This window comes from Hevea brasiliensis, chromosome 3 (assembly GCF_030052815.1).
Source record: "Hevea brasiliensis isolate MT/VB/25A 57/8 chromosome 3, ASM3005281v1, whole genome shotgun sequence".
NCBI lineage: Eukaryota > Viridiplantae > Streptophyta > Magnoliopsida > Malpighiales > Euphorbiaceae > Hevea > Hevea brasiliensis.
The window spans coordinates 47,422,808-47,494,896 of record NC_079495.1 but is presented as its reverse complement, the minus strand read 5'-3'; positions in this window follow the sequence as shown (position 1 = coordinate 47,494,896).

Below are 72,089 nucleotides of genomic sequence, written 5' to 3'. Positions count from 1 at the left end.
CAACACTGTGTTTATGAAATTGTTTGACTAAATTTTGTTTAATAGATTATTTGACAAAATGGTATTATTATGAACTTTGATCATTATTGAAATGTGATTGAGAAACATTTGAATTGTGTTTGGCAATGAATGATTTATTTATGGCATTTTAAATTTTTATTGTGCACCACTGAGTATTTTTATACTCAGCGATGGCTTATTTTGCTGTCGCAGATAAGAGCAAGAAAAAAGCAGCAGAGTGAGCTGCGATTAAATCGAGGATTACATTGATCTTTTGTACGGGTATTATTTTATGCCCTTGTAGATAAATTTTGATGTAAATATGGAAATGTTGTATGTATCAATATAAAGTCGAGCAGTTGTAAATAAATTGTAATAATATTATTTTGGATTTTCTTCTGTAAATCTAATATTTGTACATATGAATTTCCTGCTTTATGTTTTGTGAATGGAATTATTAAATATTCTAAGTTGAAAATTTTGATTTGGATTGTGGAACTGTTTTGGAATGAATTGATTTGAGTTGAATTGTGAATTATTGAAGGTTGGGAGTTGTGAAATTTTTTTGGAAGTGCTTTTTTACAGGTCTTTGAAGAACTGGTTTCTCAAAATACAGAGGAAACTCTATCAAAATTTTTATAAAATTTGCGACAAAATTTAAAATGGACAAAAAATTTTATTAGTATTTAAACTTAAATAAATGATTTTAAATTCTTATCAAAATGCTCACCACTTCCAAAATGTAAGAAAATTGTTTTAAAATCCCTTGTAGGATACTTAATGAGTTATCAGTAGGTGAAGTTCGGTAGTTCATTAAGTATTCTACGGGATCATGTTATGCCTTACGGAGGGATAAGGTGTGACAAGTAAAATTTCAACAATTTAAGATAAAAGCATAATACACATTTTACAATATAAGTAATTCATTTCATGCACTTTGTAAATGAATTTTAAAGAATATTGATGTTGTGCACAAACCTTAAGCGTGTCGTCTCTTGGCCTTGACTCGATGCTTTGGGTTCTTTCTCAGTATTCTTTTCAACTGAAATACAGTTTCACAGTGTTTCAGCATCACAATTTATCATAAGTCCAAAAATGAATTCAAATCTACTTATACCAAGTTTTAATATGCTAAACTTGAGGTTCTTTAAAATTTATATTTTCAGGTTACTATTCACAATACTATTCAAGTCAATTTATTGACTTTCTAATGCTTAATAGGTATTGTAACACCCTCTCGGTAGCAACTCCGTACATTCTACTGTTCTGGTGACCGGTGTCGGTCCGGACAGCTAGAACGTCCGGAAAAATATTTAAACTAAAGTGAGGAACCATAATTAGCTCAAATATTAATAAGAAAAATTTAGGAAAAATTTTTGAAATAAAATACAACCAAGTTAAACGAGCCAGTGCCCAAGCGATGAGTAACCAGAGTGAAGTTGCGGTTCTCGCAACGAGGAGCCCTAGACCCAGGGAAAAATTCATAAAATAATTTTTGGGACTCCAGAGAAGGGTCATTGAGGTTCCTATGGCATTAGAATGCCAAGAAAATATTTAGAAAAATTTTTCAATCTGTATAGACAATTTTGACCCGTTAAGCCAAACAGAGGGCATTTTGGCCATTTCGCCTTCAGAGATGATTTTTGGCCGACTTGTCCAGTTGATTAAATAATTATTATGACATAAAATATGAATTAATGTTGATGAAAAATTAATTTGAAGTTAGTAGAAAAGAAAAGAAAAGAAAATAAAGAAAATTAAAGATAATGACATCACATGATGTCACTCACTTACTCCCAACCAATCACAAGTTAACAAGCATTCTTAAAACATTTAAAAGATACAAAATGGACCAAAAATTCTGGTCATCTTCTTCTTCTTCTTCCTCAAAACGTGACCTCTCTTCCATAGCCCTCCATAAAAATTTCTTGCATCACTTCCATTTTCCCATGAATTTTCACTATAAAACCCTAGACACCTTTCATTAAAACTTGTCCATACCTCTTGGGGAAGTGTTTGGCAGCCTAGAAAAGGAAGGAAAGTGAAGTTTGAGCTTGGAAAATTCTGCCCTACAAGAGGTTAGTGCACTTATACACCTTAAGCTCTTTATTTCCATGTTAGTGACTTGAATTGAGTAAGAATTTGTGAATTAAATGAACCAAATATATGTGTATGTCCACCATGAATTTCGGCAGCCCTAAGGAAGGAACAATGATGGAGTGTTTTTTATGGTTTTAATGGACTTAAAATGAATTAGAGATTATGTTTAAGGTGTATATACACATATAGAATGAATGAAAGTGCTTAACTAGGTGTATGGGTGAATTGAAAGGGAAAATTAGGGTTTTGGGAGTGAAAAATTGGACTTGGCTTATGAAATGATTAATGGACATTCTAATGGTCAATTAGTGACCATTTGAGGCAAGTTAATCATAATTTGAAGTGAGCTAATGTATGGCAAATTGAAATGGGAAGGCTGCCTAGAGACAGCCATAACTTTGGCTGTGTAGGTCCAATTTGTGTTTGGCCAATTGGACATGAAACTAGACTTATAATGGCACAATTTTGCTGAAGAAATCATGCCCAAAAGACCAAAGAAAGTGGACCAAAAGTTGGCCCCAATCCGGATACCCTGCAACAGCACCTGCAGAAATGACCAAATGAATAGTAACTGTTCATTTGGCCATAACTCACTGTAGATATGGTCAATTGACCTGAAATTTTTACAGCAACAAGCTAAGACATAGACAAAAAACTTTCATGAAGAAACCTACCCCAAATTATGACCAGAACCTATCCAACAAGACAGTGGCAGTCACTGTTCATGGTATTGTAGATTTGGTAATTCTGCAGTTTTTCCAATCCAGCCAGCTGTGGTTTTTGGACCATAACTGGAGCTACAAAACTCCAAATGGAGTGATTTAAAAAAAGAAATTCAACTAGACAAAATAAGGAACAACTTTCATGTTTACCATTTCCTCAAATTCCCACTGCAACAGTGCTTAATTGAACAGTAAATTTAGGCTTCAAAAACTGAAAATTCTACTTCCCTTGGTTTAAGTTTAGAAATGGTATTAATGCTTAATGCCAACAAGTTTTCAATGCAAAATGTGGTATGTTGGGTGTGTTAAAACCAATGTACCTATTTTCTATCCAAAAGTCAACATTTTTGTTGACCAATAAGGTGAATAGTGACACCAAAACTTTAAAATTCAAAATTTGAAATTAGAAATGCATCTAGGGGACTTTAAATTGCAATTGGCAATTAATACTAGCAAATGTAAAACTAAAAATGTGGGATCTTAGTGTAATTAGAATTAATGTATCCATTAAGTATAAAAAGGTCAACATTTTGGGTTGACTAGTAAGGTGAATGGTAATCAAAATGATTAGTAAATTAAGATGAAGACCTAGAACCAATTCTAAGCTTAAATGCTTAGAATTGTATGACAAATGTGGACTATGCATCCTAGTCAAAATTGTTAAAAAGAAATTAAGGCCATAAATTTGAAATCCATGAAATATTTATGGATTACTTGAAACATGAAAAATAAGTCACCAAATTGATGTGAATAATTAGTTAGGGCTTATATGCCCATCACAAATGGAATTCATAACATATTAATAACTCAACTTGAAATATAAAAATTGTAATTACATGAGTAGATTCTTGAATGTATAAATGAGAAAAGAAAAATGTTTTGAGTACAATGGTATAAAAGGATAATTGATGTGAATTGTGATCATATAAATGATCAAATGAATGTATGAATTATAATCGAAATTTATCATGAAATAATGAAGTCATAAAATACAATATATTAATATTTAATGATATTATGTGCCCTTGTATTGCCTAGACATGTGTATCAGATTGGATAGTTTGGCATGCCAATAGGGTATTGTTTTAGCAGTACTGCAAAAGGCTTTATGCCTATATTCATAGCTCTATGCCCGTATTCATGGCTCTTATGCCCGTATTCATGGCTTTTATGCCCGATTATGTGATATCATGGCTTTTTAGCCATACTGACTGCAAACGTGGTTGACGTTCTGCGTCCCATGGTATGACGGCCCGAGGCACCGCGGCGTCCAGAGCCAACGACCCGTTATCTAGTTTAGTCAGCCTGTCGTAGGTTACTTGGGCAGTGTAATTTATTAAAATAAATTAAGACTATTAGTAATTAAAAATATTAGAAATCAAATAAATGAGTTAATAAGACTTCAAAAGAATTAGTTACAATTATGAAATGATCCAAACCACATAAAAATTGTTAAGTAAAATGATAAAAGAGTTGCAAAAATAGGTATAACTTAACTAAATATTTTAAATGTACCTTCTATTGCCATATAAATATAAACTGAGTATTTTTATTAATTCTGTATGTTGTACATTATCCCTGTGAATTTCGGAATTAAACGCTTTCAAAGCGAAACAAATGAGAACAAAAGATAATTAATATTAGACACATTGTATTAAATTAAATTGATTCTTAAATATTCAAATTATGCTTCGTTCTTTCTTTATTTGTATATTTTATTTTCTTGTTCTATTATTGCACCACTAAGCAGCAATGCTTAGCGCGATGGATTTGTTTCCTCGCGCAGGTACTTTGACTAAGATTTTTGGAGTCCATATCTACAGAAGTGGCTGGAGTATTCAAGGTTGTCACCTCCTCAGCAATGCATGTAGATAGGGCCCATATAGATCATATTTTGTATTTAGTATAAAATGCTAGATATTGTATTATAATATAGATTATGAGCAGGTAATTAATAGAAATGTAATGTAATTTAATAAATTAGCTTTTTTATATGTAATTAATTTATATATCATGTAAATTATGAAATTATGTAAATTAAAGAAATTTGAAAATTTTACTTATGTGATTTGAGCATGAATAAGATTGTATGAATTCGAAGACAGATTTGAAATATATAGATAATGCATGGAAATGAATATGAAATTGAGATATATGAATGAGATGTGAATTATGAGATGGTTATGAAAATAATTGATGAGATTTTATTTGTAAAATATTATTGAAACTTTCAAACAGGTAAATAGTAAAATACGTCAACTGGTAATAAAATAGGGGAAACTCCGCTGGTTTCCCATCGAAAAATTTATTAATATTAAAATATATCGAGATCAAAATATGAAAGGAATAAAGTAAGATAAGATAGGGTGCTCCGGCACCGAATGTAGCACACTTTGCTCGGCTACACTATAGTCGGGTGAGGAGTGTTACATTTATAAAGGTCCCTTAGGCAAATCCCACATCGGAAAAGCACGGAGATGGTCTTGGGCTCAAAAGTAATGATATATAAGATGGGGGAACTAATCACTAGAGGCGCTTTTTGGTGGAATGGCCTGGAGAGTTGGAAGAACTCCAGGGTTAAACGTGCTCATTTGAGAGAAATCCTAGGATGGGTGACCTCCTGGGAAGTTCTCCATTCCACCTATGGGACAAAACCGTGAGGCTTATGGCCAAAGCGGACAATTCCTCTAGTGGCTGGTTCCCGATCGTTACAATTGGTATCAGAGCCGCTCGCGTGTCCTCTTGGGCGATGGTGGGGCAAACCTCAGCGAGGACGCTGAGTCCCGAAAGGGGGGGAGAAAGGTCCCTTAGGCAAATCCCACATCGGCAAAGCACGGAGATAGTCTTGGGCTCAAAAGTAATGATTTATAAGATGAGGGAACTAATCACTAAAGGCGCCTTTTGGTGGAATGGCCTGGAGAGTTGGAAGAACTCCAGGGTTAAACATGCTCGTTTGAGAGAAATCCTAGGATGGGTGACCTCCTGGGAAGTTCTCCATTCCACCTATGGGACAAAATCGTGAGGCTTATGGCCAAAGCGGACAATTCCTCTAGTGGCTAGTTCCCGATCGTTACAGGTATGAGAATTCTAATTTTACCCACATACCACATTTTGATTACCTAATTTGTTGGTTTTGGTTATTTTCTCAAACTTCAAGTCCCTTAGGCACAAACTTTAAATTTTTAGTTTTGGTGTTCAGTTTTATACTATTCCATTGATCATGTTGCTGTGATAATTTGGCTAAGTTTTCTTCATAGAAGTTATTCTTTATTGTCTTAACTTTATTTCCCTTCTTGAATCACTCCATTTGGAGTTTTGTAGCCTAAGTTATAGCCATTTGAACCTGGCTGGCTGGATTTGGGGTTACTCAGAATCCTGGGCAAATTCTGGATTTTGGCAATTTTTGTGGTTGAATGCAGGTGGATTTTCAAATAGGTTATGGTCAAAATTTGGGTTTATTTTCTTCATGAAAGTTGTAGGGGTATGTCTCAACTTTCTACTGGTAAAATTTCAGGTCATTTGGACCTTCCTAGTGTTAGTAGTATGCCCTAGAGCATATCATTTAGTATGTATCTTATACATGTTTTTATTAATAAAAGGCATTTCCACTTTTCTGTTTACATAAGATATTTATGTGTAATAGAAAAAGTCCATTGATATTTTGTTAGAAATTCTATTCTTAAGTTCTTAAGAATATGAGTGATAGTATTTCTAGTACAAAGTATCATAAATAGGTTCACAATCGAGGATACTTCATAATAAGGACATGACTTATCCAGAAAGATTTTATTCGTGTTTGTTCCCAAGTTATTTATATTATATATAAATAAGATGGAAAGGTGAGTCTCATACCATATGACAAACATGATAGGCACTTATAAATGATAGGTAGGCCGAACCAGTGACACTTATAACAAGCACATGGAGTTTACTCTTGTCAATGTTTTGTCATAAATCATATCAGTGCATATAATCTTTAGACCTAAGATAGCATAGTTATCTTATATATAGGTAATTTAAGTTTGATACTGCTTTCATACTTGTACTGTGTATGGGTATATGGGCATGTGTTGGCTCCTACTAGTTATATATGGAGGTAGGTGTTGATCAAGATGAAATCTATTCCTCTAAGTAAATAGAGATAAAATCCTATGTTCATTTAATTATTCTTGATGTTTCAAGTTCCTGGCCAGGACAGATAGATTTAATCAGAAAAGAGTTTCTGATGAGAAAATCTTTTTAATCAAGAACTGGAATTAAAAGAGAACATAATATTCATAGCAAATGGAGCTTGACATAAACCATGACTCCAGCTTGAGTTGGGATTTTGTAACAGAGAGATTCTAGTGCATGGTAACATATGATTATAGGTTCATTTAAGGTAAACCTTATTACTAATTGGGTAGCCATGGCATGCTATGCTAGGTGTTAACCATGGTCTATGAGGTGCATAAAATGATTTAGAGAAATTATTTATGGTAAGAAAGAGTTCTGATGATATTAAGAGTTAATATCATATCTCATTGCCAATTAGTGATGAGCCTAGTAAGTCACACACATACACAAGTTATCACCTAATTAAATATGATTTAATTAATTAATTAAAGAGTTTAATTGATTAATTAAATAGGTTTGGTTTGCAATTAGATTGTAAAGTCCCTAGCATGACTTGAAACCAAATCTAGATTATTGGATGTAAAGTATAAGTTAAATTTATATTTAAAGTATTTAAATATGAATTTAATTAATGAGAAATTAATTAATAGAGATTAATTAATTAATTTATATTTGATATAAATTGATTAGAAGAAGAAAAATAATTATTTTGAGTTAAAAACTCAAAATTAAGACACAGGGGCATTTTGGTCATTTCACAGGGTGACATGTGGCACCATGAGATGTTGACACATGGCATTACACATAAGCTTGCCAAATGTCTTTTAATCATGTAAGATGATTAAAATTAAGATTAAATATAGGTTTGACACATGGCACAATGTGATTGGGTCAATTAAACCTAGAACCAATCAAAGGGTGACATGTGGCAAGGGTTTAAGTGATGACCTAGCTATATATGTGTTGTTATGAGAAAATAAAACACACAAGCTGCTGCTCCCAAAGGTGCCGCCACCCATTGGCTACCTCTCCCTTCTTTTCTTCTTCATCTCTCATTCATTCCAAGAGATTAGCAAACAATCTCTTGAATTAAAAATACTAGAAATTATTTCTAGTGTCATGTTTACATCTTTAATCTCTTAAAAGGCAGAACTTGATTTTCTAAATAATAGAAAAAGCTTTAGAAGCTATTCAAGGGCTGCCATAGGTGTTCTTGGTGTGGATAAGCTATAGGGACAACATCTGGTATCCTGAAGACGAATCTCAATGGTGCAAATATACTGTAGTGCATCAAGAGGTTAGTGTGTTTGTTCTTGATTTAATCTAGGGTTCTAAAATTAATCTGATTAATTTTAAAATCTTAAATGGCAAATACAGATCCAAAAATATATTAAAAGAGTTTTAATATGTTGTTTATCATTGAAATCAAATAGATAAAAATAAATCTTACATGATGCATGTGACCCTAGGTGAAAATTTTTGAATCAATGGTATAAACATGTTTTTTTCACGCTTCCATTCCTTCACCTAGACCAAGTTATGGTCATTTATGTAACTACTGTTCATTTGATCATTTTTGCACAAGTCAGTTTGCCCAATCCAGATTTGGCCAAATTGTTCACTAGGTTATGGTCACTTTCTGGGCATGATTCCTGAGTGAAAATTGTGTCATTTTGTGTCTAGTTTCATTCCCAATTGGCCTCACACCAATTGGATTTGTAAATTTTCAGTTTTGGTCCCTGAAAGGGACCTAGGTCATGCTGCCTGCAGATTGGCCCTCTCCAATCCGAATTTAAACTTGTTTCCAACAATTCATACACACCACAAATGGTCACAATTGACCATTTCTCATCTCAAATAAGGTCAATAACATCATTTGGCCAATTCTCTATTTTTTTTCAATTTTTCACATGCTCAAAACCCTAGCTACACACAAAGCTCAATCTAATGCAATTTAAAGTGTGTATTCATGTTCTACACACCTAATTCACCTCAAATAGCCATGCAAAACCATCAAACTCATTCATAACAAACCCTAACCCTAGCTAGATGAATTTCCTATTTACTCCCCCAAACAATTGTTTTGTTTTGATTTTTAAGTTCAAATGTATGTTAAATTAACTCAAAACATGTGTTTTAAACTAAATATTCCAATTTAAATTCTTACCTCAACTTTGGAGTTCCACTTCTTCAATTCTTTCCTTTTTCTCTTTTCTTTTCTTGCTCAAGCTTCTTCTCAAGTAAAGTTAACAAGGTCTAATGAGAATGTTGGGGACAAAGTGAGGTTTTGAAAAGCTTTGATCAAGCTTCCATGGAAGTTATTTTAATGGTGAAGTGAAGGAGAGAGGGAGCCGACTGGTTTGGGAGGATGTAACACCCCAAAGTTCGGTAGTGCGTTCTGCTGCTCCGGTGACCAGTGTTGTCCGGACAGCTAGGATGCCTAGAACCGTACTTCGATATGAGTGAGGAGACATAAAATAATGAAATACAAGAAAAGAAAACACAAGAAAAACAAAGGAAAAATCATAGCAAGAAATGTGATCAAGTTAAACGAGCCGGGAAACCTAGCGATGGTGATCATGACCGAAGTCACGGCGTGGACCGTTGACTAGCTCGGATCATGCGGAAACCCTGGAAAACATTTTTAGGACATAAATGGACCCTTATTGAAGTATAAATATCATTAGAAATATCAAAGAAAAATTAAATAATTAGTATAAAGAAAAGTGAGAAATCGAAAAACAGACAAAATACGGTGTTACCGAAAAATCGGGAATGCAACCCGAACAGGGGCATTATGGTCATTTGACATTCCGAAGTGTCTTTTGACCTAAATGTCCATTAAAAATAAATAGTATTACACTTAGAAAATAAAATGAAAAATTAAATTGGTGGTACCCAAAGTAAATAGCTAAAATAATGGGTTAAATGTGGATTAAGTGAAAGTTAACTTATAATATGTTTTAATTTTAGTTAGTGGACCACTATAGGATTAATTAAACATAAAGTATGGCAGGTGTAAGTCCACTAAACCCATCAGATAGTTCATCTTCTCCAACTTACAAAGCTAGCCGAATTGAAGAGTGAAAAAGAGCCACCATTGACGTTTTCTTTGAGCTTCAACCTCTCCCTCCATTTCAACTCCATTCACTTAGGTTCTTTTATGAAAAATGGTCTACACATCACAAGGAAGATATTGATACCAATTTTGAGAAGTTTGGTGAAGGTTTAACAAGTTACAATTAAAGGTAAGTTTGCATTTTTGAGAATTTCTTTGTTAAAGTTTATGTTCATGTTATGGGTGTTAGTTTGGTGAAGGAAAATTTTGAGTTTGAAGGGTTATTGTTGTTGTCAATTTGGACAGCCATGAGTCACGTTTTTTATGAGGTATTTGTGCATATAATTGATGAGAAATAATGTTAATCATGGTGATTGAGTAACTTAGTGAATTATTGCATGTTTATATGGTGAATTATGCACTTTGATGGGAATTGGTATATGGGACGGCAATGTAATGTTGAAGAATGATTTGTGGCAGCTTGTGGACACTTGAGTAATGGTATATATTGAAGGAAGTGTGGGCAGAATATTGACCTAGAAAGATTGTTGATATGTATGTAAATTAACATGTAAAGTTTGTAATGTTTAGGTGTGTTTGTAATGGTACTTAGAGATTGTAATTGTGAATGATTATTGGTGTGTTGAAGGTGATTGGAATCTGCCCAAAATAATGCTAATGTAATGTAGAAAATGCTTTTGGTAATGTGCCAAAACAGTTTGGTAGGTAAGTAAACAAATGGCAAAGGTAAGTATGTGTTTGAAGTTGGGGTGTGAAATGCATATTGAGGGCAGTGTATATTTTAGCCTATAACCTTGAATGTGTAACCTCAATTGGTATGAGACCAATTTGAGGTGAAACTAGGCACAAAATGTGCCAACTTTCATTGAGAAACCATGCCAAAATTCTGCTTGCAAGGTGACCTAAAAAAATGACCAATTCGGATTAGGTGCAATTAGGACCTGAAAAATGACCAATTGGGCAGCAGTGAGTGTTTAGGCCATAACTCACTCAAACCAGGTCCAATTGACCTGAAATTTTGACCAAGAATATTTAAGACCCATACCTACAAGTCTTATGAAGACACCAAAGCCCAGAAATGACCATAAGCAAGTCAAACAACTTGCACAAGTTCGGGTCCAAAAACTGGCCGAACCAGAATTGACCAATTTGACCTAAAATTGACCTAAAATGGTACCATTTGACCAGCAATAGTATAATGACCATAACTTGGTCTACTTAACTCGGATTGACCTGAAATTTTTCCCCGCGTGCAATAAGACCTAGATCTACAAGTTTGTAGTTTCGACCGAGACCCGAAAACCGAGGAACTAGATCGTCCGGTTAGGTCAAACCAGATCCCTAATCCAAAGAATTTGCACTAAAATGCACTAAACAAGGAAATGACTTTGGTAAAACGTACCAAACCTAAAACCCTATCGAATGTGACATATTAACGACACTAAAACCTAATTTACCTAAAACGCAATGAGGGTCGGTATATTAGGTGATTAAGTGAATAAGTGAGTTCGATGCATTATTTACCAAACACCATCGATAGAGATTTAATTTAGTAATCTTAAACACTTCAAATTGTGTTTCTCGATTAACAAGGACTCAAAGAAAAGGGAAGAAAACACTGAGTCCAGATCAGGGAGACAGTCATCAGAGGTTTGTGCACAACTAGTTTTCAACTGATTTTACTCTGAATAAGATTTCATATGATTAATTGTATGTTATTGTTTTAAATTGTGTTTGTGCACAACTAGTTTTTAACTAATTTTGTTTTGAATATTTCATATGATTAAATGACATATTTTTCTTATGTATTATGTTTAACAAGCATTGGATTTAATTCAATGATTATTGAAATTGTTATAGTATGTATGAATTTAGCTTTGTGAAATGGTATTTCCACAATTATTAAGCATTGTTATGGATTGAATAAATTATGTTTTGGAAAATTGTGATATAACATGTTTTGAATTGTGATGGTAATTTTCATGGAAAAATGTAAATTATGATTTGAATTGTGATGAGCATAAAAAAATTATTGGATATTAGAATTGACTTTGAATCGAATTATATTGTGATTTATGCTCACTAAATGGATTGTAATATTGTTTTATATCTCACTATAGATGCTTGACTAGGTTATTACCCGTCTCTCTCATTTGTTGAGAAGACAATGGAGTGAGTTGTGTTTTGATTACCATGGTACGTGCACAGGCTTAGATTTTCCTCTGATTTGAGGTTAGATCTAGGTTTATTTTATCGTTATGGCCCTTGCGGAAGATTCATTATTGTGATGGTACTGTGCACGATGATTCGACCTCCCCGACCATAGGGAGTTAGAATCACATCGAATATGGCCCTTTCGGATTAGTCTTGCATATTAGTGAGATAAAGATTGATTTTTGAGATATAGTATGATTTTTGAGATACAGTATGATTTTTGAGATACATAATGATTTTTGAGATACAGAATGGCTTTTGAATGGTAAGGAATGGTGATTTCAATTATGGTTTATGTATAATTGATTTTGTTAGAATTACTTAAATGGATAGTCATGATTTGATAAATTGAATTTTGTGCTCCAAGTCATTTATACAAATGATTTACATTATTGGCAATGAGTATTTTGAGTTGTGAAATTTGATCAGTATTCAGATTCTCAAATTATTTACTGTAAAATTTGTCAATGTATAGTGTACTATGTTTTAAATTATAGTTGTGCACCACTGAGTTCACCACTCAGCGATAGCTTTGTATGCTGTCGCAGGTAAGAAGAGCATAGAGCAGTAAGTAAATTTCGTTGAAGATATATTCGGATAAGCTCCAGGTATATCATAGGTATACCCATGTACATAGGTTTTGATGTAAGCATGTAATAATATGTATGTAAATTATTTGAGCAGTTGTATATAAAACTCTTGTAAAATATTTTGGTATGTAATCAAATGTAAATTATTGTAAATGTAAATTTGGAATTTCAATTATCTGAATAGTTTGTAATATAAATTTTGAGTCTTGAAATGAATGAGATATTTCTTTATGATGGGATTAGTTCGAAAATGAATTGATTGTGTATTGAGAATTGAATTGTGAATTGAATTGAAGTTACTGAAGTTGTATTTGAGAAAACATATTGGGAGCATTTTTCTTTTGCAGGATTGAAGAACTGTTTTCTCAAAATACAGCCGGCACTTTGCTGAAATTTTGAAAAAAATTTTATAACACCAGATTTTAATCGATGATTTAAATTGCATGAAATTGTTTTAAAATCCCTTGTAGTATATCTAATGGGTTATCGGTAGGCGAAGTACGGTAATTCATTAGGTGTACTACGGGATCATGTTACATCTTACAGAGGAGTAGGGTGTGACAGAGGAAGAGGAGAATGTTTTTCTTTTTCTTTTTATGTCATTTTAGGTCTTATTTAGTGTATTTGAATTGGTCAAAAATTGTGGAAAATTAAAAATAAATTTTGACATCATAATTGATGTCATCAACATGAGGTAATAAAAATTTTTCTTTTCTCTTTTTTTTCCATTAGTTCTTTAATTTAATTCTTGATCCCAAAATTTTCTTTTCTCTGATTTTATTGGACAGTTAGGTCAAGAGTCAGCTCTAGTGGTGAATTGACCAAATTGTCCCTCGCCGGTTCGATCCAGTTTGCTAGTTATTCGATATTTCTTCCGGATCCCTAACCTAGTTATTTGACCTGCTTACCAATTTTTTTTCATGATTTTCTCTTTTCCACTGTGTTCACAATGGTCTTAAGGACCGCGGTATCACATTTTACGATTCGAAATTTTAGTTTAGACTGACCTCGCAATCATTCCCAAGAAGGTCACCCATTGTTGTGACTCCCGACTCATTTAACTTTTGTGTTCTGTTTTTCTTCTTTATGCTTAACTATTTGGCAATTAGTAATTATTTGTGTTCATGGCTTAACTAGGTGTCTTAAACGTTGTTCTAATTCTCTTAATTATCTGGATTGACATCGATCACCGGAACAGTGATATATACCAGGCTATGCAAATAAGGGTGCTGCAGAAGATGGCCCTTTCGGATTAGTCTTGCATAGTTAGTGAGATAAATAATGGATTTTGATTGATAAGAAATTGTGGTTTTAAATGAGATTGTGCACAAATGATTTTGTTAAAATAATTGTTTATTTCCATAATTGCAGAAATTATTTTTATTGTTCAATTGTGATTTGACAAATTAAAATTTTGATCAAGGTTATTTTAACAAGTGACTATTATTATTGGCAATGAAAATTTTGACATTTGGAAGTTGGTTAAATTTCGAGATTTCAAAATTATGGTATAATTATTGTCAATGTATATTGTATTACATTTTAAATTATAGTTGTGCACCAGTGAGTTTACCACTCAGCGATAGCTTTGTATGCTGTCGCAGGTAAGAGTAGAGATAAAAGCAATTGAGTGAGATTCCTACAGCTGCACCTTGAAGACTGCTTGTGACTAGCCTCGGGTATATTATAGGTATACCCTTGTATATTAGATTTTGATTATGCATGTAATTATATGTATGTAAATTGTTGAGCAGTTGTACAAAAACTCTTGTAATATTATTTTGGTATGTAATGAAATGCAAATTATTGTAATGTTCAAACTTATTTTTGAGTTTTGTAATGAATGTACTTATTTAATATTATTTTTGAAGACAATTGAATTGAGAATTGTTTTGAATTATCGAGTTGGGAGAAATGATGTTGATTTGTATTGTGAAAGTGGTTGATTTTGAAGAAATGAATTATTGGAAGTGTTTTATAGGTGTTTGAAGAACTATTTTTCCCAAATATAGACGACACTCTACCGCAAATTTTCCAAAATTTTCTTAAAAATAAAAATGGAAAAAAATTTTAACTAGTCTTTAAACTTTAAATAAATGTTTTTAATACCTGCTATAAAAGCTCACCACGTTCAAAAAGTAAAAAAATTATTTTAAAATCTCTTGTAGTATATTTAATGGGTTACCGGTAGGCGAAGTACGGTAATTTATTAGATAGACTGCGGGATCATGTTACATCTTACTGAGGGGTAGGGTGTGACATGTTTAGTGGTATCTGTAACACCCCTATGTTCGATAATGCGTTCTATTGTCCCGGTGACCAGTGTCTATCCGAACAGTTAGGCTGCCTAGAACTACACTTAGATATGGGTGAGGAGACATAAAATAATGAAATACAAGAAAAGAAAATATAAGAAAAATAAAGGAAAAATAATAGCAATGAAATGTAACCAAGTTAAACGAGCCGAAAACCATAGCGATGGGTGACCGCACCGGGAAGTTGCGGCGTGGACTGTTGACTAGCCCTGGACCACGAGAAACCCTGAAAAATATTTTTAAGACTTAAATTAACATTTATTGAAGTATAAATGTAATTAGAAATATCAAAGAAAAATTAATCAATTAGTACAAAGAAAAACAAAAAATCGATAAATCGATAAAAATCGGTGTTACCGAAAAATTAGAAATACAACCCGAAAAGGGGCATTTTGGTCATTTAACACCTAGAGTTGGCTTTTGACCTAAATGTCCATTAAAAATAAGTAGTGTTGAATTTTGGAAATTCCATGAAAATTTGAAATTGGAATGAAGTGGAATTTGAGAGAAATTAAAGGGTGGACTTATAATTAATCAAAGTTAATTATTTAAATAATTAAATTCACATAAGTGGAGCACTATGGGATATTTAAATACTCAAATGGCCATGTGTATTAACCATTTAGCATCTTCTTCTTCATTTCCATAACATTGCCGAACCCATTTCTTCTCCCAAATTTACCATAGATGGCCATTCATGCAAAGCTCCCTTCCTAGTTATCAAGCCATGGTTTCACCCATCTTCCTTCACTAAAGTTAAACTACACTTCTTGGGCAGCATATTGGGAGTAAAAAGGAAAGGATTTGAAGAAGTTTTAGCAAGCTCCAATAAGAGGTAAGTGCTTATTTTCTTCCCTTGCTTAACTAAAGTTTGTGTTGAGGTTATGGGGAGTATTTTAGTTGAAAAAATTGAAAGAAATTGTTGAGTTTGCAATCTTCCCATTTTAGGCACCCATGGGAGGTGAGCTTGCTTGAGTTTTTCTTACATTAAATTGGTAGGAATTGATGGGAATTAGTGTTGGTTGTGTCAATTTGAAGTGCTAGCAATTGAATCCTCTTGCATGTGTGATTGAATAATTGAATTTAGAGTTTTGGAAGTAATTATGAAAGCCTTAGCAAACTGCCATGGTTGGCAGCTTGTAAATCCTTGAATTTGCATGTGAATTGATGAAAATTATTCGTGAAATATGATGGAGTTGAATTGAGAGCAGTATGTGTGTATTTGTTATGGGAGTGTATGTGACAATTTGGTGAGTATGTATATTGAATTTGGGTTGGCTTACATGTTGAATATTAATGGTGTATTGTGTGCATTGAACACTTGAGTGTTCTGCCCAAAATGCTTGTTGGAATTGTGTTTAGTATTTGTAGAAGTGTTATGAATGAATAATGAAGTCATAAGGAGGAGAAGGAATGTCAAATTGGAAGTGTAATTGTCTTGTGCAGGTTGTGTGTTGTTGGCAGTACCTAAATTAGGTTATAAGTGCAAAATTGTGAACCCAATTGGTATGAGGCCAATGGAAGGTGAAACTAGACACCAAATAGGCTAACTTTCATGTAAAAATGTTGCCAAAATTCTACCTAGAAACTGACCTTTATTTTTAAGACTTAAATTAACATTTATTGAAGTATAAATGTAATTAGAAATATCAAAAAAAATTAATCAATTAGTACAAAGAAAAACAAAAAATCGATAAATCGATAAAAATCGGTGTTACCGAAAAATTAGAAATACAACTCGAAAAGGGGCATTTTGGTCATTTGACACCTAGAGTTGGCTTTTGACCTAAATGTCCATTAAAAATAAGTAGTGTTGAATTTTGGAAATTCCATGAAAATTTGAAATTGGAATGAAGTGGAATTTGAGAGAAATTAAAGGGTGGACTTATAATTAATCAAAGTTAATTATTTAAATAATTAAATTCACATAAGTGGAGCACTATGGGATATTTAAATACTCAAATGGCCATGTGTATTAACCATTTAGCATCTTCTTCTTCATTTCCATAACATTGCCGAACCCATTTCTTCTCCCAAATTTACCATAGATGGCCATTCATGCAAAGCTCCCTTCCTAGTTATCAAGCCATGGTTTCACCCATCTTCCTTCACTAAAGTTAAACTACACTTCTTGGGCAGCATATTGGGAGTAAAAAGGAAAGGATTTGAAGAAGTTTTAGCAAGCTCCAATAAGAGGTAAGTGCTTATTTTCTTCCCTTGCTTAACTAAAGTTTGTGTTGAGGTTATGGGGAGTATTTTAGTTGAAAAAATTGAAAGAAATTGTTGAGTTTGCAATCTTCCCATTTTAGGCACCCATGGGAGGTGAGCTTGCTTGAGTTTTTCTTACATTAAATTGGTAGGAATTGATGGGAATTAGTGTTGGTTGTGTCAATTTGAAGTGCTAGCAATTGAATCCTCTTGTATGTGTGATTGAATAATTGAATTTAGAGTTTTGGAAGTAATTATGAAAGCCTTAGCAAACTGCCATGGTTGGCAGCTTGTAAATCCTTGAATTTGCATGTGAATTGATGAAAATTATTCGTGAAATATGATGGAGTTGAATTGAGAGCAGTATGTGTGTATTTATTATGGGAGTGTATGTGACAATTTGGTGAGTATGTATATTGAATTTGGGTTGGCTTACATGTTGAATATTAATGGTGTATTGTGTGCATTGAACACTTGAGTGTTCTGCCCAAAATGCTTGTTGGAATTGTGTTTAGTATTTGTAGAAGTGTTATGAATGAATAATGAAGTCATAAGGAGGAGAAGGAATGTCAAATTGGAAGTGTAATTGTCTTGTGCAGGTTGTGTGTTGTTGGCAGTACTTAAATTAGGTTATAAGTGCAAAATTGTGAACCCAATTGGTATGAGGCCAATGGAAGGTGAAACTAGACACCAAATAGGCTAACTTTCATGTAGAAATGTTGCCAAAATTCTACCTAGAAAATGACCTTAAAAATAACAAAATCAGGATTAGTGACTTGAAAGCCTGAAAATTGACCATTTGCGCAATAGTCAGTTTTTTGACCATAACTTACTCAAAACAGGTCCAATTGATCTGAAATTTTTACCATGAATAGTTGAGACATATATCTACAACTCTTATGAAGACACCAAAGCCCAAAAATGGCCAAAACTAAGCCAAATAGCTTGCACAAGTTCAGGTCCAAAAACTGGCCGAACCAAAAGTGACCTAAAAATGACCTAAAGTTACCATTTTGATGCATTCTGTCCAGCATTGGTAAATTAACCATATCTTGGTTTACACAACTCAGAATGACCTGAAATTTTGCCTCGCGTGCAATAAGACATATAGCTACAAGTTTGTAGTTTGGACCGAAACCGGAAAACCGAGGAAACTAGGTCGTCCGGCTAGGTCAAAATAGTACACCGAAATCCAATAAATTGCAATAAAATGCAATACACTTGAAAATGAATTTGGTAACATATACCAACACTAAAAGGCTATAAAATGTGACATATTGATAACATTGGAATTGACTCACTTAGATTGCATTAAGGGTCAACATTATAAGTTGACTAATGAAATGAATTGAAGGGAATAGTACCAAGAAAATTTAGATATTGAATTTTATAGTTATAAACAATTTAACTGAGTACTGAAATACTTTAAATTGTGTGTTTCAGTTGAAAAGGATATTGGGAAGCATAAGGAACATTGAGTCAAGGCCTAGGAGTGACTCAAATCAGGTTTGTGCGCAACTAGTTTTTAACTGATTTTGTTCTGAATATTTCATATGATTAAATGACATATTTTTTTTTATGTATTATGTTTAACAAGCATTGGATTTAATTCAATGATTATTGAAATTATTATAGTATGTATGAATTTAGCTTTGTGAAATGGTATTTCCACAAGTATTAAGCATTTTTGTGAATTGAATAAATTATATTTTGAAAAATTGTGATAGAACATGTTTTGAATTGTGATGGGCAATTTGCATGGAAAAAAAATGCAAATTTATGATTTGAATTGTGATGAGCATAAAAATTATTGGATATTGGAATTGACTTTGAATCGAATTGTTTTATGATTTATGCTCACTAAAAGGATTGTGATATTGTTTTATATCTCACTATAGATGCTTGACTAGGTTATTACTTGTCTCTCTCATTTGTTGAGAAGACAATGGAGTTAGTTGTATTTTGATTACCATGGTACGTGCACAGGCTTAGATTCTCCTCTTATTAGAGGTTAGATCTAAGTTTTTTTATGTTATGGCCCTTTCAAAAGATTCATTATTGTGATGTGTACTATGCACGATGATTCGACCTCCCCAACCATAGGGAGTTAGAATCCGATTCAACCTCCCCGACCATAGGAGTTAGAATCACCCCGAAGATGGCCCTTTCGGATTAGTCTTGCATAATTAGTGAGATAAAGAATGGTTTTTGAGATAAAGAATGGCTTTTGAGATAAAGAATGGTTTTGAATAGTAAAGAATTATGATTTCAATTATGATTTATGTATAATTGATTTTGTTGGAATTACCTGAAATGTTTGGTTGTGATTTGATAAATTGAATTTCACGATCAAAGTCATTTCATACAAATGATTTATATTATTGGCAATGAATAATTTGATTTTTGGAATTTGATGAGTATCCTGATTTCCAAATTATTTGCTGTAATTTTGCTAAGGTATATTGAACTATGTTTTATGTTATAGTTGTGCACCACTGAGTTCACCACTCAGCGATAGCTTTGTATGCTATCGCAGGTGAAAAGAGCATAGAGCAATTGAGTAAACTTCTTTGAAGAGACATTCAAATCAGCTACAGGTATACCCATGTACACAGGTTTTGATGTATGCATGTAATAATATGTATGTAAATTATTTGAGCAGTTGTATAAAAACTCTTGTAAAATATTTTGGTATGTAATTAAATGTAAATTATTGTAATGTAAATTTGAGATTTCACTTACCTGTATAATTTTTTAATATTAATTTTTGAGTCTTGTAATCAATGAAATGTTTCATTTATGATGAGGTTGTTTTGAAAATGAAATGATTTGATTATTGAGATTTGAATTGTGAGTTGAAATGAAGTTATTGGAGTTGTAGTTGAGAAAACATATTGGGAGTGTTTTCCTTTTTAGGTTTGAAGAACTGTTTTCTCAAAACACAGTGGTTGATTTTGATGAAATGAATTATTGGAAGTGGTTGATTTTGATGAAATGAATTATTGGAAGTGTTTTACAAGTATTTGAAGAACTGTTTTTCCCAAATATAGACGACACTCTACCAAAAATTTTTCAAAATTTGCTTAAAAATAAAAATGGATAAAAATTTTAACTAGTCTTTAAACTTTAAGTAAATGTTTTTAATACCTGCTATAAAAGCTCACCACTTTTAAAAAGTAAGAAAATTGTTTTAAAATCTCTTGTAGTATATTTAATGAGTTACCGGTAGGCGAAGTATGCTAATTCATTAGATGTACTATAGGACCATGTTACATCTTACTGAGGAGTAGGGTGTGACATACCAATCAATCCATGCTATATGAATAAGTCTAGGTATACTTTGGCCAAATTAGTATTATTAATTACTTATGATCTTATCATTTCATGTCATCCACTATTAGTGCTTTATAGTAGTTTCATGTCAATTTATAATGGGAAAATAGGTTCCCCCTTCATTTTCATATAACTTATACATTTAGCAATTAATATAGGTAATTTACATGTCATGTATCAAATAATATCTTGAACCTTTCTTCAGGTCAAGATTTGGTGTCTTATTTTCTCCTAGCAAATTAGCCAAGATGTGGGCACTGTTTGGCTACACTTCCTTCATGGAAGTTATCTCTCTATGTCTTATCTTTATTTTCCTTTTTGAATGATGTCATTTAGAGTTTTAGAACTCAAGTTATGGTCAAATAACCAAAACTGGTTCCTTAACTCACTCAAGTTCCAGAACCAAGCAGATTCTAGAGTCAATTTTTTCCTAATTATTTGGACATGTTACAGCCACTTTTAGGCCTAATGTTCTTCATAGAAGTTGTTACCCTATGTCTTATGATTACTTAGAATTTTGAATTACAATTTTTCAGGTCTTTTAGAATTAATTATAGCAATTTAACAGGCTTGGACTCAGGTGCCCTGTGTCTACAGGATTCTAGGTTCAGATCAGTGGCTTTGACTCTCATTTTAGGGTTCTTATACACAAATTTTGAGAAAAGTTTTTGAATCAAAGTTGAAGCCCTATCTCTTAGGTTTCCAGAATAGTTTGGCTCATCCCATTTAGGATTTCGTAGTGAAAGTTATAATTCTGTTATGGGGTCAGGAGGTAGTTGAGGCAAATTCCAGGATTTGGTATACTAACTTTTTCTAACAATTTGACTTAATTCCCTTGGGTTCTGGGTTCTGGTCAAAACATCAATACTGTAGATCTATGTCTTATAAAACATTTGGCACTAGTTTCATTTCTTTTACAATTTTGTAGACCAAGTTATGGCATTTTTGCCAAAACTGGTCGGGTGAGCCTAAGTCCAACAAATTCTGGGCAGATTGGTTCTAGACAATTTTATTGATCTAACTTGTGCTAATAATTTGACTTGGTTAGATGCAGATTTGGGTTCTATGTTCTTCATGAAAAATGTGCTCTTATGTCTAATCTTTCCAATGGTTCAAGAATCAGGTCATTCTTACCTTCTTAATGTGAGTTATGGCCATTTGAACATTTACTGTTCATTTGGTCATTTTTTTAGGTCCATATTAGGGTTACCCAGATTCAAGTCAATTTTAGGCTAGGTTAGGGACAGTTTTTGGGCATGGTTTCTTCATGAAAAATGTAGCAAATTGTCCTAGGTTTCATCTCTAATTAGCTTTATACCAATTGGAGTAACAAAATTCAACTTATGTCTTAAAAACCACACTGGGCTTAAGGTTCAATTTCCTACACAGAAAAATCAGCACTCCCAATTTCAAATCCTCCCAACTCCCAAAGTTCATTTCACATTCATAGCACTTCAAATGATCAACAATTCATCTCAACATGCTCAATTTCATGTTATAATGCAACAGTACCAAAATTAAGTCAAAACCCTAACTCAATATTCTCAACACCATACAAACTCAATGCAATTTCACTTCAAATATACATACACTTATCAATCAACATCACTAAGCTAATTTATATCAATTAAAAGCATCAATTCCCACTTTACATCATGGCTGCTGAAAATCAAATTTCTACATACTCCAAGTTTTCTTTTAATTTCATAAAATTTACACTTAAGTTAACATGCCTAAGCTAGTTAAAGAAGAAAGAAACTTGTTTAGGCACTAACCTTTAATGAACACTCCTTAGACTTGTGGAAACCTTAAAATTCTTTCACTTCTTAGTAATCAAACTCTTCCTCTTGGTGTAGGGATAAATTTTTATGAAGGGAGTTTAGGGTTTTGGGGTGGAAAAGGAGGAGAATTCAAGCTCAATTTAAACAAATATGGAGGAAGAAAGCCATGAGAGGGTTTCGGCCATGGTGAGGTGCAAGAAGAAGATGAGTGTTTTTTTATTAATTTTGACTCATTTTATGTCTTCCTTATCCCTTCATAAGCATTTGTTACATTCCCATTGGCTATCTCTTTTTATGATGTCATTATGACATCATGCTCATGTAATAAATATTAATTCTTTTTCTTTTTTTTTATTTTCCATTTCCATTACATATTTCATGATTTTAATTCATTTTATGTATTTTAATATCTCTCATTTTAATTGAAATTTAGGTCAAAATTTAACTCTGGGGTTGAAATGACCAAAATGCCCTTCAATGCATTAGTAGCTAACTAAGGTAAATGGCATAAATCATGAATTTGAATTAGGGTTTTGGGGAGTGAAAATTTGATTTGGCTTAGGAAATTGTTAGAGAACTTTTTAATGGTCAATTAGTGACTATTTTAGGTAAGTTGAGTACAATTTGGACTGAAAAATAGGTTTGCAAAGTGAAGGTGTAAGCTGCCCTAGGACAGCAGCAACGGACTGAGATTTCAGTCCAATTACACAGCCATAACTTTCGCTGTGTTGGTCCAATTGGTGTTTGGCCAATTGGACATGAAATTAGGCTTACAATGGCACATTTTTTCTGAAGAAACCATGCCCAAAAGACCAAAGCAAGAGGACCAAAACTTGGCCCCAATCCGGATACCCTGCAACTGATTCTGCAGAATTGACCAAATGAATAGTAGCTGTTCATTTGGCCATAACTCACTGTAGATTTGGTCAATTGACCTAAACTTTTTACAGAAACAATTTAAGACATAGACAAACAACTTTCATGAAGGAACCTACCTCAAATTATGGCCAGAACCAATTCAAACATGCACTTACAGTCACTGTTCATGTTACTGTAGATATGGTAATTTCTGCAGAATGGTAATCCGGCCAGCTGTGGTTTTTGGACCATATCTGGAGCTAAAAAACTCCAAATGGAGTGATTCAAAAAAGGAAATTCAACTAGACAAAATAAGGAACACCTTTCATGTTTTACATTTCTTCAAATTTCCAAAGCAACAGTGTCCAATGGAATAGTGAAGTTGACTCACAAAAACTGAAAATTCTACTTGTGTTGGTTTAAACTTTGAAATGGTATAAATGCTTAATGCCAACAAGTTTGGAATGCCAAATGTGGTATGTTGGGAGTGCCAAAGTCAATGTACATATTTTTATTCTAAAAGTCAACATTTTTGTTGACCAATAAGATGAATAGTGACACTAAAAATTTGAAATTCACAAATTGAAGAATTTAAAAGTTTCAAATGCCCTAGTATACCTAACAAGATTGGTTTGGATAGTTTGGCATGCCAATAGGGTTCGATTAGCGATCGCACATGGCAATATGCCATTCTGTGATTTCATGGCTTTTAGCCATTCTGACTTTGTATTGAGACTTGGCCTTGTGCCTGATATTACTTACAGCTTGTTAGCTGTTCTGTTGCACACCGGGAGATGCATATGTGACCGATGGTGTGACGGCCCGAGGTACTAGGTACCCAGTGCCAGTTTACCCGTTATCCAGTCCAGTCATCTAGTGGAGGTTACTTGGGCAACCAAATGAATAAAAGTGAACAACGTTAATGAAAAAAATGAATATACCAATACCAAACAAAGAAAGCATACACATTCTATACACATTTATTTTCTTGCTATTTTCTTTTATTATATTATTGCACCACTAAGCATTATTGCTTAGCGCATTGCTTTTGCCACGCGTAGGTACTGGAGATCCCGATCGTGAGCCCAGTAGACCACAGACTGGGTGAGTCCATCCTGCAGTTCTGCACAGTGTCCGTGTCACCTCGTCACCTGCAGTGCATTGGTAGGACACTAGATGTCATTTTGTCATTTTGTAATTAAATTTTTATTTTCTCATATGTATTTGGGATTTATGTAATGTATGTTGAGGTCCATGTAAATAATAAAGATTTATGGTTATGTATGGAAGTAATTTGAATATTTAATTGTTGTTTATATATGAGAACCCTGAGAAAGGGATGTTTGAGAAATGAAAAGGTTGTTGAGACCTGAAATTGAAATGTTGTTGAGACTTTGTTGATGAATTGAAGTTGGGATTGTTTGGAAAATTATTTGGAAGTGCTTTTAACAGGTTCCGAAGAACTGTTTTCTCCATTTTTAGCCGGTACTCCGCCGGATTTTCTATAAAATTTTCGGAACCTCAAATAAATAATATTTTCGATAAATGGCTTAAATAAAGTATGTTTCATAAATTATATTCAAAGACATGATATAAATTAATTAAGGTATATTAGAGTGTGCCGGTACACCGTGTGGCATTACTTACTCGGGTATACTGTACACGGGTAAGGGGTGTCACATTTAGTGGTATCAGAGCACGGTTTAGGCGTTTCTGGTCCTAGATTGAGTCCATACCATGCATTGCATTTGTAAGAGTCGAGGTGACACTAATGCAGATCTGTTTGTTTTTCTTATTTTGAATAGGATATGGACCCTTCATCTCAGAGGGCAGTTGAGGAGGAAGTGGAGAGTCATGCTCCACCAGAGTGAGGCGGGGGTAGGGGAGAACCTACTCCGCCACTCAAGCGAGCACGCTCGCCTCCACAGCCATGTTCCAGAAATGGCCGGCTTCTTTAGACAAATGGCCGAGTAATGCCAAGACCACCACCACCACCACTCCACAGTAAATCACACTGGAAAGGCTAAGAAAGTTTGGGGCGGTGGATTTCTTCAAGAAGAGGGAAGATGACTCATTGCATAGAAAATTGGTTGAACAGAACGGGCAGAGTCTTAAAACAACTCCACTGCACCCCAGAGCAGAACTTAGAAGCTGTTGTATCCTTGTTACAAGACGATGCCTACGAATGGTGGGACACCGTGTCCAGTGAAGTGCAGCCAGAAGCTGTAACTTGGGACTTCTTTCTCTCTGAATTCAAGAAGAAATATGTGGGTACTGTATACCTGAAAGAGAGAAGAAGAGAGTTTATTAACCTAAGGCAGAGACAGCTGTCAGTGGCCGAATATGAGAAGGAGTTTGTTCGATTAAGCCGTTATGGAAGGGAGATAGTCCCTAATGAAGCTGAAAGGTGCAAGAGATTTGAAGAGGGACTAAATGACAACATCAAGATCCAGCTCAGTGCCTTGGGAATCACAGAATTTACCAAGTTAGTGGAAGCTGCAATAAAGGTGGAAAAAGTAAGAATCAGTGAGCAGACTAGAAGAGAGAGACAGCAGAAGAGGGGACCGGGTCATTCTAGTTCAGCCCCTGCATTTGGGAAGAAGTTCAAGGGTCCTCCTGCACAGAGTTCAGTTCAGCCACAGGGTCAGGGTTAGTCTCAGGGGCCCAGGCCACAGTTCACCCCTAGGAAAGGTCAGTCCACACCATCAGTGGGCAGCTCTCCAGGGATTAGGTTCAGGGGACCAGCCCCAACATCTTCTGCATGTCCACACTGCCTTAAATGGCACAAGGGGGAGTGTTGGAGAGTAACTGGTGCCTGCTTGAGATGTGGGTCGACAGAGCATCAGCTGAGAAACTGTCCACGCAGAACCACTACAACTGCTCCAACACAAGCAGACAGACCTGCTCCTACACCACAGAGAGGTAAAAAATCTGGGAAATCTGACGCAGTGGGATCATCACAGAGGCCTACATCTGAGCCAGCAGAGAGGCCAGATAACAGACCACCTGCCAGAAATTATGCCCTGAGAGCTCAGGAGGAGCAAGATGCCCCGGACGTCATTAGGGGTACGTTCTCCCTCTACGATACTCCTGTGCATGCATTGGTGGATCCAGGATCCACTCATTCCTACATTTGCATCAACCTACCCGTAGAAAGGGGGATACTAGTAAGGGAGAGTGACCAAGACATTCTGGTCACTAATCCATTGGGCCACAGTGTAGTGGTGAATAAAGTATACAAGGGTTGCCCGTTAAGGATTCAGGGGTATGAATTCTTGGCAGACCTGATTGAGTTGCCCTTCCACGAGTTTGACGTGATTTTGGGAATGGACTGGTTGTCACGTCATCAGGCAATAGTTGATTGCAAATTGAAGAGAATTTCTCTGAAAACTCCAGAGGGTAATGAGATTATAGTTGTGGGTGAAAGCACAGATTTCCTGTCCAATGTCATCTCAACCACAGTTGCAAGAAGAATAATGAGAAAAGGCTGTGAAGCCTACCTAGCACATGTGGTGGATACTAGGCAGGCTAAGCCAAACTTGAGTGACATACCCACAGTAAAGGACTTCCCAGAGGTATTTCCTGAAGAGTTGCCTGGTTTGCCACCAGAAAGGGAAGTTGAATTTGCTATTGAGACAACTGCACAAAGCACCCATTTCCATTGCTCCTTATAGGATGGCACCCACTGAATTGAGGGAGTTGAAAACTCAGTTGCAAGAGTTGCTGGATAAGGGGTTCATACGCCCCAGTGTGTCACCATGGGGAGCTCCAGTGCTGTTTGTGAAGAAGAAGGATGGGACTTTGAGGCTATGCATTGATTACCGGCAGTTGAATAAAGTGACAGTGAAGAACAAATATCCGTTGCCTAGAATTGATGATCTGTTTGATCAGTTGAAGGGAGCAGGAGTATTTTCTAAGATTGATCTCAGATCAGGGTATCATCAGTTGAGGGTAAAGGATGTAGATGTGCCCAAGACTGCATTCAGGACCCGGTATGGGCATTATGAGTTCCTAGTGATGCCCTTTGGCCTAACAAATGCACCAGCGGCATTCATGGACCTTATGAACCGTATCTTTCATCCACACTTAGATCGGTTCGTAGTGGTCTTTATTAATGATATTTTGGTGTATTCTAAGACCCCGAAGAACATGATGAGCATTTGAGGATTGTTCTGCAAACCCTGAGAGAAAAGAAACTGTATGCTAAGTTGTCCAAGTGTGACTTTTGGCTGAATGAGATTGCATTCCTTGGACACGTAGTGTCAGCTGATGGGATTAAGGTGGATCCCAAGAAAATAGAAGCGATCTTTGGAATGGAAGCCTCCCAGGAATACAACTGAGGTCAGAAGCTTCTTGGGGCTAGCTGGGTATTACAGAAGATTTGTGAAGGGATTTTCCCTAATAGCTGCTCCAATGACCAAGTTATTACACAAGAATGTCAGATTTAACTAGAATGACAAGTGTCAGACCAGTTTTGAGAAGTTGAAGGCTATGTTGACAGAGGCACCAGCAGCACACACGATGTCAGGAAAGGACTTTGTGGTCTACAGTGATGCCTCTCATAATGGGTTAGGGTGTGTATTGATGCAAGAGGGGAAAGTGATCGCCTATGCTTCCAGACAGCTAAGGCCACATGAACAGAACTACCCTACCCATGATCTAGAGCTTGCAGCAATTATCTTCGCACTGAAGATATGGAGGCATTACTTGTATGGGGAAAAGTGCTACATTTACACAGACCACAAAAGCCTGAAATACTTGCCAACCCAGAAGGAGCTCAACCTTAGACAGAGGCGATGGATTGAGTTCCTGAAGGATTATGACTGTGTAATTGACTACCATCCTGGGAAGGCAAATGTAGTTGCTGATGCTTTGAGCAGAAAATCCATGACAGCCTTGAGATCATTGAATGCCCGTCTATCTTAGATTCGAGATGGAGCTATTTTAGCTGAGTTGCAAATGAGGCCAAACCTGCTACAGTAGATTTTAGATGGGCAAAAGGCAGATGAGAAGCTAATGGCTATTATGAGCAAAATCTCAGAGGGAAAAGCAACTGATTATGAGGTGAAAGCAGATGGGTGTCTGTATTACAAAGGAAGACTGTGTGTACCAGATGATGGGGAATTGAAGGTCAATATTCTAAAAGAGGCACACACTAGTGTATATGCTATGCACCCAGGAAGTACAAAGATGTATCATGATCCAAGCTTGATATTGGTGGCACAGTATGAAGAAAGACATAGCTGACTATGTGACTAAATGCTTGACATGTCAGCAAGTCAAGGCAGAACATCAAGTTCCATCGGGTTTGCTACAGCCTATACGCATACCTGAATGGAAGTGGGATCGGGTCACCATGGATTTTGTAAGTGGTCTACCTCTCACCCGGAAGAAGCATGATGCAGCATGGGTAATAGTGGATAGATTGACCAAGTCAGCACACTTTCTGCCAGTTAGGACTGACTACTCACTGGAGAAGTTAGCAGAATTGTATATCAGTGAGATAGTTAGACTGCATGGAATTCCACTTTCCATCATATCTGATCGAGACCCAAGGTTTACATCAAGATTCTGGAAGAAGTTGCATGAGTCCTTGGGTACACAACTCCACTTCAGCACAGCTTTCCATCCTCAGACGGATGGGCAATCAGAAAGAGTAATCCAGGTAAACAATTGAAACCAATGGAATTGATACAAATATTGAACTGAAATGATAATAATAACATGAAATATATGTCAGGTCCTTGAGGATATCTTTGAGGAGTTGTGTCATTGAGTTTGAGGAAGTTGGGATAGATACCTCCCCACTGTAGAATTTGCATACAACAATAGCTACCAAGCTAGTATCCAAATGGCCCCATATGAAAGCACTGTATGGGAGAAAATGTAGAACTCAGCAGTCTTTGGACTGAATTGGGCGAAGACAAATCGGTAGGGCTGCACAGTGAAACAGTGAGGAGAAGGTGAAATCAATCAAAGCCAACTTAAAGGTTGCCTCGACATGCATGTAAATCTTATGCCAACCTGAAGAGGAAAGAAATAGAATATGGGGTTGGCGACAAAGTGTTCCTCAAGGTGTCACCATGGAAGAAGGTATTGAGGTTCGGAAGGAAAGGTAAGTTGAGCCCTAGGTTCATTGGCCCATATGAAATCATCGAACGTGTGGGTCCAGTGGCCTATAGGCTAGCTTTACCACCAGAGCTGGACAAGATCCACAATGTGTTTCACGTATCCATGCTCAGAAGATACCGCTCAAATCCTTCACATGTCATCTCCACAGAAGAAATTGAAATACAACCGGATTTGACATATGAAGAAGAACCTCTACGAATCTTGGCTCGGGAAGTGAAAGAGTTGAGGAACAAGCAGATTCCACTGGTGAAAGTGCTATGGAGGCACCACAACACCGAGGAGGCAACTTGGGAAAGTGAAGAGATGATGAGGCAACAGTTCCCTCAACTGTTTGCATCAGGTAAATTTCGAGGACGAAATTTAAATTAGAGGGGAAGAGTTGTAACACCCTCCCTGTACCAACTCCGTACATTCTACTGTTCCGGTGACCAGTGTCGGTCCGGACAGCTAGACCATCCGGAAAAGTATTTAAACTAAAGTCGGGAATCATAATTAACTCAAATATTAATAAGAAAAATTTAGTAAAAATTTTAGAAATAAAATACAACCAAGTTAAACGAGCCGGTGCCCTAGCGATGGGTAACCAGAGGGAAGTTGCGGTTCTCGCAACGAGGAGCCCTAGACCCGGGGGAAAAATTATAAAATAATTTTTGGGACTCCATAGAAGGGTTATTGAGGTTCCCATGGCATTAGAATGCCAAGAAAATACCTAGAAAAATTTTTCAATCGGTACAGACAAATTTGACCCGTTCAGCCAAACGGAGGGCATTTTGGTCATTTCGCCTTCAGAGGTGATTTTTGGCTGACTTGTCCAGTTGAGTAAATAATTAATATGACATAAAATGTGAATAAACATTATTAGAAATTAAATTGAAATTGAGTAGTGATGAAAAGAAAAGAAAAATCAAAGAAAAGCTCATTTATGACATCTTGATGATGTCATTTATAAATTATGACCAATCACATTTGAGCTATCATTTGACTAACTATTAAAAGAGATAAAAGAAGACCAAAATAAGAAAAAATTGCAGCAGCCATCCTTCCCCCAAAAGCCAGCCGAAACCCATTCCATAGCCACCCTCCATTAAAGCTTTTTCAAGCTTTAGATTTCCATCATTTCCACCATATTTCTCTAACCTCTCTTCATTAAAATTTTACCCCACACCTTAAACAAGCTTTTGGCAGCCAACAAGAGGAAAGAAAGTGAAGTTTGGGGCTTTGGAAATTCTGCCCATTCAAGCTTAGTGCAACTATAAACATAAAACTCTTAAATTTCAGGATTTCGGACTTGAACTTAGTAAGACTTGTAATTTAAATGAACAAAAACCTATGTGTATGAGCACTTGAATTTCGGCTGCCCTAGTAAAGGAATATGTAGGAGTGTTTTTGATGAGCTTGAAGTGAAATAGAAACCATGTTTGAAGTTATAAACATATGAGTAATGCATTAGTAGCTAACTAAGGTAAATGGCATAAATCATGAATTTGAATTAGGGTTTTGGGGAGTGAAAATTTGATTTGGCTTAGGAAATTGTTAGAGAACTTTTAATGGTCAATTAGTGACTATTTTAGGTAAGTTGAGTACAATTTGGACTGAAAAATAGGTTTGCAAAGTGAAGGTGTAAGCTGCCCTAGGACAACAGCAATGGACTGAGATTTCAGTCCAATTACACAGCCATAACTTTGGTTGTGTTGGTCCAATTGGTGTTTGGCCAATTGGACATGAAACTAGGCTTACAATGGCACATTTTTTCTGAAGAAACCATGCCCAAAAGACCAAAGCAAGAGGACCAAAACTTGGCCCCAATCCGGATACCCTGCAACTGATTCTGCAGAATTGACCAAATGAACAGTAGCTGTTCATTTGGCCATAACTCACTGTAGATTTGGTCAATTGACCTGAAATTTTTACAGAAACAAGTTAAGACATAAAAAAACAACTTTTATGAAGGAACCTACCCCAAATTATGACCAGAACCAATTCAAACATGCACTCACAGTCACTGTTCATGTTATTGTAGATATGGTAATTTCTGCAGAATGGTAATCCGGCCAGCTGATGTTTTTGGACCATATCTGGAGCTAAAAAACTCCAAATGGAGTGATTCAAAAAAGGAAATTCAACTAGACAAAATAAGGAACAACATTCATGTTTTACATTTCTTCAAATTCCCACAGCAACAGTGTCCAATGGAACAGTGAAGTTGACTCACAAAAATTGAAAATTCTGCTTGTGTTGGTTTAAACTTTGAAATGGTATAAATGCTTAATGCCAACAAGTTTGGAATGCCAAATGTGGTATGTTGGGAGTGCCAAAGTCAATGTACATATTTTTATTCTAAAAGTCAACATTTTTGTTGACCAATAAGATGAATAGTGACACTAAAAATTTGAAATTCACAAATTGAAGAATTTAAAAGTTTCAAATGCCCTAGTATACCTAACAAGATTGGTTTGGATAGTTTGGCATGCCAATAGGGTTCGATTAGCGATCGCACATGGCAATATGCCATTCAGTGATTTCATGGCTTTTAGCCATTCGACTTTGTATTGAGACTTGGCCTTGTGCACGATGTACTTACGACATTGTTAGCGTACATTACACCGGGAGATGCATATGTGATCGATGGTGTGTGACGGCCAGTACTAGGTACCCAGTGCCAGTTTACCCGTTATCCAGTCCAGTCATCTAGTGGAGGTTACTTAGGCAACCAAATGAATAAAAGTGAACAACGTTAATGAAAAAAATGAATATACCAATACTAAACAAAGAAAGCATACACATTCTATACACATTTATTTTCTTGCTATTTTCTTTTATTATATTATTGCACCACTAAGCATTTTTGCTTAGCGCGTTTCTTTTGCCACGCGTAGGTACTGGAGATCCCGATCGTAAGCCCAGTAGACCACAGACTGGGTGAGTCCATCCTGCAGTTCTGCACAGTGTCCGTGTCACCTCGTCACCTGCAGTGCATTGGTAGGACACTAGATGTCATTTTGTCATTTTGTAATTAAATTTTTATTTTCTCATATGTATTTGGGATTTATGTAATGTATGTTGAGGTCCATGTAAATAATAAAGATTTATGGTTATGTATGGAAGTAATTTGAATATTTAATTGTTGTTTATATATGAGAACCCTGAGAAAGGGATGTTTGAGAAATGAAAAGGTTGTTGAGACCTGAAATTGAAATGTTGTTGAGACTTTGTTGATGAATTGAAGTTGGGATTGTTTGGAAAATTATTTGGAAGTGCTTTTAACAGGTTCCGAAGAACTGTTTTCTCCATTTTTAGCCGGTACTCCGCCGGATTTTCTATAAAATTTTCGGAACCTCAAATAAATAATATTTTCGATAAATGGCTTAAATAAAGTATGTTTCATAAATTATATTCAAAGACATGATATAAATTAATTAAGGTATATTAGAGTGTGCCGGTACACCGTGTGGCATTACTTACTCGGGTATACTGTACACGGGTAAGGGGTGTCACAGTATGTTTAAAATATATATATATATATATATATATATATATATATATATATATATATATATATATATATATATATGTAAGGAATGAAAGTGATTAATTAAGGTAGTTGTGAAAATTTATAATGGAAATTAGGGTTTTGAGGTGTGAAACTTGGATTTAGCTTATGAAATTGTGAAATAACATTATAAGGGTCAATTAGTGACCATTTTAGGTAAGTTGACCATAATATGGACTGAAAAATAGCATGGCAAAGTGAATGACTATGCTGCCTAGGGACAGCAGCAATGGACTAAGATTTCAGTACAATTACACAGCCATAACTTTGGCTGTGTTGGTCCAATTGGTGTTTGGCCAATTGGACATGAAACTAGGCTTATAATGGCACATTTTTTCTGAAGAAACCATGCCCAAAAGACCAAATCAAGTGGACCAAAAGTTGGCCCCAATCCGGATACCACTGCACACTGCAGAAATGACCAAATGAGCGATGAATCGTTCATTTGGCCATAACTCACTGTAGATATGGTCAATTGACCTGAAATTTTTACAGCAACAAGATATGATATAGAAAAACAACTTTCATGAAGAAATCTACCCCAAATTATGCCATTAACCCATTCAAATTATTGAACAAAGTTGAGTTATCAAACCTACAACTCTGCAGATTTACATTTGAACAGTAATGTTTGGATAGCTATAACTCTCTCTAGAAAACTCGGATTTAGGCAATTCTTGAACCGATAGAAACCTAAGGCATGTTAGAACATTTCATATGAAGAAAGTTAGACCAAATTATGAACTTAACTTGGTCAAATTACTGACCAAAGTTGGACCAAAATCTGCCAAAACCCAAAATTTCAGCATGAACAGTACACGTGAACAGTAAACTTATTTTGGCCATAACTTGAGATACAAAACTCCAAATGGAGTGATTCAAAAAAAGAAATTCAACTAGACAAAATAAGAAACAACTTTCATGTTTACCATTTCCTCAAATTCCCACTGTAACAGTGCTTAATGGAATAGTAAAGTTAAGCTTCAAAAACTGAAAATTCTGCCCTTTTGGTTTTAAGCATAGAAATGGTAATGGCAATCAATTCCAACAAGTTTTAAATACAAAATGTGGTATGTTTGGGGTGTTAAAACCAATACACCTATTTTCTATCCAAAAGTCAACATTTTTGTTGACCAATGAGGTGAATAGTGACACCAAAACTTGAAATTTAAAATTTGAAATTAGAAATGCATCTAGGGGACTTTAAATTGCAATTGGCAATTAATACTAGCAAATGTAAAACTCAAAATGTGGGATCTTGGTATAATTAGAATTAACATATCCCTTAAGTATGAAAAAGTCAACATTTTGGTTGACTAGTAAGGTGAATAGTAATCAAAATGAGTAACAAACTAAGATGAAGACCTAGAACCAATTCTAAGCTTAAATGCTTAGAATTGTATGACAAATGTGGACTATGTATCTTAGTCAAAATTGTTAAAAGAAAATTAAGACCATAAATTTGAAATCCATGAAATATTCATGGATTACTTGAAACATGAAAAATAAGTCACCTAATTGATGTGAATAGATAGTTAGGGCTTATATGCCCATCACAAATGGAATTCATAAAATATTAATATCTCAACTTGAAATATAAAATTGTGACTACATAAGTAGATTCTTAAATGTATAAATGAGAAAGGAAAATGTTTTGAATACAATGGTACATGTGAACCATTGTTTAGAATTGTGATCAATATGAATAACATAATGAATGAATAAATGAACTATATTAATGTATGAATGAGACATTAGTTCTCATTATTATAGAAAGGAGAAGTATTTTGAGTACAATGGTATAAAAGGATAATTGATGTGAATTGTGATCATATAAATGATCAAATGAATGTATGAATTATAATTGAAATTTCTCATGAAATAATGAATTCATAAAACACAATATATTAATATTTAATGATATTATGTGCCCTTGTATTGCCTAGACACGTGTGTCAGATTAGATAGATTGGCATGCCAATAGGGTATTGTTTTAGCAGTACTGCGAAAGGCTTTATGCCCGTATTCATGGCTTTATGCCCGTATTCATGGCTTTATGCCAACATTCATGGCTTTTATGCCCGATTATGTGTTATCATGGCTTTTTAGCCATACTGACTGCATACGTGGTTGACGTTCTGCGTCCCATGGTATGACGGCCGAGGCACCGCGGTGTCCAGTGCCAACGACCCGTTATCCAGTTTAGTCAGCCTGTCGTAGGTTACTTGGGCAGTGTAATTTATTGAGATAAGTTAAGAATATTAGCAATTAAAAATATTAGAAATTAAATAAAATAAATGAGTAAGATGACCTAAAATAAATTAGGATAGTTATTTATTAGAAAGAATCGAAATGAACTGGACAGATATCAAAATTTACTTATTATGAAATAATCTGAGACAACCTAGCAAGTATAGAGAAAATGCTAAAAGATTAGCAAAGAAAATTATAACATAAATAAATATTGCAAATGTGCTTATATAACAATATAAGCATAAATTTATTATTTTCAAATCATTTTTCTTTGTACATTATTACTGTACATTGGCAAATAAACACTTTCAAAGAAGACTAAATTAGGATATAACACATTAAATTTTAGAAACCGCATGTGAAATATAAATAAATCTTGATTATTTGAATTATGTTTTATTTCTATCTTTATTTGTATATTATTTCCTTGTTATATTATTGCACCACTAAGCAGCAATGCTTAGCGCGATGGAATTATTTCCTTCAAGCAGTCAAGCTAGAACCCAATGGACGCGTTTGGTAGGAATTTTGGGAGTTTTGATCTGCGGAAGTATCTGAAGTATTCAAGGTTGTCACCTCCTCAGCAATGCATGTAGATAGGGCCCATATAGATCCTATTTTGTATTTTGTATAAAATGCTAGATATTGTATTATGATGTAAATTATGAAATTTTGTAATTATTTTGTAAATTATGTAAATTAAGGAAATTTGAAAATTTTGCTTATGTAATTTGAGAATGTTTACATATGAATTGAGTATGCATGGAAATGATTATGAAATTGAAATGTATGAATGAGATTTGAAATATGAGAAAATTATGAGAATGATTGATGAGATAATTATGATTAGCATGGATAAGACTTTATTCTGAAAATATTGTTGAAACTTTCAAACAGGTAAATAGTAAAACACGTCAACTGGTAATAAAATAAGGGAAACTCCGCTGGTTTCTCCATCGAAAAATAATTAATATTAAAATATAACGAGATCAAAATATGAAAGGAATAAAGTAAGATAAGATAGGGTGCTCCGGCACCGAATGTAGCACACTTTGCTCGGCTACACTGTAGTCGGGTGAGAGGTGTTACATATACCATTGTACTCAAAACATTTTTCTTTTCTCATTTATACATTCAAGAATCTACTTATGTAATTACAATTTTTATATTTCAAGTTGAGTTATTAATATGTTATGAATTCCATTTGTGATGGGCATATAAGCCCTAACTAATTATTCACATCAATTTGGTGACTTATTTTTCATGTTTCAAGTAATCCATAAATATTTCATAGATTTCAAATTTATGGCCTTAATTTCTTTTTAACAATTTTGACTAGGATGCATAGTCCACATTCGTCATACAATTCTAAGCATTTAAGCTTAGAATTGGTTCTAGGTCTTCATCTTAATTTACTAATCATTTTGATTACTATTCACCTTACTAGTCAACCCAAAATGTTGACCTTTTTATACTTAATGGATATATTAATTCTAATTACACCAAGATCCCACATTTTTAGTTTTACATTTGCTAGTATTAATTGCCAATTGCAATTTAAAGTCCCCTAGATGCATTTCTAATTTCAAATTTTGAATTTTCAAGTTTTGGTGTCACTATTCACCATATTGGTCAACAAAAATGTTGACTTTTGGATAGAAAATAGGTACATTGGTTTTAACACACCCAATATACCACATTTTGCATTGAAAACTTATTGGCATTAAGCATTAATACCATTTCTAAACTTAAACCAAGGGAAGCAAAATTTTCAGTTTTTGAAGCCTAACTTTACTGTTCCATTAAGCACTGTTGCAGTGGGAATTTGAGGAAATGGTAAACATGAAAGTTGTTCCTTATTTTGTCTAGTTAAATTTCTTTTTTTAAATCACTCCATTTGGAGTTTTGTAGCTCCAGTTATGGTCCAAAAACCACAGCTGGCCGGATTGGAAAAACTGCAGAATTACCAAATCTACAGTACCATGAACAGTAACTGCCACTATCTTGTTGGATAGGTTCTGGTCATAATTTGGGGTAGGTTTCTGCATAAAAGTTGTTTGTCTATGTCTTAATTGTTTCTGTAAAAATTTCAGGTCAATTGACCATATCTACAGTGAGTTATGGCTAAATGAACAGACTGTTCATTTGGTCATTTCTGCAGGTGCTGTTGCAGGGTATCAGGATTGGGGCCAACTTTTGGTCCACTTGCTTTGGTCTTTTGGGTATGGTTTCTTCAGCAAAATTGTGCCATTATAAGTCTAGTTTCATGTCCAATTGGCCAAACACAAATTGGACCTACACAGCCAAAGTTATGGCTGTCTAAATGGGCTGGAATCATAGCCTCATTGCTGCTGTCTCTAGGCAGCCTTCCCATTTCAATTTGCCATACATTAGCTCACTTCAAATTATGATTAACTTGCCTCAAATGGTCACTAATTGACTATTAGAATGTCCATTAATCATTTCATAAGCCAAGTCTAATTTTTCACTCCCAAAACCCTAATTTTCCCTTTCAATTCACCCATACACCTAGTTAAGCACTTTCATTCATTCTATATGTGTATATACACCTTAAACATAATCTCTAATTCATTTTAAGTCCATTAAAACCATCAAAAACACTCAATCATTGTTCCTTCCTTAGAGCTGCCGAAATTCATGGTGGACATACACATATATTTGGTTCATTTAATTCACAAATTCTTACTCAATTCATGTCACTAACATGGAAATAAAGAGCTTAAGGTGTATAAGTGCACTAACCTCTTGTAGGGAAGAATTTTCCAAGCTCAAACTTCACTTTCCTTCCTTTTCTAGGCTGCCAAACACTTCCCCAAGAGGTATGGACAAGTTTTAATGAAAGGTGTCTAGGGTTTTATAGTGGAAATTCATGGGAAAATGGAAGTGATGCAAGAAATTTTTTTATGGAGGGCTATGGAAGAGAGGTCACGTTTTGAGGAAGAAGAAGAAGAAGATGACCAAAATTTTTGGTCCATTTTGTATCTTTTAAATGTTTTAAGAATGCTTGTTAACTTGTGATTGGTTGGGAGTAAGATAATGACATCATGTGATGTCATTATCCCTAATTTTCTTTATTTTTCTTTTCTTTTCTTTTCTACTAACTTTAAATTAATTTTTCATCAACCTTAATTCATATTTTATGTCATAATAATTATTTACTCAACTGGACAAGTCGGCCAAAAATCGTCTCTAAAGGCGAAATGACCAAAATGCTCTCCGTTTGGCTTAACGGGTCAAAATTGTCTGTACCGATTGAAAAATTTTTCTAAATATTTTCTTGGCATTCTAATGCCATAGGAACCTCAATGACCCTTCTCTGGAGTCTCAAAAATTATTTTATGAATTTTTCCCCGGGTCTAGGGCTCCTCGTTGCGAGAACCGCAACTTCACTCTGGTTACCCATCGCTTGGGCACCGGCTCGTTTAACTTAGTTGTATTTTATTTCTAAAATTTTTCCTAAATTTTTCTTATTAATATTTGAGTTAATTATGGTTCCTGACTTTAGTTTAAATATTTTTCCGGACGTTCTAGCTGTCCGGACCGACACCGGTCACCGGAACAGGAGAATGTACGGAGTTGCTACCGAGAGGGTGTTACACTCATTTGATTGGTTAAGTGAAAAAATTGTTAGATTAGGTCTCCTACATGAGAGAAATAGATTGATTGAGTCTCCGAAAATTAAAATAAACTAGTCTTATTTTTAATTTTCAAATTCATGTGTGGGTTGAGAGAAGAATTGAGATATAGGTTATGACCTAAAAAATATTGAGTGGTGTGGTGAGAAAGGAAAAAAGAAAAGAAAAAAAAAACACTAAGAAAATATTGTAAGCTTTAATCCTAAGAAAAAAAAAATTCAAATTTTGATTTTATTAAATAAATTTTAGCTAGTACATTGCTCATTAATTTTTATTTAGTAAAATTAAATTGTTTTCCTATTTAAATTTTTGGGTGAAATTTTGGCCTTTCCATTATTGTTAATTTTTATTTAATAAATTAAATTGTTCAAGAATATCTCCAAGGAAGCAGCAACAGAATTTCAAGTCCAATTCAAATCAAGTAACTGTGAGCTTCCAAGGTAACATTTAATTTATCTTTACATGTGTATAGCCTAAATTTTCAGGTTATGCATATCGGGGGACATCTATTTACACCATAATTTAATTTTAATATTTTGGAGCCTAATCAATTAATCAGTTCAAGATATTAAATTAAATTTTCCAATTAATTTATCATAATGAAGCATTATCTTTTGTCTCCTAAAATATCAAAATTACGGGAGATAATGGTATTGATTGATGGTTATTCTAAAGATAGCTAAGGAGATCATGGGTGGTTAGGTGGCTGGAGCTAGTAGAGTAGTGGGGCAAAGAGTTGACAAGTATTTGAAGATAAAATCACGTGTTTTTGTTCTGAATAATTGCAACAACTGAATTATGGTGCAGAAACTGATGTAGAGGGTTAAAATTTAATGCAATTAATTATTTCTTGATGCAGTAGACTTGGCCACCAAGTAAATATGATGTAGTAGTTTGGTCACCAAGTAAAATTTCTATATTAATAAAAGTGTTGGGTTTCATTTCAGGACTTTAATTTCAACTCTTAACAACAGACAGTCACAATGACTTAATTTAATTTTTTCTGGTTTAGCCCTTTTTTTTAATATTTCATCAATCTTTTACTTTTTGAGTTTAGCATCAAATTCAATTTCAGCCTTTTTATTTTCAATTTAAGTAATTAATTTACATTTTTCTATAAATATTTACACTTCAGTAATCAAGTTCTTCGGCTTTCAATTAATTTACAACTTTTCTATTCATATTTCAATTCTTGCGAATCTACTTTTAATTTTTAATGCCAATTTACATTACTTGCACATATTTGCATTTCAGCAATTAGCCCTTTTAATTTGTAAATGCTCAATTTATATTTTCTGCCAATGATTTCAATCAAGCAACTATTTCTTTAATTCTCTCAAAGTAATCATTTATATTTTTTTGCACAAATTTACTTTTTCTCAAGCGATCAATTTACTTTATCTGTGAAATCATTTATATTTCTTGCACAGATTTATAATTTTTTTATCAATTAGTTTTATTTTCAGTCAAGCTCTTAATTTACTTTTCAATGTACATATTTATTTTTTGCGATCAATCCTTTAATTTCTACAAAACTCTCAATTTACTTTTCGTTCAAGCTCAATTTACTTTTCCAATGTAACCATTTACAATTTTTGCAATGAACAACCTGAATTTTCTAAGCACAATTTTACATTTTAATGAAGAAGCTTTCTTAATTAGTTTCTTTCTTAATTTTCTTGAAGCTGAATAAGTAGAGATTTTAACGAAGAGAATATAAGAGAAAATTTGATCATTTTTTTCTATCAATCATTCTGATTGAAAGTTAGATCGATACAATCACAATCATAATTGGGATTATATGCGTTCTCTAGTATTTTCACAATTCTACTCACACGTACGAAAAATACTATACGTACGAAAAACACTATACGTACTTTTACATGCTTAATTGAGCAAAATCAATTTTACATGAAAATAATTTTATATTTACATTAGTATAAAATTCAAATTATATAAATTTTATGTTTAATATAAAATTGATTTAGAGATGAATCTTGTATACCAACAATAACACAAATTATCTAACTTATTTTAATTGCAAATGCATTAAAAATTATATATAAGAAATCACCGAGGATTGTGAGGACTTGATTTGTCACGGGACTTAAACAAGTCGGCACATATGTATCATTTTGGTCCTCAATCAATCACTTTCGCTGATCTGCCGTTGTGTGTCTATTTTGTATTATTACCATAAAATATTTAAAGCAGGTCAAAATTGTTTTGATGTGACCGATTTGCGTAAGGGGGGACGTCACTCTTTTTAATTTTTATTATTTTAATTATATATAATTATTAATTACAGAATAAATTATCATTTCCTATTTTTCTTTTCATTTCTTCATTTTTCTATCCTCCGCTTAATTACAGAAATAATGGATGATAGATACTTATAAAATTTTTTGAAGTAAATTTTAACTCATTTTCATTAGAATTATTTTTAAAATTATTAAATGTTAAGTTTGACTCAATCAATTATATAAAAAAATTAATAGAATACTCATAATATGCACGATATATATATATATATATAAAAGAGATGGAGTAAATTCATATTAGATTTAATTAAGTTATTAAATTATTATTAATTAAAAATAATTTTTTAATTAATAATAATAATTACTATTAAATTACTTTAAAATAATAAAAATAAAATAATATTAAAGTAAATTAAATTTATTAAATGAATAAAAGGAGGAAAAATTTTTACGTATTGATTTTTTTTAAAATAAATATGAATTTTGATTTTACTACTATTAATATTTTAGATTAAAAATTAGAGAATATAATAATGTGTGATAATTATATTTATTAATTATTAACAAATATAGAAAAAATTTAATGTTGACTTTTCTTTTTTAAAAAAAATTACAAATTAATGAATAGGTATCACTTTTAATAATTAAATATGCTTAAAAGAAAATTCAATTATTAATTTCTCAAAAAATTTAAATATGTTTAGTTATAATTTAGAGATATTTTAAAGAAAATTAAAGTTTCAGTTGTGACAAAAAATTTTTAATAAAGATTTCATAATAGAAATAATTAATATATATATATATATATATATATATATATATGTAATATACTAATATACTATATGTTACCTTATAATAGTGGCTATTTATTATAATATTAATAAGACAATTATTAAATAATTTATAACTTACATATAATAGAGAATGTTATGTGATAATACTATGAAGGAGAATATTACGTATAGTCATATTGCAATAATATAAAAGGGAATGTCACGTGGTAGACTCCTTTTATTAATTATTTTAAATTTTATTTTTATTAATTTTATCTCTCGAACTTTTTAATGAAAAATTTATAACAGAAATATATATATATATATATATATATATATATATATATATATATATATATATATTATTTTATAATGGTTACTTATTATAGTATTAATATAGTAACTATTAAATAATTTATTTCAAATTAAAAATTAAAAGACCTCATAATGAATGATAATTATATTTAATAATTAATATTTTTTTATTATTTAATTTTTAAAAGATTAAATTAATTAAGGATTTTATTTATAAAATTAAATTATATAATAATTATATATTACAACTATTTAGCAAATACAAAAAAATTACAATCAATAAATTCAATTAAAAATTATCAATTAGTATAAATGTGATAGATTTAAAATTCTATCTCCTATTGAATTTGTTTTACAAATATCTGGACTACCTCTTCATCAGAAAGTAAAAATGAAACATATATAAAATTAGCATATTTGTTTATTAGGTATAATTAATAAATTAATCCTAATTAACTCTTAATTTTTTCTATTTCTAATTAAATTAAGCTTTCTAATAATAATAATAATAATAATAATAATAATAATAATAATAATAATAATAATAACTACTTATTATAGTATTAAAGTGTATAATTAAATAATTTGTAATTTTAATATACATAATTAGGGAGTTAATAACTTAATTATATATATATATAATTTAAAATTTTTTCTAAATCATAATAAAACAATATAACATGAATAATATTAGCCAAAGTAATAATATTAATGATTTACTAATTATAATAAAAAAATTAAAATAATAATGAAAATAATGAAAATTGAATATTATTATAAATTTCTTGTTTATTATAACTACAAAAACAAAATTTTATTTCATTTTTTAATAATTTATTATATATACGGCATTCAATATATAATTAAAATGTATTTTTATTAAATATGTATTAAAATAAAATAATATTAAAGGAAATTAAAATTAGCATAATATCTAAGCTATGCATAAATAGTTTATAATTTTTATTTTTTAATTTAATTTTTAGTTACATTTTAAATAAGATAAATTATTATTATTAAATTAATTTTAAATTAAAATTTCTCTTTTATTTATTTTAATTTGAATAAATTTTTATCTGTTATAATAATAAATTTTTAATTAATTTATGGTATAATTAATTAAAATACTTATTTAATTCTTTATATATATATATATATATTAATAATAATTTTCATGATTATTTTGTTTAGAATATATGTAACACCCCTATTGGTATAGCCTGCTATATTTCACTGTTCCGGTAATCAGAGTCGGTCCGGATAATTAAGGGGATTAGAACCACACTTAAATCAATTAGAGAAGCCATAAACACAAATAATTAGCAATGTTCAATTAGTTAAGTATAAATAAGAAAAACAGAACATAAGAAGTTAAACGAGCCGAGAGTCACAGCGATGGGTGACCCCCTCGGGAACGATTACGAAGTCGTTTTAAACTCAAATTTCGAACCGTAAAATGTGACGCTGCGGTCCTTAGGACTCTTATGAACACAGTGGAAAAGAGAAAATCACGAAAAAGAACTGTTAAGCCAGTCAAATAATTAGGTCAGGGAGCCGGAAGAAATATGAAATTATTTGCAAACCGGGATGAACCGGCGAGGGGCAATTTGGTCAATTGACCCGAGTGACTCGACCTAATCACAAATAAAATCGGAGAAAAGAAAATTTCAGAATTGAGAATTAAATTAAAGAACTAATAGAAAAAAAAAAAGAAAAATGGAAAAGTAAAAAGGTGATGACATCATGCATGACCTCATGCATGATGCCATAAAGGAATTAATTAACTTATTTATTAATTTGGATTTTTGGTCTTCTTTAAGTGATAAAGATAAAAGAAAAGAAAAGAAAAAAAAAAAAAAAACAAAAGTCATCTTCCCTAACCCAAGTTGCCGCCTCCCTTCCCTCTCCCAAAGGTCTCTCACAAAACCACCATGAAAGCTCCTTTTTGAGCTTGAAGAACCCAAAATCCAACCATAGAAGATTGTCCTACCATAACTAAACCTTGTTTGGGCAACTAGGAAAGAGGATTCAAGGAAAAGAAAGAAGAAAAATTTGAAGAAAGGAAGAAAGAAAATTCTGCACAAGGTTAGTAATACAAACATCAATTTTTTTTTAGTTTAATTAGTGTATGTATGACATTAAGAACTTGTAAATAAACTTAAAATGAAATAAAAATATGTGTGAGGGACTAAACTGAAATTTTGGCCAGCCATGGATGTATGGGTATGATGTGTTTTGAATGAATTAAATGTGTTAGTAAACTTGTATGAGAATGGTAATAAGATTAAAATGCTTAAGTGTGATTAAATGCAACAATTTAGTGTGATTAGGGTTTGGAGGCCTAGGGTGTAACACCCTCACTGTAGCAATTACGTACATTCTACTGTTCCGATGACCGGTATCGGTCCGGACAGCTAGAACGTCTGGAAAAATAATTAGACTCGAGTGAGGAGTCATAAAATATTAATAAGAAAAATTTAGGAAAAATTTTAGAAATAAAATACAACCAAGTTAAATGAGCCGGTGCCCCAGCGATGGGTAATCCAGTGGGAAGTTTCGGTTCTCGCAACTAGGAGCCCTAGACCCGGGAGAAAATTCATAAAATAATTTTTGGGACTCCAGAGAAGAGTCATTAAGGGTTTTATGGCATTAGAATGCCAAGAAAAGGTTTAGAAAAATTTTTCAATCGATACAGACAATTTTAGTCTGTTAAGCCAAACGGAGAGCATTTTGGTCATTTCGCCTTCAGAGGTGATTTTGGCCGACTTGTCCAGTTAAGTAAATATTTATTATGACACAAAATGTGAATAAATATTGCTAAAAATTAAATTTAAAATGAGTAAAAAAAAGAAGAAAGAAAGATAAACCGACAACTCGATAAGAGCAAAATTTGGTCAATTAAATTTGAGGGTCCAATATTGACCAAAAATAATGATTATTAATTTAATGAAGCTAAATTAATTTAATTAATTAAAATTATGAAAATTAAAAATAATTATTGAAAAGTCAAATTATAATGATTATAAACTTCAAAATAATTTCAAATTTGCCATTCTACTTATTTACCATATTGCCATTAAATATTTAATTATTATATAGGTTAATTATTGAACAAAAATCTGCATTTTTTTCCCTTCTTCTTCCCGTCCACTTCTTCCCTTCTTCTCTAAAATTCTCCATTAAAACCCAAAATCCAAACCTTAAAACCCTAAGTCTTAACCAAATTTTTTCTCAGAAAAATTATAGCCCACCCTAAACTAAAGCCTAATTAGTAGAAAGCACTCAAGAAAACCAAAAAAAAAAAAATTGAGTTTGGGGCAAGAGGAATTTCAGCCAAGGTGGACCAAGAAGGAGCTTCAAGTTTTTGATTGATTAGAAGGTTGAATTGAAGTTGAGTGAAGTTAAGGAATAAGGTTAGTGCTATAAATTCTCTTGGAATTTAAAATTTTTGCAAGTTGATTTAGGGTTTGCTCAAATATGGAATTTTGTGTTGTGACTTGAATTTGATGATGTTGAGGTTGATTATTGACTATTAGAAGTGTTATAAATGTGAATTGAAGTTTGGAAGTTGGGTGGAATTGAAAATTGGGAGTGATTCTCTTATGCAGGAAATTTGGACCTATGAGTCCAGGGTATTGTTTCACCTATAACTGAGGTTGTGTGACTCCAATTGGTATGAGGCCAATTGGAGGTGAAACTAGACACATAATGGCACAACTTTGGTGAAGAAACCATGCCCAGAAAACCAAACTAACTTGACCAAAAGTTTTCTCTAATCCGGGTGACCTGCAATCTGCCTGGGCAAAATGACCAAATAAACAGTATTTGGTCATTTGGCCATAACTCAATGTAGCAAGGTCTAATTGACCTGAAATTTTACCAGCAACAAGTTGAGATATAGACCAACAACTTTCATGAAGAAACTTGACCAAAATTATGACCAGAACCTATTCAAATTGCCAACCAAACTTGAGTTACCAAATCTGGCAGAAACAATTTTACCCAGAATTTTGGGTTCTGCCCAATCTGGCCAGTCATGGTTTTTAGGCTATAACTTGAGCTACAAAACTCCAAATGGAATGATTCAAAAAAGGAAATTCAACTAGACAAAATAAGGAACAACTTTTTTTGAACATTTTTCCAAATTCCCACTGCAAAAATGACCAATGGAACAGTAAAAACAAAGCATGAAAACTGAAAATTTTGCCCAATTAACATTAAGCTTGGAAAATGGTATTGGCAACCAATACCAACAAATTTTGAATGCAAAATGTGGTATCTTGGAGAACTTAGGTTCAATAAATTTATTATGTATTAAAAAGTCAACAATTTGAGTGAATAGTAATGTGAATAGTAATACAAAGACACAAAGTATAATAACTAAATTGGTAGAGGAAATTAAGGTATGAAATTTGGAATCCATGAAATATTCATGGATTACTTAGAATAGAAATAGTAATTTACCTAAATAGCTTAATGAACATTTAAGTTATGTGAGTATATAGTTAAGATTTATTTCCATTACTAGTAGGTCTAATAAAACATAAGTAATACCACTTGAATATGAAATGACATTAACCTGGATGGATTGTTGAGTATAAATGGGATGAGGTTTACATTAGGATTTATGTTTCCATTACAAATAAGATAATAACACCTTGTATGAGTTATGAATTCATATAAATATTGTAATGAATAAATGAATCACATGAAAATATGAATGGAACATTAGTTTTCTTTATAAGAGAAAGGAAAAATGTTTTGAGTACAATGGTATATGAACACCATTGTTGAGAATTGTGATCAATATGAATGATGTAAGGAATGTATGAATATTATGATGAATGTATAAATTATGAAATTTATCATGAAATAATAAAGTCATAAAACACAATATATTAATATTTAATGATATTATGTGCCCTTGTATTACCTAGACATGTGTGTCAGATTGGATAGTTTGGCATGCCAATAGGGTATTATTTTAGTAGTACTGTAAAAGGCTTTATGCCCGTATTCATGGCTTTATGCCCGTATTCATGGCTTTTATGCCCCATTATGTGTTATCATGGCTTTTTAGCCATACTGACTGCATACGTGGTTGACGTTCCGCGTCCCATGGTATAACGGCCTGAGGCACCGCGGTGTCCAGTGCCAACGACCCGTTATCCAGTTTAGTCAGCCTGTCATAGGTTACTTGGACAGTGAAATTTATTGAAATAAGTTAAGAATATTAGAAATTAAAAATATTAGAAATTAAATAAATGAGTAAGATGACCTAAAATAAATTAGAATAGTTATTTATTAGAAAGAATCGAAATGAACTGGACCGATATCAAAATTTACTTATTATGAAATAATCTGAGACAACCTAGCAAGTATAGAGAAAATGCCAAAAGATTAGCAAAGAAAATTATAACATAAATAAATATTGCAAATATGACTTATATAATAATATAAGCATAAATTTATTATTTTCAGATCATTTTTCTTTGTACATTATTACTGTACATTGACGAGATAAACACTTTCAAAGAAGACTAAATTAGGATAAAACATATTAAATTTTAGAAATCGCATGTGAAGTATAAATAAATCTTAATTATTTGAATTACGTTTTATTTCTATCTTTATTTGTATATTATTTCCTTGTTATATTATTGCACCACTAAGCAGCAATGCTTAACGCGATGGAATTGTTTCCTTCGCGCCGGTACTGAAGCTAGAACCCAATGGACGTTTGACTGGGAATTTTGGGAGTTTTGATCTGCAGAGTGTCAAAGCTTGTCACCTCCTCAGCAATGCATGTAGATAGGGCTCATATAGATCATATTTTGTATTTTGTATAAAATGATAGATATTGTATTATAATGTAGATTATGAACAGATAATTAATAGGAATGCGATGTAAATTAATTAATTAGCTTTTTCATATGTAATTAATTTATATATCATGTAAATTATGAAATTTTGCAATTATTTTGTAAATTTTGTAAATTAAGGAAATTTGAAAATTTTGCTTATGTAATTTGAGGATGTTTACATATGAATTGAGTATGAATGGAAATGTACAGAAATGATTATGAAATTGAAATGTATGGATGAGATTTGAAATATGAGAAAATTATGAGAATGATTGATGAGATAATTATGATTAGCATGGATGAGATTTTTATTTTAAAATATTATTGAATTTCAACAAGGTGAATATTGAAATATGCTAAATGATAATAAAATAGGGGAAACTTCACTGGTTTCTCCGTAAGAAAAAAAATGATATTAAATTAAACGAATTCAAAATTATTAAAAAAAATAAAGTAAGATAAGTTAGGGTGCTCCGGCACCGATATGCGCCTTGCTAGGCTACACTGTAGTCGGGTGAGGGGTGTTACATAGGGTTTTGAGGCAAAAATTTGGAGAAATGAGTAAATGATGTGTTTGACCTATTGTGAAGTGAAAAATGGTCAATTGTGACCAAATGAGTTGTGTTGGAATGGTAGGAATGAAAGCTAAATTCAGAGGGTGTATGGTCATGCTACTGGCAGCATGACCAAGTCAACTTTGAAGGGCCAAAACTAAAATTTTACAAGTCCAATTGATATGGGACGAATTGGGGATGAAAATAGACATAAAATGACACAATTTTCATTTAGGAACCATGCCCAAAAAGTGACCAAAACCTAGTGAACAAATTGACCAAAGTTGGATAAGTGCAGTCTGCCATTGTACAAACTGACCAAATAAGCAGTGTTTCTTCATTTGGTCATAACTTGAGCTAGACAGGTCCAAATGACCTGAAATTTTACCAGTGGTTAGATGAGATGTAGACCTAAAACTTTCATGAAGAACACAAGTCCAAATTCTGCCAGCATCTAAGCCATTTGGCCACCCCATATTGGTGACCCAAAACTGCCAGCACCAAATTTGCCTAGAAAATCTGGGTTGTTTTCAATTCGGCAGCCATGGTTCAAATGGCCATAACTTGAGCTAAAAAACTCTAATTGGGGTGATCCAAAAATGAGAATAAACTTAAGACAATAAGGAACATTTTCTATGAAGGAAGTTTTGCCAAATTCCAACAGTAGATTGACCAATAGAACAGTGCAATTAGGGACACCAAAACTGAAAATTTGACAATTTTGCCTAAAAGACTTAAGCTTTGAGAAAATGACCAAAACCAACAAATTTAATGACCAAAATATGGTATGTGGGTAAAGTTGGAGTTCTCATACCTATTAAGCCTTAAAAAGTCAACAATTTGACTTGAATAGTGTAGTGAATAGTAACCCGAAACACAAAAACTTCAAGAACATCGAAATTAGCACATTAAAGCTAGGTAAAAATGAAGTGAAATTTATTTTTGGATTTATGCTAAGTTATGGTACTGAAACACTGTGAAATTGTGTATTTCAGCTGAAAAAGACTTGGAAGCTCTGAAAGACTGAGTCAAGGCCTAGAGGCGACTCACGTCAGGTCTGTGCACAGTAATTATTGTTTAAATATATGATTCTTGAAAATTTGATTTTTTTTGGGTTAATTATGAATTGTGTTGCCATTTATGATTATGAATATGAATTTGAAAATTTACCAGATTTCCAATAAATTATTTGAATAAATTGTTTTGAATTGATTTTATGTTCACACTTAGCATGACAGTATCACATTATTCCTCCTCCATTTATGGGGTTGAGATCGTTCATTTTCCTCCCTCTCTGGCTTGCCAGTTGAGGTTGAGATCGGATGAGTACTCATTAGCTAGCTAGCCACCTCCCTCATTGATTTCGATTAATGGGGTTGTAGATTGCTTTGTCGTGGTGTACAACACGGCATTGATCGGAAATTTTGTGTCATGGCTTAAGTTGTGTATGATTTTGGCAACACTGTTTTTATTAAATTATTTGACTAAATTATGTTATTATGAGCTTTGATAATTTGTGAAATGTGATTGAGAAATATTTAAATTGTGTTTTGGCAATGAATGATTTATGTATTGTATTTTAAATTTTTATTGTGCACCACTGAGTATTTTTATATTCAGCGATAGTTTATTTTGCTGTCGCAGATAAGAGCAAGGAAAAAGCAGCAGAGTGAGCTGCTATTGAATTGAGGCCTACACTGGTCTTTTGTACGAGTATTATTTTATACCCTTGTAGTTTATTTTGATGTAAATATAGTAATGTTGTATGTATCAATGTAAGTTGAGCAGTTGTAAATAAATTGTAATCACATTATTTTTGGATTTTCTTCTGTAAATTAATAATTGTACATGTGAATTTCATATTTTATGCCTTGTGAATGGAGTTGTTAAATATTTTGAGATGATAAATTTTGATTTGGATTGTGGAATTACCTTGAAGTGATTTGAATTGAGTTGATTGAGATTTATTGGAGGATGAGAGTTGTGGAAAATTTTTGGAAGTGTTTTTCTTAGGTATTTGAAGAACTGTTTTCTCCAATTACAAACGGAACTCTGTCAAAATTTTTATAAAATTTGCGGCAAAATTAAAATGGACAAAAATTCTTACTAGTATTTAAACTTTGAATAAATGGTTTTTAATTTCTACCAAAATGCTCACCACTTCCAAAATGTAAGAAAATTGTTTTAAAATCCCTTGTAGGGTACTTAATGAGTTATCAGTAGGTGAAGTTCGGTAGTTCATTAAGTATTCTACGGGATCATATTATGCCTTACAGAGGGGTAAGGTGTGACTATATAATAAAAGTACTTTATTTAAAAAAATAATTTAAATTGCATAAAATTTTTATATTTTATCTCATAATTTATATAAATTGATCTTTTTTTATAAACTATAAAAAATATATTAGATTAATGAGAAAATAATATTATTTTAAAAATATATAAATATAACATTTTTTATTAATATAATGAAAAAAATAAATTGCTAATAATGAATTGAATTATTTAATTTTAATAATAATAAAAATATATAACATTATTATTAATTTAAAATAACATTCTATTATATTATTTTTTAAAAATATTATATCTAAGTGTAAATTTCTTTTATTAATCTAATTTTTTTTATATAATAATTTTTTGACAAAAATAATTACCACTTAACATAAATTTATAATATAAAATAAATACATTTCATTAAAATTAAAATTTTAAAATATCACCATTTTCTATTAATATAATAAATATTAAAAATATATACTATTTTTCAAAAGACAAATTTCATAATTTTAATTTTAACACCCTTATTTGTATAGCCTGGTATATTTCACTGTTCCGGTGACCGGTGTCGGTCCGGATAATTAAGGGGATTAGAACCACATCTAAGACAACTAGATAAGCCCTGGAAAAAAAAAATTAGTAATTGTCAAATAGTTAAGTATAAATAAGAAAAACAGAACACAAGAAGTTAAATGAGCCGAGAGTCACAGCGATGGTGACCTTCTCAGGAAGGACTGCGAGGTCAATTTAAACTCGAATTTTGAACCGTAAAATGTGACGCCGCAGTCCTTAGGACTATTGTGAACATAGTGAAAAAGAAAAAATCACAAAAAAGAATTGTTAAGCTGGTCAAATAATTAGGTCAGGGATCCGGAAGAAATATCAAATAACTAGCAAACTAGATCGAACCAGTGAGGGGCAATTTGGTCAATTCACCATTAGAGCTGACTCCTGACCTGACTATCTAATAAAATCAGAGAAAAGAAAATTTTGGGATCAATAATTAAATTAAAGAACTAAAGAAAAATAAATGCAAAAAAAAAAGAAAAAAAAGAGAAAAAGTTTATGACATCACCTTCCATGTCATCATGGATGACCTCATAAATAATTATTAAATTAATGAATTTATTTGAGCAAGTCAATTTATGATAAATACACATAATATAACAAAATAAAAGAAAAATTATTTTGGTCTTCTTCTTCCTAGGTTGCCGCCCCACTTCTTTCTCCCAAAGCTCCCTCACTTCATCCTCCATTAAAGCTCATTTTGAGCTTGAGGAAACTCTAAATTCCACCATAGAAACCTTACTTTCCATCATTAGATCTTGTAGTTAAACCTTGATAAGGAGTTTGACGACAAAAAGAAGAAGAAAGGAAGAAGTTTGGAGAGGTAAAAATTCTGCTCACTTAAGGTTAGTGTTTTAACTTTCTATTTTCTATTTAAATGCATGCTTAGCTACTTAAATTAACTTGGAAATTAAAGAGAAGAAACAAAAACAATTGTTGAGGGACTACATATAAATTTCGGCCAGCAGCATGTAAGGTTGAGAATGAATGAATTTGATGCATTTGAATGGTTGCTTAGGTTAAAATAAGTATGTAAACTATGGAGAGATGTTTAGAACGCATTAGGTTTGAATTTTATGAGTTAGGGTTTTTGGCACCTAGGGTTTGGGAGAGAAAAATGTGAGAATTAGCCAAATGATGTGTTTAACCTTACCTAAGTTGAAAAATGGTCATGTATGACCAATTATGATGTGTAGGAAGTGTTAGAACCAAATTGAAATTCGGATTGGATATGGTCATTCTATAGGCAGTATGACCAAGGTCCCTTTCAGGGACCAAAACTGAAAATTTACCAACCCAATTGGTGTGAGGTCAATTGAGAATGAAACTAGAAACAAAATGGCACATTTTTCATTAAGGAATCATTCCAAGAAAGTGACCATAGCATAGTAAACAAATTAGCCAAACCCGGAATTGGGCACACTGCCCTGTACAAAAATGACCAAATAAACAGTATTTGTTCATTTGGCGATAACTTGGGCTAGGCAGGTTAAAATGACCTGAAATTTTACCAGTAGAAAGCTGAGACATAGCCCTACAACTTTCACGAGGAACACAAACCCAAATTATGCCCTTAACTAAGTCATTTAGCTACTCAAAGTTGGTGACCTAAAACTGCCAGAACTAAGTTGGTGCCTAGAAAATCTGGGTTAGACCAATCTGGCTAGCTAGGTTCAAATGGCTATAACTTAAGCTACAAAACTCCAAATGGAGTGATTCAAAAAGGAAAATAAAGTTAAGGCAATAAGAAACAACTTCTATGAAGAAAACTTAGCCAAATTCTAACAGCAACATGACTAATGGAACAGTGCAAAACAGGACACCAAAACTAAAAATTTGAAATTTTGCCTAAAAGACTTAAAATTTGAGAAAAGAACCAAAACCAACAAATTAGGTAACCAAAATGTGGTATGTGGGTGAAATTAGAATTTCCATACCTATTAAGCCTTAGAAAGTCAACAAATTGACTTGAATAGTGTCATGAATTGTAACCCGAAATACAAATTTTAAAGAACGTCAAGTTTAGCATATTAAAGCTAGGTATAAGCAGATTTTAATTTATTTTTGGAGTTAAGATAAGTTATGATACTGAAACACTGTGAAACTGTATGTTTCAGTAGAAAAGAATTTCGGAAAAGAATTCGAGGCATCGAGTCAAGGCCAAGAGGCGACTCGTATAAGGTTTGTGCATAACTAACTATTTTGTTACTTTTCACTTCTAAATTGATTTGAGCAAGTTTATTTTATGATTTATAATTTTGTTGTGTTAAGGATTTTAATTTGTTGAATGAAATTGTATAAATTAAATGTAAATTTTTTTATGCATTTAAGGATTTATTGCATGGTTTTGAGGATTGTAAATTTTAAGTTTGATGTGTTGCCAACCTTTAGCATGAATTTATGATGATTCAATATGTTAATGGTTTGTAAACACTTGGTAAATAGAAATTGTTTTGAATATGATTTGAAACCATAGTTGACATGGCAATATATGTTATGAATTCTCATTAGCTTGTCTAGTGAGATATCTCCTCCACTAGATGGGGTGAGTTCCTTCTTCTCTGGCTTGCCAGTTGGGGAAGAGTTTGAATGAGTACTCATATATACTAGCTAGTCTTTGTTCCTCCCTTTTAGCCTTGGTTATTGGGAGAGTTTGAAATGTCGTGGTGTACAACACGACATCTATTTGAATTTTGGGTCATGGGTTCAACTGTGTGAATTGTTGGCAACACCCTTTCAATTATGCATAGTTTGATAAATTGTGGTTAAAATAAATAATTTATCAGTGACTCAAAATATTTTTGTATTGTTTCGAGATTTAAAAGAAATGTAGAAAAATAGTTACTATTTGATCAAAACGTTATTCAAATGAATAATTTGTATGAATGAAAATATTGATTTATGAATATCATGGATTTTGAAGAATTTAGAAATTTTAAATTTTTATTTGTTATGAATTGTCAAGTATAACTTGTATTAAGTTTTAAATTATTAGTTTGTGCACCACTGAGTTCACCACTCAGCGATAGCTTTGTATGCTGTCGCAGGTGAAAGGAATAATAAAGCAGCTGAGCAAGATTTCTGAAAAGACATAGTGAGACTATCTTCGCGTATATCATAGGTATACCCTTGTACTTTAGATTTTGATGTAATTATGTAATTATATGTATGAAATTTCCTTTGAGCAGTTGTACCAACTCTTTTGTAATATATTTTTGGATTGTAATCAAATACAACTTATTGTAAGGTTATCTTGAGATTTTATGTATTTATAAAGTTTTGTACCACTAAATTTTTAATGCTTCCATGACTGTAAATATTAATTTTGTTACTTTAATGAGATATTTTAATGTTTGATTTAATTCAAACTGTGTATTGAGTTGCTTGTGCTGATTTGTGAAATGAAATTGATTAATGGAGTTGTGATTGAGAAATATATTGGGAGTGTCTTTATTTTCAGGTTTTGAATAACTGTTTTCTCAAAATACAGACGGCACTCTGCCAAAATTTTTGTAAAAATTGCGGAGATTTTAAATATCTAAAAGTTATATTTATGTTTGGACTTTAAATAAAAGGTTTTTAATATCTGAAAAAAATTTTACCCACCAATTTAAAAATGAACGAAAATTGTTTTAAAATCCCTTGTAGTATATTTAATGGGTTATCGGTAGGCGAAGTACGGTAATTCATTAGGTGTACTACGGGAGCATGTTACATCTTACGAGGAGTAGGGTGTGACATTAATACTATAACTTTAATTTTTTATAATCATCTTTATTCGTAGTTAAATTTTTAATACAATTATATTTGCAATTTATCTTTAAAATTCTACTTCTATATAAAAATATAGTTAGAGATAATTTATTTATAAAAATATAGATATTTAATTAAAATTTAAAAATATTCTATTAAAAATTAATGATAATAAAATATGGATAATTAAAATATTAGTTATAATTGCATTAGATATGTAATTATAATGAAATAAAGTATTCAAAAGTTTAAGAAATATTAAATAAGAAATTTATAAAAAATTAATAATTAAATACATATTAATTAAATATATTTAAATAAATAAATTTTAGAAATGATATCTAATAAATTTGAAGAAAAAATTATAAAAAAATAGTATAAATAAAAACAAAAAGATTTGAGAGCATTTAGGTGAAATAAAAATACTTGGTAAGAGAAGAGTGTTTGATGTATATCACATGTCATATGACATACTATATATAGACAAACAAATAAAAATTATTTAAATAAAAAATTAACTTATTATTAAATATTATTTAATTGAAAAACGATAACAAAAGCATTCAAATTTAATTTTTACAATAGTAAAATATTTTCTATTTATTTGGCCATTTCAATTAAATAATAATAATAATAATAATAATAATAATAATAATAATAATAATAATAATAATAATAATAATAATAAGCATTAATTAATCTTAGAAAAGTCAAATAAAATAATATTAAATTATTAACATAAAAAATAATACATACTAACTATAAATAAGTTAAATCTCTAATTTAAATTTCGTCCTCGAAATTTACTTGATGCAAACAGTTGAGGGAACTGTTGCCTCATCGTCTCTGCACTCTCCCAAGTTGCCTCCTTGGTGTTGTGGTACCTCCAAAGCACTTTCACTAGTGGAATCTGCTTATTCCTCAACTCTTTCACTTCTCGAGCCAGAATCCGTATGGGTTCTTCTTCATATGTCAAATCTGGTTGTACTTCAATTTCTTCCATGGAAATGACATGTGAAGGATTTGAGTAGTATCTTCTCAGCATTGATACGTGGAACACATCGTGGATCTTGTCCAGCTCTGGTGGTAAAGCTAGCCTGTAGGCCACTGGATCCATACGTTCAATGACTTCATATGGGCCAATGAACCTAGGGCTTAACTTACCCTTTCTTCCAAACCTCAGTACTATTTTCTATGGTGACACCTTGAGAAACACCTTGTCGCCAACTGCATATTCTATTTCTTCTCTCTTCAGGTCGGCATAGGGTTTCTGCCTGTCAGAGGCAACTTTCAGATTGGCTTTGATTAACTTTACCTTCTCCTTAGTCTGTTTCACCAGATCTGGCCCTACCAGTTTATCTTTGCCCAATTCAGTCCAACACACTGGGGTTCTACATTTTCTCCCATACAATGCTTCATAAGGGGCCATTTGGATGCTAGTTTGATAGCTGTTGTTATATGTAAATTCTGCCAATGGGAGGTATCTATCCCAACTTTCTTCAAATTTGATGACACAACTCCTCAGCATATCCTCAAGGACCTACCATATATTTCATGTTATTATTATCATTTCAGTTTAATATTTGTATTAATTCAATTAGTTTTTGTAACATCCTCACTTTAGCTAGTCCGTACAGTCTACTGTTTCGGTGATCAATATCAGTCTTGGCAGCTAGAATGTTTGAAATTATAAATAGACTAGAGTGAGAAGTTATAAATAAACCAAATAATGCTCATAAAAATCAAGGAAAATTTTTAGGAATGAAATGCACTAAGGTTAAACGAGCCGAAACCCCAGTGATGAGTAACCCGTAGGGGAAATGACGGTAAAGGTCGCTAGTAACCCTAAACCTGGGGAAAACTTCATGAAATAATTTTTGGGACTCTAGAGAAGAGTCATTGAGGATTTTATGGCATTAGAATGCCAAGAAAAGGCTTAGAAAAATTTTTCAATTAATACACAAAATTTTAGCTCATTAAGCCAAACAGAGGGCATTTTTGTCATTTCGTCTTCAGAGATGATTTTTGACCAACTTGTCCATTTATGTAAGTGAATTATATGACATAAAATATGAACAAATATTGATGAAAAATTATTTAAAAATGAATAGAAAAAGAAAGAAAAGAAATTGTAAATAAATGAGATTTATTATTTCATGCTTATGTAAGCATGAGGTAATTAAAAAGCTATAGCCAATCAAATTAAAGAAAGACAATTATAATATATTAAAAGATGAGGAAAAGAAGTAAAATTCTAGAAAATTTCAGCAGCCACTCTCTTCTTCTTCTTGCCATCCCATACTTTCTCCCTCACTCATCCATTTTCAAGTTAACAAAGCTCCCTTCCCTTAGTCCTCTCTCAAAAAAACCCAAACTTACCAATATAAAACCTTGATATTTCATCTTGGTGAAGCTCTTGGGAGTAAAAGGAAGTGTAAAGGAAGAACTCTAGCTAGTTTGAAATTTACTCCATTAGAGGTTAGTGACTTAACTTGCCTTTTCTCTTTCAATTCATGTTGAAGGAGTATAATTAAGTGTAATTTTACAAAGAAATTTAATAAATATCATGTGTATGCCCATCTCACATTTTCGGTAGCCTTGGATGTGGTAAGGTTTTGAGGATTTCATGGAACTAAAATAGTAATATGGCTGCCCTTAGTATTAGTCTCTTGAGTGGAATAATAAAATGCAAGTTAAATGCATGATTTGAGATAGTTGAGTTAGGGTTTGGGTATAAAATTGAGACTTTGATCATGTAATGGTGAAAGTAAGTTTTAATGGTCAATTAATGACCATTTGGTTATGTATGAATAAGAAATGAAGTGGTTTCTTTAGTGGGAATTGAAGTTAGTGTGGCTGCCCTTGGTGACCTGCAGGACTGGGTATGAGTCCAGCAGGTTTGGGTAGCAATAACTGAAGTTTTAGAGGTTCAATTAGTGCAAGGCTAATTGGACATGAAACTAGACACATAATGGCACAACTTTGGTGAAGAAACCATGCCCAGAAAATCAAACCAAGTTGACTTAAAGATTTTCCTAATCCGGGTGACCTGCATTCTGCCTGGGCAAAATGACCAAATGAACAGTATTTATTCATTTAGTCATAACTCAGTGTAGAAAGGTCCAATTGACCTAAAATGTTACCATAAAATAGCTGAGACATAGACCTACAACTTTCATGAAGAAATCTAACCCAAATTTTGAACATAACATGTTCAAAAGGTGACCTGAAGTTAATACACAAAACACTATAGATTTGGTCAGTCCAGAAAATCTAGGAAGTTGGCAATCCGGCCAGTCATGGTTAGGCCATAACTTGAGCTACAAAACATCAAATAGAGTGATTCAAAAAAAGAAATGTAACTAGACACAATAAGGAACAACTTTCATGTTGATAACTTTGCCAAATTCCTACTACAAAAATAACTAATGGAATAGTAAATACAAGGCTTGAAATCTAAAAATTTTGAACAACTAACATTAAGCTTAGAAATGGTATTGACAACCAATACCAACAATTTTAGAATACAAAATGTGGTATATTAGGAGTATTAAAACCAATGTACCTATTGTCTATGCAAAAATCAACATTTTTGTTGACTAATGAAATGAATAGTAACACCTAAACTTAGATCTCAAGAATTGTATAAATTATGAGTGTAACATGCCCTAATACTCCTAGCAAGATTGGTTTGGATAGGTTGGCATGCCAATAGGGTTCTGTTAGCAGTACTGCATATGGCTTCATGCCATTCTGTGTTTTATTGCCTCACGTGCCATTCTATGATAAAATAGCCTTTGGCTATGTTGATTGAGTTGTTATACTTGGGTTTTATCCCTGATAATTATTACAGCTTATTAGCTATTCTGTTGCACACCGAGAGGCACAATGTAACCGATGGTGTGATGGTCCGAGGTACTTAGTACCCAGTGCCAGTTTACCCATTTATCCACTCCAGTTGACTAGTATAGGTTACTCAGGCAATGAAATAAATCTTATCAAATTTTAATCGAATAATACTATAATAAATGCCAGAAATTAAGTCTACCTAAAATGTAAACACACATTCTGCATATTTATATTATTTTAGTTATTTTATTTTATATTGTCACCACTAAGCAGAATTGCTTATCGCGTCACTTTTGCCACGCACAGGTACTGGAGATATAGCTGGGGAGTCCAGTAGACCTCAGACCGGGTGAACTCTCAGATCTGCACACAGAATCCAGAGTCACTTCACATTTGCAGTGCATTGGTAGGACATTAGATTACTTTTGGTATTTTGTATTTTTTAAACTTTTGTAATGTATATTATAAACTCATGTAATTATGCTGATGTAATTATCTATGAACCATGTTCAATAACAAATTTGAGTATTTCTTATTGAAGTGAGTATGATATGAAACGAATTGAATTTTGAGATATTGTAGTCATTTGAGAAATTATTGAAAATATGTTGGTGGTTGACTGAGATCGAAATTATGATTATATTGGAAGTGTTTTTAATAGATTTAGAAGAACTGTTTTTCTAATTTACAGCCGGTACTCTGCCGGATTTTCTATAAAATTTGCGAAAAATTTAGATTAATAAAAAATTGTGAATATGTAACACCCTCCCGGTAGCAACTCCGTACATTCTACTGTTCTGGTGACCAGTGCCGGTCCGTACAGCTAGAACGATCGGAAAAATATTTAAAGTAAAGTGAGGAACCATAATTAACTCAAATATTAATAAGAAAAATTTAGTAAAAATTTTAGAAATAAAATACAACTAAGTCAAATGAGCCGGTGCCCAAGTGATGGGTAACCCAGAGAGAAGTTGCGGTTCTCGCAACTAGGAGCCCTAGACCCGGGTAAAAATTCATAAAATAATTTTTGGGACTCCAGAGAAGGGTCATTGAGGTTCCTATGGCATTAGAATGCCAAGAAAATATTTAGAAAAATTTTTCAATCGGTACAGACAATTTTGACCCGTTAAGCCAAACGGAGGGCATTTTGGTCATTTCGCCTTCAGAGACGATTTTTGGCCGACTTGTCCAGTTGAGTAAATAATTATTATGAAATAAAATGTGAATAAATATTGCTAAAAATTAAATTGAAAATAAGTAGAGAAGTAAAGAATAGAAAATGAGAAAAAAGGCTCATTTATGACATATTATGATGTCATTTAAAAGCTCGCTCCAATCACAGTTAAACAACCATCTAATTAACTAATAAAAGAGACAAAAGAAGACCAAAAAAATTATGCTCTTCTTCTTCTTCTTCCTCAAGCCGTGACCTCTCCTCCATAGCCCTCCATGAAAATTTCCTTTAATTACTTCCATTTCCCATGAAATTCCACTACTAAACCCTAAGTCACCTTCACTAAAATTTATCCACACACTCTAAAGAAACTCTAGGCAGCCTAAAAAAGGAAAGAAAGTGAAGTAAAGCTTGGGAAAATTCTACCCTACAAGAGGTTAGTGCCTATTTACACTTATACCTCTTTTATTCCATGTTAAAGACTTAATATAAGTAAGAATTTGTGAATCAAATGAATGAAATTTATGTGTATATACCCCATGGAATTCGGCAGCCCTAAGGAAGGAACAAGATGGAGTGTTTTTGATGGACTTGGAGTGAACTAGAAATCATGTTTAAAGTATATAAACATAAGGATAATGAATTAGTTAGTTAACTAAGGTAATTTGTGTAAACCTTGAATATGAGCTAGGGTTTGGGAGTGAAACTTGGACTTTGCTTATGAAATTGTTAAAGAACATTCTAATGGTCAATTAGTGACCATTTAAGGTAAGTTGACCATAATTTGGAGTGAACTATTGCATGGCAAACTGAAATGGGTATGCTGCCTAGTGAGGGCAGTAGGGTGGCTGTGATTCCAGCCCACTTAGACAGCCATAACTTTGGCTGTGTAGGTTCAATTGGTGTTTGGCCAATTGGACATGAAACTAGACATATAATGGCACAATTTTTCTGAAGAAACCATGCCTAAAAGACCAAAGCAAGTAGACCAAAAATTGGCCCCAATCCGGATACCCTGCAATCAAATTCTGCAGAATGACCAAATGAACAGTAACTGTTCATTTGGCCATAACTCACTGTATAATGGTCCAATTAACCTCACATTTTTACAGAAACAAGATAAGATATATAAAAACAACTTTCATGAAGAAACCTACCCCAAATTATGACCAGAACCTATCCAACAAGGCAGTGGCATTCACTGTTCACTGCACTGTAGATATGGTCAATTCTGCAGTTTTGCAATCCGGCCAGCTGTGGTTTTTGAACCATATCTGGAGCTACAAAACTCCAAATGGAGTGATTCAAAAAAAGAAATTCAACTAGACAAAATAAGGAACAACTTTCATGTTTACCATTTCCTCAAATTTCCACTGTAACAGTCACTAATGGAACAGTAAAGTTGGGGTACAAAAACTGAAAATTCTGCCCGTTTATTGCTAAGCTTAGAAATGGTATTAGTGATTAATTCCAACAAGTTTTAAATGCAAAATGTGGTACATTGGGAGTGTTAAAACCAATGCACCTATTTTCTATCCAAAAGTCAACATTTTTGTTGACTAATGAAGTGAATAGTGACACCAAAACTTGAAATTCAAAAATTGAAGAATTCAAAAGTATCAAATGCCCTAGTATACCTAACAAGATTGGTTTGGATAGTTTGGCATGCCAATAGGGTTCAGTTAGCAGTACTGCACATGGCATTATGCCATTCTATGATTTTATGGCTTTTAGCCATTTTGACATTGTGTTGAGACTTGGCCTCGTGCCTCATATTATTCTGACTTGTTAGCCATTTGCTGCACGGAGATACATATGTGACCGATGGTGTGACGGCCCGAGGTACTTGATACCTAGTGCCAGTTTACCCGTTTATCCAGTTCAGTCGTTCAGTATAGGTTACTTGGGCAACCAAAAGAATAAAAGTGGACAAAGTTAACGAAATAAATGAATATAACAAACACAAACAAATAAGACATATACATTCAATACATATTTATTTTCTGCTATTTCCTGTTATTTTATTATTGCACCACTAAGCATTTTTGCTTAGCGCGTTGCTTTTGCCATGTGTAGGTTCTGGAGATACTGATCGAGAGCCCAGTAGACCGCAGACTGGGTGAGTCCATCCTGCAGCTCTGCATAGTGTCCGTGTCACCTCACCATCCACAGTGCATTGGTAGGACACTAGGTTTCATTTTGGTATTTTGTAACTAACTTTTATTTTCTCATATGTAATTGAACTTATGAAATGTATTTTGATGTTCATGTAAATAATGAAAATTGTGTTTGTGAATGGAAAAGTGAATATCTATCTGTGACTTGTACATGACTATTACATGAGCTGAATGATTGAGAAACGAAATTGAAAAATATTGAGATTTTGATATTGGAGTTTGAGATGATTGAATATGAATATTGGAAGTGTTTTTCACAGGTTCCGAAGAACTTTTTTCTCCATTTTTAGCTGGTACTCTGCCGGATTTTCTATAAAAATTTTCGAAACCTCAAATAAATTATAATTTCGATAAATGGCTCAAATATATTATATTTCACAAGTTATATTCAAAACCATGATAAAAAAAATTAATTAAGGTATAATAGAGTGTGCCGGTACACCGTGTGACATTGCTTACTCGGGTATTCTGTACACGGGTAAGGGGTGTCACATTTAGTGGTATCAGAGCACGGTTTAGGCATTTCTAGGCCTAGATTGAGTGCATACCATGCATTGCATTTGTAAGAGTCGAGGTGACACTAATAGAGATCTGTTTGTCTTTCTTATTTTGAATAGGATATGGACCCTACATCTCAGAGGGCAGTTGAGGAGGAAGTGGAGAGTCATGCTCCACCTGCAGCAGCTGAGACTGGGGGTATGGGAGAACCTGCTCGCCACTCAAGCGAGCACGCTCTGCCTCCACGTGCCATGTTCCAGAAATGGCCGAATTCTTCAGACAAATGGCTGGGGTAATGCCAGCACCACCACCACCACCACCTCCACAACCAAAATTACACCTGGAAAAATTGAGAAAGTTTGGAGTAGTGGACTTCTTTGGCAAGAGAGAAGATGATTCTGTTGCAGCCGAGAATTGGTTGAACAGAACAGGCAGAGTTTTAAAACAACTCCACTGCACTCCAGAGCAAAATTTAGAAGCTGCCATATCTTTGTTGCAAGATGATGCATATGAATGGTGGGACACGGTATCCAGTGAAGTGCAGCCAGAAATAGTAACTTGGGACTTCTTTCTCTTAGAATTCAAGAAGAAATATGTGGGTAGTGTATACCTGGAAGAGAGAAGAAGAGAGTTCATTAATCTGAGTATGAGAAGGAATTCGTTAGATTGAGCCGCTATGGAAGGGAGATAGTCCCTAATGAAGCTGAAAGGTGCAAGAGATTTGAAGAGGGACTAAATGACAACATAAAGATCATGATCACTACTTTGGGAATTACCGACTTCACTAAGTTAGTGGAAGCTGCAATAAAGGTTGAAAAAGTAAGAATTAGTGAGCAGACTAGAAGGGAAAGACAGCAGAAGAGGGGCCCAGGTCAGTCTAGTTCAGCTCCTGCATCTGGGAAGAGGTTCAAGGGTCCACCTGCACAGAGTTCAGGTCAACCACAAGGTCAGGGTCAGTCTCAGGGGCCCAGGCCACAGTTTACCCCTAGGAGAGGTCAGTCCACACCATCAGTGGGCAGCTCTCCAAGGATGGGGTTCAGGGGACCAGCCCCAGCATCTTCTGCATGTCCACACTGTTTGAAATGGCATAAGGGGGAGTGTTGGAGAGTGACTGGTGCCTGCTTAAGGTGTGGGTCAACAGAGCATCAGTTGAAGAACTGTCCACGCAGAACTACTACAGCTGCTCCAACTCAAGCAGACAGACCTGCTCCTGCACCACAAAGGGGTAGGAAATCTGGCAAATCTGACGCAGTGGGACCATCACAGAGGCTTGTATCTGAGCCAGCAGAGAGGCCAGATAACAGACCACCTGCCAGAGCCTATGCCATTAGAGCTCAGGAGGAGCAAGATACCCCGGACGTCATCAGGGGTACGTTCTCCCTTTACAATACACCTGTGCATGCATTGGTGGATCCAGGATCCACTCATTCATACATCTGCATCAACTTACCCGTAGAAAGGGGGATACTAGTAGGGGAGAGTGACCAAGACATTCTGGTCACTAATCCATTAGGCCACAGTGTAGTGGTGAACAAAGTATACAAGGGTTGCCCGTTAAGGATTCAGGGGTATGAATTCTTGGCAGACCTGATTGAGTTGCCTTTCCATGAGTTTGACGTGATTTTGGGAATGGACTGGTTGTCACGTCATCAGGCAATAGTTGATTGCAAATTGAAGAGAATTTCTCTGAAAACTTCTGAGGGTAATGTGATCACAGTTGTGGGGGAAAGGACAGATTTCTTGTTCGATGTCATCTCAACCACAGTTGCAAGAAGAATGATGAGAAAAGGCTGTGAAGCCTACCTAGCACATGTGGTGTATACTAGGCAGGCTAAGCCAAACCTGAGTGATATACCCACAGTAAGAGACTTCCCAGAGGTATTTAAGTGTTGTTATGAGAAAATAAAACACAACCAGCAGCCACACTCCTTTGTCACGCCACTTTGAGGGTTTTTATCTCTTCTTCTTCTTCTCTTATCAATTCAAAGAGATTAGCCATCAATCTCTTAAATTAAGAACACTAGAAATTGTTTCTAGTGTCCTGTTTACATCTTTAATCTCTTAAAAGGCAGAACTTGATTTTCTAATTAATAGAAAAAGCTTTAGAAGCTATTCAAGGGCTGCCATAGGTGTTCTTGGTGTGGACAAGCTAGAGGGACAACATCCGTGTCACGAAGACGAATCTCAAAGCGCAGACATTGCGATTGCATCAAGAGGTTAGTGTAATCATTCTTGATTTAATCTAGGGTTCTAAAATTAATCTGATTAATTTTAAAATCTTAAATGGCAAATACAGATCCAAAAACATATTAAAAGAGTTTTAATATGTTGTTTATCATTGAAATCAAATAGATAAAAAAAAATCTTGCATGATGCATGTGACCCTAGGTGAAAATTTTTGAATTCAATGGTATAAACTTGTGTTTTTCACGCTTCCGTTCCTTCAATTGGTATTAGAGCCACTATATTTTCCATTTAGATTGTTGATTATATGATTTAATTGTGTGTTTGATCATGAGATCAAAAGTTCATTGCTGGTTGCAAAGCAAGTTGGCGGCATACTTGAAAAAATACCATCAATGGTGTGCATGGTTTGGCTTCCATTGGGTGGTTTAAGGTTTGGCTTTTAATTCTGCAATTGTTGTATGATTTAAGGCCTATTCTTTGACTAATTAAAGTGTTTAATTAGTAGTTTTTATCACACAATTAAATTATGATTCAAATCAGAATTTTAAAAATTGTTTGAATGTGATTCAAATCTGAATTTTAAAAGTTGTTTGAATGTGATTCAAATCTGAATTTTTAAAGTTGTTTGAATCATATTTAAATTTGATTTTATAAAATTGATTGAATAAAATTCAGATCTGATTTTTTAAAAAATGTTTGAATGTGATTCAAATCTGATTTTTTAAAAAATGTTTGAATGTGATTCAAATCTGAATTTTTGAAGTTGTTTGAATGTGATTCAAATCTGAATTTTTAAATTTGTTTGAATGAGATTCAAATCTGAATTTTTAAATTTATTTGAATCATATTCAAATCTGGATTTTTAAGTTGAATATGAGATATTCAATTTAATTTAAGTATGTATGTTTTATTTAATTGTTAAATAGTGATATGCATGATGGATGATCATGGACTATAAAAGACCAATGTGATTGGATTTATTTATTTTATATTTCTTTGGGATTGTAAATTAATTAATTTATTTTAATTTTTTTGGGCATGTATTATTAAGTTTGTAATAATTTTTGGGTTGTAATTTTATTTATTTAAGTTCTTGTAAATTCGCCTTGGTATGCCAAGGATTACTATGTAATATTGGATTGCAAGTGTTGATTATGTACTCCTTCAGCAACTCTTGTAAAATGAATGAATGAAATGCACCTAGGAATGCCCTGATTCAATTCTTGGTGGCTCAGAATTGAATCCCTTAGAAAGTCCATGATCATACCATATTTACTGCTTATCCATGAATGCATGAGATGTATGGGAATGTATGCAATTATATGATATATGCATGCTAAATGGATAATGTGCAAAGTGAGACCTTAATAGTAAATAGAATGACCATAAAATCTTCCAAACAAATGATTAAGTTGGAAACGCTATAATTAAAGTAATTATAACATAGGCCCTCCATTGGGGCAATTATTTTAAGAAATTTTAAATAGTTGCATAAGATGCAATTTATTTAAGAGATTTTCTTAAGAATAATTGTTAAGCATGAGATGTTGTAAATATGTAAATGGTTTAGTGGCCAATATTGGATGTACCTGAGGACATTAAAATTATTTGCATAATTACTGGCTCAATGGGATCAACTTAACTAATGCAAGATAAGTCAATAATGGATGTACCTGAGATTTTGAGCTTTAGGGGCTAGGTAAAGGATTGAACCTCACATGAGATGTGATGGGCAAAGAGTTGCTCACTTATAGTTTATTGTAATTCCAATAATGGATGTACCTGAGGATGATCAATAGAATTATAAGAATTCAATCACCCACTAGGAATCCATCCAACTAGGATTTCCGTTTTCTACTTTGGAAGTGTAGGATTCGATAAGTTAGTGGGAGGACCAATTTGATTAAAAGACCATAATCATTTTGGTTAATTATATGATACATTTACTAATTAATCTGGTTATTTTCTACAGTTAATTTTCTGATAAAAATGAGCAAAAAACAACCACCACCATCCAATATCGTTGCAAGCATACTTGATCACAATAGGTTGACAGGACCTAATCTGTCTGATTGGCTAAGAAATTTGAAACTTGTCCTGAACCTTGAACATATAGGATATGTTCTAGATTCAAATGTTCCTGGTCCCTTACCTCCAGAGGCCACACAAGAGGAACATGAAACTTTGGACAAGTGGAAGGAGCATGATATGAGAGCTAAGTGTTACATGCTTGCTTCCATGAGTAATGAGTTACAGAAGCAACATGAGAACATGCAGAGTGCGAGTGAGATCCTCCTTCACCTACAAGAGTTGTATGGTGAGCACAGCAGGAATGCTAGGTATGAGATATCTAGACAACTATTCCGTATGAGGAAGTCTGAGGGACAGAATGTTGGGGATCATGTCCACAAGATGATTCGGATGATTGAGCAGTTGGAACATCTTGACTTTAACATGGATTTCCAACTACAAACGGATTTGATCCTTCAGTCCCTTTCTGAGTCTTTTGGGAATTTTGTGACAAATTTCCATATGACTAGATAGGAATGCACCTTAGCTGGTTTACTCAACATGCTGGTTATTGCCCAAAAGAATATGCCAGGCAATAAAGGAAAAGAGGTAGCTTTGGTTGCATCTTCTTCTGCTGGAAAGTCCAACAAGAAGAAGGGCAATAAGAAAAAGAAACCTCAGATTCCTGGTCCTTCTAAGAAAATAGCTAAACAGAAAAGGAAGACTAAAGCTGATGAAGGCAAAGGAAAGTGTTTCCATTGCCAATAGGAAAGTGTTTCCATTGCCAGTAAGAAAGTGTTTCTATTGCCAGTAAGAAAGTGTTTCCACTGGCCAGAGTATACCAATCTAAATGAATGCAATGTCGTGGTGAAAACCAACTCAAGTTCAAAATATATTTGGCACTTAAGGTTATGTCATGTTGCAGAAGATAGGATTACAAAATTGGAGAAAATGGGGATTCTATCCTTATTGGACTCTGAGCCTACTCCAACTTGTGAATCTTGCCTTCAGGGAAAAATGACTAGATCACCCTTTGTTGGACAGGGGCTAAGAGCTGAAAATATTTTGGAGCTAATACATAGTGATGTATGTGGTCCATTTAAAGAAATGGCTAGAGGGGGCTTTCATTATTTTATTACCTTTACTGATGATAAATCAAGGTTTGGGTATTTGTATTTGATGAAATACAAACATGAATCTTTTGAAAAGTTCAAAGAATTTAAATCTGAAGTAGAAAATCAAACAGGAAAGAATATTAAAGCTCTTCGATCAGATCGTGGAGGTGAATATTTGAGTACTGAATTTGATGAATACTTGAGAGAGCATGGCATTGTTTCTCAGCTGACTCCTCCAGGAACGCCACAACTAAATGGTGTATCTGAAAGGAGAAATCGTACCCTATTGGATATGGTACGTAGTATGATGAGCTATACTGATATGCCAATCTCCTTTTGGGGATTTGCATTAGAATCAGCTTTGTATATTCTGAATAGGATTCCATCAAAATCAGTTTCTTCCACACCTTATGAGATATGGCATGGAAGAAAACCAAGTCTTAAGCATGTTAAGATTTGGGATTGTCCAGCTTATATCAAAAAGCTGAACACTAATAAATTGGAGACCAGATCAGAAAAAGGTCGATTTGTTGGATATCCAAAAGATAGTTTTGGATATTATTTTATTTGCCTACTTCACAAAAGTTGTGATAAGTAGAGATGCCACATTTCTTGAACAACAATTTGTCCAAGAAGGAGGCAAAGGAAGGCAAATAGAGTTAGAATTGGAGAATTCTGACCAACCAATGCATCGATGGATATAGATCCATCTAGTCAACCTATACCCGTTGATGAAACATCTACAGCTGTTCCTCGTAGAACAACCAGGGTATCTCACCCACCAGTGAGATATGGTTTTCTTCATGAAGAAGAGCAAGAGTTGTCTACTCATGAAGAAGTAGATCATGGAGATGATCCACTTACCTATGAAGAAGCTATATCAGATATAGACTCTTCAAAATGGATTGATGCTATGAAATCCGAGATTGATTCCATGTATAAGAATCAAGTTTGGGATCTTGTTGACCCACCTGAAGGTATTGTACCTATAGGGAACAAATGGGTTTTGAAGAAGAAAATTGGTTCTGATGGAAAGGTAGAGACCTATAAAGCAAGGCTAGGAGCGAAAGAGTTTCGCCAAAGGCAAGGAATCGACTATGAGGAGACTTTCTCGCCTGTTGCCATGCTTAAATCAATTAGGATTTTATTAGCAATAGCTGCGTACTATGATTATGAGATTTGGCAGATGGATGTCAAAACAACTTTTCTCAATGGATACATTGAAGAAAACATTTTCATGGAACAACCTAAGGGTTTTGAATCCCAAAATGGTTCCAAGGTATGCAAGCTAAAGCGATCCATTTATGGGTTGAAACAAGCTTCGAGGAGTTGGAACATCCGTTTTGATGAAGCCATTAAATCCTTTGGTTTTATCAAAAAATGAGGATGAGCCATGTGTATATAAGAAGGTTAGTGACAGTTCTATCACTTTCCTTGTCTTATACGTGGATGACATACTGTTGATGGGTAATGACACAGGTATGTTGACGACTATAAAGGTATGGTTGTCAAATACATTTTCCATGAAAGACTTAGGGGAGGCAACCTATATTCTTGGGATTCGCATCTATAGAGATATTTCGAAACGAATAATTGGTTTATCCCAAAGTCTATACTTGGAAAAGGTGTTAAAGAGGTTTAACATGCTTGATTCCAAGAGAGGATTGTTACCAGTGAGACATGGTATCCATCTTTCTAAAGAGATGTCTCCAAAGACACCTGAAGAAAGAGATAAGATGGCCAGGATTCCATGTGCTTCGGCTATTGGAAGTTTAATGTATGCAATGTTGTGTACTAGGCCGGATATCGCTTATGCTGTTAGTTTGACTAGCAGGTATCAATCCAATCCAGGTTTGGAACACTGGATAGCTGTCAAGAATATTCTTAAGTACTTGAGAAGAACTAAGGATTTATTCTTGATTTATGGAGGTGGAGACTTGCAATTGGATGGTTATACTGATTCTGATTTCCAATCAGATATCGATGATAGAAAGTCTACCTCTGGATATGTGTTCATTTGTAATGGAGGTGCGATCGGTTGGAAGAGTTCCAAACAGAGCACGATTGCAGATTCCACTACAGAGGTCGAGTATATTGTCGCATCGATGCCGCAAAGGAAGTCGCTTGGATTAAAAAGTTTGTGATGAACTTACAGTAGTTCCTTCCATTGAGTCAGCAGTTCCATTACACTGTGACAACAATGGAGTAGTCATACAGGCTAAGGAACTAAGGTCTCACCCAAAATCCAAACACATAGAAAGGCACTACCACATTATTAGAGATATAGTTGGGCAAGGCGATTTAGCCATGCAGAAAATAGCATCAGCTGAAAATCCAGCTGATCCATTCACTAAGCCTATGTCACAGACTCAGTTAGACCGACATCGTGAGAAGATAGGTCTAAGATATTGTAATGAATGGCTCTAGTGCTAGTGGGAGAATGTTAGTAGTATGCCCTAGAGCATATCATTTAGTATGTATCTTGTACATATTTTATTAATAAATGGCATTTCCACTTTTCTGTTTATATAATATATTTATGTGTAATAGAAAAGGTCCATTGATATTTTGTTAGAAATATTATTCTTAAGTTGTTAAGAATATGAGTGACAATATTTCTAGCACAAAGTATCATAAATAGGTTCACAATCGAAGATACTTCATAATAAGGACATGACTTATCCAGAAAGATTGTATTCATGTTTGTTCCCAAGTTATTTATATGAGATATAAATAAGATGGAATGGTGAGTCTCATGCCATATAACAAACATGATAGGCACTTATAAATGATAAGTAGGTCGAACGGTGACACTTATGACAAGCACATGGAGTTTACTCTTGTCAATGTTTTGTCATAAATCATATCGAGGCATATAATCTTTAGACCTGAGATAGCACAGTTATCTTGTATATAGGTAGTTTGAGTTTGATACTGCTTTCATACTTGTACTGTGTATGGGTATATGGGCATGTGTTGGCTCCTACTAGATATATATGGAGGTAGGTGTTGATCAAGATGGAATCTGTTCCTCTAAGTAAATAGAGATAAAATCTTATGTTCATTTAATTGTTCTTGATGTTTCAAGTTCCTGGCCAGGACAGATAGATTTATTAAGAAAAGAGTTTCTGATGAGAAAATCTTTTAATCAAGAACTGGAATTAAAAGAGAACATAATATTCATAGCAAATGGAGTTTGACATAAACCATGACTACAGCTTGAGTTGGGATTTTGTAACAGAGAGATTCTAGTGCATGGTAACATATGATTATAGGTTCATTTAAGGTAAACCTTATTACTAATTGGGTGGCCATGGCATGCTATGCTAGGTGTTAACCATGGTCTATGAGGTTCATAAAATGATTTAGAGAAATCATTTATGGTAAGAAAGAGTTCTAATGATATTAAGAGTTGATATCATGTCTCATTGCCAATTAGTGATGAGCCTAGTAAGTCACACACATACACAAGTTATCACCTATTTAAATATGATTTAATTAATTAATTAAAGAGTTTAATTGATTAATTAAATAGGTTTGGTTTGCAATTAGATTGCAAAGTCTCTAGCATGACTTGAAACCAAATCTAGATTAGTGGATGTATAATATAAGTTAAATTTATATTTAAAGTGTTTAAATATGAATTTAATTAATGAAAAATTAATTAATAGAGATTAATTAATTAATTTATATTTGATATAAATTAATTAGAAGAAGAAAATAATTATTTTGGGTTAAGAACTCAAAATTAAGACACAGGGGCATTTTGGTCATTTTACAGTGTGACACGTGGTACCATGAGATG